The following is a 72,089-nucleotide window of genomic DNA, read 5'->3' as shown; positions in this document are numbered from 1 at the left end:
ATGGTTGTAAAGTTGAAAGACCTGAAGCTACAGAAGAATGGACTTCGAGGGGAAAACATTACAGCCAACTCGACAAAAGGTCTTCCTTGCACATTATTTGCTGTTATTGTGTCTTTTACAGTTGCCTTGAGATCCCCTTGCCTTACTGTCGTCGCTAAATTAGCCATCTTAATGTTCAGTCTTAATCACGAAGCATTTATGCTTGGTACTTCCAAGGTAAAACATGAAGGTGGAGGATTTGATCTATTTATTACGACAGCACCAATCCCAGATCTGAATGACAAGATTAATGTCTTTGGACGTGTCATCAAGGGAGAAGATGTTGTGCAGGTATAGATCCTTTCCCTTTTCCTATTAGTTTTTGCATAAAGAGGATAAAGGACAAAGTTAGGGATTTGATATTTCAACGCTTTCCTATACCATTTTATATTTAGTGGAAATTCAAGTCCATACTGGCAGTGTATTTGGAAAATTATTTCATTATGGTTCATCAATAAATGATAAGTCATGGGGAAACTGGCCAAAACCCCATTGGCAAGCCTAGCGATGAGAATTTTAGTCTTCTCTGTTCTTTTCTCTCCTCACCTTAACGCTGATGGTTGGTTATGGCTATTCAGGAAATCGAAGAAGTAGATGCAGATGACCACTATCGACCCAAAACTCGTGTGCAGATCAATGAAGTTACTCTGAAGCAGAGAACCTGAACTATGCTCTTTCCATAAGATGCAGTTACTTGACGTCGATGGACAAAGCAGGCAGCAACATATGATTGCAAATATCTGTCGAAGATTTTAATTCATCAGAGTTGACATGCTGCAGCTTGCTATGGTATGTGCAGAAGAAAACTTTCATTACACAGTACAAATATTCAAAAGACGGTAATTCAAGAGTTCTCATCCAAGATTCTGCGTCTGATCACAAATCAACATTTCAGGAGGAGCTGCAGGATTAATTTAATTTTCAAAGCTATAAGTCCTAGACTAGAAAGAAATTTGTTTGGTGTTAAGTCAGCTCTACTAGATGCAGTTGCTCAGGTATCCGATATCCGATAACTAACTCCTGGATTTAGATGATATGTGTGGATGTATCGTGTCGAGATGTTGATTTGTTTTTTGTGTCAATGAAGTGAAGGTATTTGTACGTGTTCGATGAAATGGGTTAAATTATAACCCCCTGTTTAGATCTTTGGATAACAATCTGGCAGTTCTTATAAGACGATATGTTCAGAGGAAAACCTTCATGACCTAGTTCAAATGTTCAAAAGTATAGTAGTCCATGAATTTGAAACCACTCTTCTCTGTTTCAAAAACTATGCTTCCAAGAACTGGAGTCAAACTTTTTACTTACTGGAGATTAGTGGAGCAGTACAGGGAGAGAAAGAAGGACTTGCATATGGTATTTATTGACCTTGAGAAAGCGTACGATAAAGTCCTGAGGGAGGTCCTGTGGAGGTGTTTGGAGGCTAGCGGCGTTCCGGTAGCGTACATTAGGGTGATTAAGGATATGTATGATGGTGCTAAGACTCGGGTGATGACTGTGGGTGGTGACTCGGAGCATTTCCCTGTTGTGATGGGGTTGCACCAGGGATCGGCTCTTAGCCCGTTTTTATTTGCCTTGGCGATGGACACATTCAAGGGGAGGTGCCTTGGTGCATGTTATTTGCCGATGATAGTGTTGATTGACGAGACGCGAAACAGAGTTAACACGAGGTTGGAGGTTTGAAGACAGACCTTGGAGTCTAAAGGTTTCAAGTTGAGCAGAACCAAAACAAAATACTTGAAGTGCAAATTTAGTGACGGACCCATGAAGCAGACGTAGAGGTAAAGCTTGATGCTCAAGTTATCCCCAAGAGAGCTAGTTTTAAGTATCTCGGGTCTATTATCCAAGGTAACAGAGAGATTAACGAAGATGTCGCACATCGCATCGGAGCGGGATGGATGAAATGGAGGTTCGCTTCCGGTGTTTTATGTGATAAGAATGTGCCGCCAAGACTTAAGGAAAAGTTTTATAGAGTAGTGATTCGACCGACTATGCTGTATGGGGCTGAGTGTTGGCCAGTCAAGAACTCTCACGTGTAGAAGATGAAAGTAGCAGAGATGAGGATGTTGAGATGGATGTGTGGGTGTACCAGGAGAGATAAGATTAAGAATGAAGTTATCGGGACAGAGTGGGAGTAGCCTCCGTGGAGGACAAGATGCGGGAGTCGAGATTGAGATGGTTCGGACATATTAAGAGAAGAAGCATTGATGCTCCTATTAGGAGGTGTGAGAGGTTGGCCATGACGAGTTTGAGAAGAGGTCGAGGTAGGCCTAAGAAGTACTGGAAAGAAGTGATTAGACATGATATGGCGCTGCTTCAGCTCACTGAAGACATGACCCTTGATAGGAGGGTATGGAGGTCGAGGATTAGGGTAGAAGGTTAGTGGGTAATTTTTTAGTTGCTCACCGATAGTCTTAGTAGCACGCATGTCCCTTCATATTCTTAGATTTTTATTGCGTTATGTGGTTTTGTTTGCCTCAGGCATTGTATTCCCTGTTGCTATTATTTGGTACTACTTATCCATTATCTCCATCTTTTTCTTCTCTTCCATCTCTCTTCCTTTCTTGCTTTTCTTCTTCTTCTTCTTCTCACCCTTTCTGAGCCGAAGGTCTATTGGAAACAATCTCTCTACCTGCATTAGGTAGGGGTAAGGTCTGCGTACAGACTACCCTCCCCAGACCCTACTTGTTGGGAACATACTGGGTTTGTTGTTGTTGAAAACAAAGGTTGCTTTCTCATACTGTGCATATGAATGATTGAGAAACATAAATCCATTCCAATTATTGATGTGCCTTCATTTTATAGGCATTTCTCTTGGGGGTCGAAAAAGTTGTATTGGGATTATATGTGGGGATTATAATTGGAGCAACAACAACAACAACACCCCGTGAAATCCCACAAGTGGGGTATGAAGAGGGTAGTGTCTACATAGATATTACCCCTACCCTGAAAAGGTAGAGAAGTTGTTTCCAATAGACCCTTGGCTCAGGGGATTATAATTGGAGATTAAACAATAATTGAATTCTTTACTGGTTATATATTTTTTCTAATATATGTCTGGTCTATTTGGATTAAAAATGAGATAGAGATGGTATAATACAACATATACGTATGGTTTTCTACGGGATAAGTTTGGATAAACTTTTATTGGCCTTCTTAAAGGACTTTGAGAAGAAGAGGTTTGGAGAAAGACATATTTGTCATTTGGTTGGTTTATCCCTAGATTAGCTAACCCCGAGATTGTTATCCCACGTTGAATATGGTATAAAACAACTACTTTTTCAGTACCAAATAAACTATGGTCGGCTAATAAATCATCATTAACTAGTGTTACTCCATTTAATTTCATCTCATGTCTGAATGTGATATAAAAATAATATCAAATTTTTGGTATTATTTTTATGCTTTCCGTTATTGGTACTGATATATTGTCTTTTTCGTCTGCTTGAGCCGAGGGTCTATCGGAAACAACATCTCTACCCCTTGGGATAGGGGTAAGGTATGCGTACACTCTACCCTTTTCAGACTCTACTTGTGGGATTTCACTGGGTTGTTGTTGGTATAAAAAATCCTGATATTACTTACATATTCGAATAAAAATCTTCAGCGAAACACATGCTAAGATATGACATTTTATATCGGATTATTAGATAACAAGTCCAAATCTGGCAACAACTTGTCTGGTGGGCGGTAACTAATTAGCTTCTTCATTGACCTGATTTTATGCTATTTTCTGGAATACTTTTGCCTTAGATTTAAATGAAGATTAAAAGCTTGTTCTCCCCTTCTCTGTAATTAGAAAAACGTAATCAGGAGTAAAGAAATCTTATGAAGGCATAGAGTAGGCGATTTCAAATACTTCATATGAACAGAAATCTCACTTCTAATTAAACAGTTATAATCCATGTCCTATATTGCTGGATACTAGAAGTACAAATAATGAGAAATTTGTAGTAAACATAATTAATACATACAAATGATTAAGCTACAGTTGAATACAATACCTATCAGTGAGAGATAATTGTATTTAAGCGAAAAACAAGTTCAATAAGAAATAAAATATAAAAAAATAAAACAAAGATGTGGTTAATTTTTCAATCCCAGTGATGATAAGAAAAAAGAAAAAGAAAAAAGGATGGTCATAATCATGAGATTAACAAAGGCAAAGCTAACAGGACCAATAAAGTAGGAAAATAGATTAAATAGAAATGGAATGAGTCTCTACAAAAAAAGAGAATATGTCAAAATCTAACCAGCACAGTAGCACTATCATAATCTTATCCAAATAGTGGGTCCAAGTTACATCAAAATGTATAAACCCCACAAAAAGAAAATACTTAATATTAATTTTATAAACAAAAGGCAAAGATGGTCCTATTTACAAATTAATTGGAGTTAGAATTCAAGGTGGGGGAAGGATAAATATCTTCTGTTCCAAAAGAAAAAGGAAGAAACGTACCAAAAAAAAAAGAAGAGACACTTGAAATTTGAATAGGCAAAACTTGATATGATTGGGGAAATATTGTAGTTTGAATTGGCTTGACCTATTAAAGTAATGTTTAAGAACTGATGACAAACAATATTTTAGTCAGTCAAAAGTCATGCTTGCACTGTTTTGAAGTGACAATGGTTTCTAATATGGCTTTGACCATATCTAATCTCTAGTACTCAATATTCAAATAGCCTAATAGTTTATTTTGACCAAACTTCTAAAATCAGTTTATTTTAAAAAATATTTTTAGAAAATATATTTTTGGTGAGAAACAGTTTGCGATGAGTTAATTAATTTAAAAAGTACTTTAGGACAGCAATTAGTGTTTGGCCAAACTTTTAAAAAATATTTCTAAGTGTATATTTTTCAAAAATATTTTTGGAAGAAGCTATTTTTTCTATTTCTTAAAATTTACTTTTGCTTCTATTCAAAAGCATTTTTGTTCCTTCTAAAAGCTTGGCCAAACACTTTAACTTTGGAAAAAAACTTTTTTGGTTAAAAAAATAAATTTTGTTAAAAAGAAGCTTGGACAAACGGGCTATAATTTGGCAAAATCTTCATTAGCTCTAATATAAGAATAAAAATAAAGACCCTTTTTCCGAGATGCTCTGGATATCATTTGAAATCGCTTTAGAAGCAATGATCGTAAGAATCTATATAAATTTAATTCCATAGCTTTTAGAAGCAATGATTGTGAGAACACAGATTTAACTTCATAACTTTTAGAAGCAATGATTGTAAGAACACATATTTTAAATCTGGTAGTGCTTTCAAAATATGTTTAATATGGGCTAGGTCGGGTAAAACATAAAAACATGGATTATTTTTTATTATGGTGTGAAGTCACGTGTATTTTCTTGTAATTCTTTATATATATATATATATATATAATATTTTTTTAAAATAACATATTGACACTGTCTAAAAATAATATGAAGTAAATATTAATTTGAAATAGGAAATAAAGTCTTAAAATCATCAAAATTTTAGACCTAAACTCTCTTACAAGCTGAATTCTGTCTATAGGTTAATAATGTTTGACCAAAAGAGTATAAATTTTTGGTTAAACTAATTAATTTTATATATCGAGGGATTAAGCCTAGTTGATAATAATATTCCCGAATTTATAACTAGCTAACACAAATAACGCATGATAATGTTGGTGGGGGGATTAAATGCAGTGTGCATTTAATATTTTACGAGGAGTAATGATGGAAGAATATCAAGCAATAAATAATAATAAATAGCACTAAAGTAAATAAAGAGAATGATTCACCCAATATTGAATGAGGTGGATGATTCTTCTTTCTGACAGTGACGAGTGATAGACAAATTCTAGAATATTGAAACTACTCTCGGATCTGATGGAAAAGTATGGAATAATGGATGGTCGAATCTTATCAGAAAGATAGTGTTTGTATCTTTTTCTAGAGAGAGTCTTCTTCTCAAAAAGTGCTCTTATCAGAAAATATTACATGCCCATTTTCCCTTATCTCTTTTTCTATTTATATGGGATATATCCCCAGTTAACCCTAAAAGTATTAGTACATAGAATATTCAGTGAAATATTTCCTTAAATATCCTATTATAAAAACTAGCCGTTAGTACCGTCCTTGATACTTGACCTTGGCCGTTATTGATTGCCTGGATGCGAACCCCGTTGTCTACTAGTCAATCTCGGCCACATCACTTTCCATAATACCACTCCATGCTAAATTCCATTGAGTCAGATTTAGACCTATACAGTTAGTCCCTCCGCTTATTGATGTCGACCCTGGGCGACCTCGATGAGTGGACTCTGTTAGTTATGGTTGAGAAGTTTAGATGAGCAGGTCGAGTAGTACCATTTCATATGGGGTGGAAACGTGGCCTTCCGTGAGCCGCAACCTAGGGTCACGTCATTTCAGAGTGACATCATGTCATCATACGTCATTATTACATGTTTTCCCGATACCTTGTATCGTTTTCCGTGCCTCTGCCGCTTCGATTCCTGAGCTGGGTAACGACGATTTGCTTTTTCGATATTGATGCCTGAACTCTTATAAATAGGGATACAAAATCCTTTGCCTTACTCTTTGCAATCTAAATATTGGACCTTTATACCTTTTTCTTCCTTCTTCATTCAGAATCCTTGCTCTTTTGATCTTACTTCCATATTCTTGCTTTCACTAATTCTGGTGGCTCCTACTACTCTTGACTCTTCTGCGTTTACACCTCCTTTATTCATAAACAAAGATGGTTAACATGTCTTCCAGTTCTAGGGGGTACCTGACCCTGTTCCCTTGGTAGTGCGCATGCCTCCCCATGGCGATGGGGTTGCCATTATTGCGGAAGATGAAAGCTTTCCTATGGTGGAGGAAATAATTCCTCGTAACGAGAAGGCTAGATCTGACTTTTCAAAATCGCCTGAGGACGACCCCGAGGCCACAGAATCGGTGATGGATGCGGTTGCCCTTGCTAATTTCAGGGCGAAGTTCAAAATTCTGACCCACATCGATCTGGTCCCTACTGGTCGTGATGTGGTGCAGATTCATCGCCCCAGATACTGCGCATTCTACCCGTATCCGTTCTATGTGGGCTACTCATTTCCCCTTCTCCCATTGGCGGAGGAATTTTTCCGCTACTACGGCATCTGCCCGGCCCAACTTTCACATTACATCTACAAACTCATCTGTATGTTGACGAAGTACGCTAAATTGGCTGGCCGTGGGATCTCTCTTTGCCACCTGATGCACCTCTTCGCGCCCAATTTCTATAGGGGGACGATGTTGCATCTTCGTCACCGAGGAAGTAAGAGTTTGGTAGTGAAGATGGACGATAAAGAAAATCGTCGATTTTGGCTTAGATACTTCTACGTCAAGACCGAGGACGTGTTGATAAATGCGAATGGATTTCCTGAGGCATGGAATTATGCCCGTTAGTATTTTTTTTACTAAACGCTTATTTTGCCCATTTTGATTGTAGCCTAACACTCTGCCTTTTCATCGTTTAGCTGAGACTTCGCCCCCTTCTTTGGTTACGGATATTCATGATTGGGTTAGCCAGGTCTTGCCTCACACAGTGAGGATTCGCGAATGGTCGGCCTTTATCAAGAAGTTCGGACCCAAGCTTTCAGCGACCGGTGAGTTTACCCATTTTGAATCTTTATTGTTGTGGCCTTCTGGTCGCTTGCTTCTTACTGTTTTGTGTGGATCGACCTCTTAATCTTCTTTTTCTTCTCTTTTGTTTTTAGCCCGGGGATCCTCGAGAAGGTCGAAGGCCCCTACTCCTGCGTTTCGCCAAATGAACACTACAACGGGGTCTTCCCCTGCTGTGACTGTGGCCAAGCTTGCCCGACCATCCACTTCTATTCGGCCTCCAGTTTCGGCTAGATCGGCTCGATCGTCGACAAATTCAATACCAGAGACTCCGGCCTCTCCCTTGCTTCATTTAATAGATGAAGAGTCTTCACCGAGCGAGGAGGATTTGGTCCCTCGTAAAAGGAGGTCAGTGGACGTCGGTGATGGGACAATCTGAGCCATAGATTCTACAAGGAACGAGCGCGAACTGGCCTCCGTTGTGCCTAAAGATGGTGCAAATTTTCCGTCTCTGGTCCTGCCATCAGTAGAAGTCGCAAAGAGCGTGCCCCTTCCTGATGCCAACGTCGGAACTGGTGGAGTGTCCGTGGAGGTTCTGGGTACTATACGGCGATATGTGCCATCATCCTCGCGGCTAGTTGATGTTCCCACCTCGTTTACCGATGAGAGAGGTAAGGGGGTTGCTGAGGATGGTTACGAGACGGGCTCTGATATGGACCCTGAGTAGGTTAGGATGATGGGAGAAGAACTCACCCGGCTCGAGATGAGATTGGAGGAAACCACGCGGACCGTTACGATCCCTCTAGACCAGGATCTGCTAGTTGATACGGAGGACGTGGTCCCTTCTCTTGGTCCCATCTGTTCCGACGTGGAGTGTAAGACCCTCGAGAAACTAAAGGATTCCACATTGTCGAAGAGCATAGTCGGCATTGCTCTTAGGGTAAGTTGGGTATTTTATTTGTATGTTCGTTCATGTAGAATCCGATTTTATTCTTACTCGCTTTGGTTTTATTTTCAGACCATGATCTTGGAGATCGAAAGATCCCGCCGAGAGGAGAGGCGGAAGGCCATTTTCCAAAAAATAGAACGGAAATATCGCGAGTATCGTGATAAGCACCGCGAGCTTTGCAGGCGGCTTGGTGGGAGTAGCAACTTCCGGGCTCTCCGAGACGAGCTAAAGGAGAAGGATGGCGAATTGGTGAAGGTCATCGAAAAATGTAGTGAGCTCTAGGGGGCGTTGAAGGACAAGGAAGAGGAGCTCGAGGTGAGCAGGGGAGTTGAGGCCCAATGCGCCGACCTTCAAGCCCAAGTGAGCTCGCTGCAGGCCGAGCTCGAAGAAAGTTTAATCAAGGGGGATGCTCTGGGTGGTGAGCTCACCGAGAGGATAGCGGACTTAGAGAAGTCGTAATTGGATCGGTTGGCGGCTTTGAGGCATGTAGAGGCATCGGCGGTCATAATCCGCATTCTTCGTTCAGAGCAGGCGAGTGATTTGGAGATGGCGAGGCTCAGAGAGGAGCGACTCGATGAGCGTATAGGGGAGTTGGAGAAATAAAATTCGTGCCTTAATGAACGAGTTATCGCCCTCGAAGCCGAGAAGTCCCAGTTATTGGCTCATCCGTCCTCTTCTCGCGCTTCTGCCTTTCCTGACATTCTGCGGGATCTGTATGAGATTTGGATCCATGCTGAGGTCCAACGGGATATATTTAGGGACTTGATGGCGGCGGGGAAAGTTTCTGAGGCCGACTTCGAAGATGCTCGTGCTAAGGTAGGCTCAGTTCGGACTGCTTGTGGCTATGATCCCGCTACGCCGGAGGCTAGTGATGGCGAGGAGGACATAAGCGTGGACGAGATTGAACAAGATGCCTGGTATGAGGATGAGTATTCTGAAGGCGATGGCGGCGGTACTGGCGGAAAGGCGGATGGAGATGACCTAGGCGGTCAGATAGATGACGTTGCTGGGTTTGGTGGCGAGTAGTTGTTTTTCTTTCTTTTTGCTTGTAAGTTGTGTACATATTTTTGCGGGCATCTATTCTAGCCTTTGTAAAGAGTATATTTTATGAAATGCCATTTTCTCTGTTCCTACCTGACTCTTTTCCTTCTGTTCGGGCTTGTATGCCTCTTTCTTTTGTTTTGCCGTTGGGTCGATTTAGTCGTAAGAACTTGGTTTATGTGTGTTGAACGAGGTCTAAATAGAACTAAGTTTTGGTAGCTGCCGGGACCCTGTAGGTGTTAATTCGAACGAGGTCGAATGTAACCTATACTTAGTTAATTCGAAACGAGGTCGAATGTAACTTAGTTAATCCGAACGAGGTCGAATGTAACCTATACTTAGTTAATTCAAAACGAGATCGAATGTAACTTAGTTAATCCGAACGAGGTCGAATGTAACCTATACTTAGTTAATTCGAACAAGGTCGAGTGTGAGTTAATTCGAGTGAGATCGAATGTAACTTTTATTTAATTGTGGCCAGGGGCCGAGCAGGTGTTGATTCGAACGAGGTCGAATGTAACCTGTTCTTAGTTAATTTGAGGAAGGTCGAATGTGAGTTAATTCGAGCAAGGTCGAATGTAACTTACTTAATTGTGGCCGGGGGCCGAGTGGGTGGGGTAGAGTGGGTGTTGATTTGAACGAGGTCGAATGCACCCCATACATAATTGATTCGAGCAAGGTCGAATGTGAGTTAATTCGAGCAAGGTCGAATGTAACTTACTTAATTGTGGCCGGGGGCCGAGTAGATATTGAGGCAATGTTGCTCTGGCGAAAGTATGGGTGAACTTCATACATTTGTGTTTTGCTCATATACATGGAGAAATTTACATGTTTTTCGGGCTGCCATTCTAGTCCGAGTCTATCTAGTCCCTTCATTGGGCGACCTGGAGACGTGTCGAGAGGTTGGGCAATGAACTAACCGTCCGATGCCTTCTTCCGTTCGCATTTCAACTTTAAGTGTCCTCCTTGTCGCCTCGTTAAAAACCTCCTTGAGAAAACCCAACTAGGACAACACTTAAGTGAGGAAAAAAAGAGTACGACTTGGAGAACGCTTTTTCTTAAAAGTTGAAGTACTTGAGGAGTGTGATGTTCCAGTTATTTGGCAGTAGTTTTCCTTCCATTGTTTCTAGTTGGAAAGACCCTTTGTTTGATGTTGCCGCGATTTTGTATGGATCGTCCCAATATGTTCCCAGTTTGCCTTCCCGTGGGTCTTTGCTTGCTTTTGTTTTGGCTTTGAGCACGTAGTACCTGACTTTGAGTGGTCTCATCTTGGCCTTTTTGTTATAATAACGTTCTGCCTGTTATTTTTGGGCGATCATCCTTATGTAGGCCATATCTCTCCGTTCTTCGGCGTCGTCAAGCTCTTGCCTTCTACTTTCATCGTTCCTTGAACCGCTCTCATGGGAATATATCAAACTGGGCTATCCGACTTCAACTGGTATTACCGCATCAGTCCCATAGACTAGTGAGTAGGGTGTCTCTCATGTGCTCGTCTTTGGCGTTGTACGGTAGGCCCAAAGCACTTATGGTAATAACTCCGGCCATAGTCCCTTGGCGTCCTCAAGATTTTTCTTCATGATGTTCAGTATTGATTTATTGGAGGATTCCGCTTGCTCGTTGCCCGTGGGGTGGTACGGTGTTGAGAGTATTCTTTTGATATGCCACTTCTCAAAAACTTCGACGACTTTTTTTCCAGTAAATTGGGGTCCGTTGTCGCAACTGATCTATTTGGGGAGGCCTAAGCGGCACACGATATTTTTCCATATGAAGGCGATCACTTCCTGTTCGCGTATCTGGGTGAATGCTCCTGCTTCTACCCATTTATAAAAATAGTCAGTTAAAACCAAAAGAAATCGTACGTTACCTCGCCTCGCAGGGAGGGGGCCGACGATGTCCATTCCCCACTTGATGAACGGCCAAGGGGAAGTGACCGAGTGGAGGTGTTCACTCGCTTGATGGATCATTGGGTTGTATGTTTGGCATTGCTCGCATTTTTCACGAAGTCTGCAGCCTCTTTTTTTCATAGTGGGCCAGTAGTAACCTGCCCATATGAGACATCTGACCGGAGCTCAACTGCCGGAATGAGCTACGATGTGGACTTCGTGGACTTCTTCTAGGACGCGCCACATTTGATTCGGGCCTAAGCATTTTGCAAGGGGGCCGCCATATGTCCTCTTGTATAGGTCGTAATGAATGATGATGTAACTGGATGCTTGCATCCAAAGCTTCTTGGCTTCCTTTTTATCATCTGGAGTACTCTATCTTGCAAGTATGTAACAATACGGTTGCGCCAGTCCCAAATTAGATTTATGGTCCTTACCTCGATTTGATCTATTGATGAGTGGAGGAGGGTGACCACGTTTCTTTCTCCGATTATGCTTTTAGTGGTTGCTGCTAATTTGGTGAGGTTGTCTGCTTTGATGTTTTGTGCTCGAGGAATCTGGTCGAGCTGGCATTCGTTGAACTCGGGCAGTAGTTTGCAGATCTCGGCCTGGTATTTTTGTAACCTTTGCTCTTTGATCTGGAAAGTCCCTGCGACTTGGTTGACGATTAGTTGAGAGTCGCAGCGTAGTATGAACCGTCTCGCCCCGTACTTGAGTGCTAGCCTTAGTCCTGCAATCACAGCCTTATACTCGGCCGCGTTGTTAGTCATGTTCGGGCACCTTATGGACTGGTGAATCACTTCGCCTGCTGGGACTTCGAGTACAAGTCACAGTCCGGGCCCTAACACATTAGAAATGTCACCGGTGTACAAAATCCATAGATCTTGTGTTTGTGGAGAAGCGTAGGTCGCTTCTTTTTCGACTTCGGGCATTATTTTTGCGCTGACGTCGGCGACGAAGTCGGCGAGGACTTGTAATTTTATCACCGTTCGCGGTTGATATGTCATATCATGCTCGCTTAATTCTATGGCCCATTTGGCTAACCTGCCCGATAGCTCGGGCTTATGCAAAAAACTTCTCAAGGGGTTGTGACTATTGAGATGGGGTGGCACTGGAAGTAGGGTCTAAGCTTTCGTGAAGCTACGACCAAGGCCAGGGCTAATTTTTCGAGATGAGGGTACCTCATCTTGGCGTCTACTAAGGTTTTACTAATGTAATAGATGGGAGATTGTGTACCTTTATCTTCTCGGACCAGGACCGCACTCAGCGCCACTTCAGATACGACAAGGTAGACGAAGAGGCGCTCCCCGGGCTCCGCTTTGGAAAGCAATGACGGTGATGACAGGTAAGCCTTTAACTCCTTTAGGGCTTGGGCGCACTCGGAGGTCCACTGGAGGCTGTTGTCATTTTTGAGTATGCCGAAAAACTTGTGGCATCTGTCGGATGATCGCGAAATAAATCTTGACAAGGCAGCGATACGGCCAGTCAGCCTCTGAACCTGTGTTTTGGTGGTTAAGTGCTCTGGTATTACTTCTATGGCTTTGATTTGGTCGGGGTTGACCTCGATACCTCACTGCGATACTAGGAAACCCAAGAATTTTCCTGAGGTCACGCCGAATGCACACTTTTCAGGATTTCGTTTCATTCTGTATCGCCTGAGTATATCGAAGGCTTCTTTTAAGTGGCTAATGTGATCTTCTTTCCTTTTCGACTTGACAAATATATCGTCTATGTAGACTTCCATAGTCTTGCCGAGTTGATCTTTGAACATTTTGGTCACCAACCTTTGGTATGTCTCCCTTGCGTTTTTCAGTCCGAAAGGCATAACTTTGTAGCAGTACGTCCCTTGATGGGTGATGAAGGTGGTCTTCTCCTGATCCTCCTCTTCCATGAGGATCTGATTGTAGCCTAAGTACGCATCTAAGAAGCTTAGCAATTCATACACGGCCGTTGCGTCAATGAGTTGGTCGATATGAGGTAACATGAATGAATCTTTGGGGCATGCTTTATTTAAATCTGTAAAGTCTACACACATTCGCCACTTCCCATTTTTCTTTTTCACTATGACCACATTGGCGACCCATTGGGGGTATTTGGACTCCCTGATGGATCTATTTTCCAGTAATTTTTCAACCTCTTCTCGGACTGCATCATTTATTGTGGAATTGAACTTCCGCCTAACCTGTCTCACCGGGGGGTGGAATGGGTCGACGTTCAACTTGTGTGTGGCGATCTCCTTCGGTATACCTGTCATATCTACATGGGAAAAAGCAAAAAGTCTGCATTAGCAGTTACGAATTGACGGAATTTACCTAGTTCTTAAAGCTTGCAACCGATGTAGGCTTTCTTGCTATGGTCTTTATCATCAAGTTGAACGGGGTCGAGGTCTTCTATGGTTGATCCCGCGGCCTCTACTGTTTTTGGGTCTCTGATGACGTCCTCTCTTTCGTCACAGCTCGACCTCGACCCTGTTAATTGCTATGCCTCTTTTGCTTTGCCCTTCATTTGTTGGATGCTCGTACAATCCAGGGCGATGCGGCAGCATTCTCTAGATGTGCGTTGTTCTCCTCGTATGCTGAATATTCCCCATGGGGTTAGAAATTTGATAGCTTGGTACAAGCTGGAGGGGATGGACCTCATGGCGTGTATCCAGGTCGGCCTATTATGGCGTTGTACGTCGTATCCTAGTCCATGATGTGGAATGTGGTTTCCAGAATGACGCCGCCGGCCAGGACGGGGAGTGTGATTTCTCCAGACGTTCATTTAACTGCATTGTTAAAACACTGTTAGTGTGATGCAGTGCGACACTATCTTATCCTCGAGTTTCATTTGTGCAAGTACTCGAGGGTGGACAATGCACGTGCCGCTCCCATCGTCCACCATAATGTGTCTTACATCTGTATCTAATATTCGTAAAGTGATAACAAAGGCATCATAGTGAGGGAAAACCAAACCGTGGGTATCTGATTTATCGAAGATGATACTGTCTTCGAGTTCGTCATACCGTTCGTGAGTGATCGACCGTTTGAGCTTGTGGGTTGTAGTGACCTTTACGCTATTGATCGAAGCATCACCGCCAGCCCCGATGATTATTTGAATGGTGTGAGTCGGTGAGGGTGGTTTCGGCGGTCCCTGATGTTGTTCGCGTCCTCGGGCAAAGTTGGTCCTTCCTCGGTCGCTTAGCAATTCTTTGAGGTGTCCTTGGTGAAGCATGTTTGCGACCTCCTGCCTTAGGGCGGTGTAATCCTCAGTTTTGTGACCTCGCTCTTGGTGGAACTCGCAGATGGTGTTTGACTTTTTGGTGCTTGGGTCTGACCTCATCTTTTGTGGCCACTTTACTTTTGGTCCGAGCTTCTCCAATGCGTAGACTATTTCTGAGGGTGACACAAAACAATTGTGAGCGGATAATAAATAGGGCATACCTCTCTCGTTCTGATGAGTCCATGTCCTTGGTCTAGATGGGCCCTCTTCGTGGCGGGAGGAGGGCATGATGGCGCTTATGATATATTGTTGATACCTTTCTCGATTGGGTCGTAGAGCTGCAAGATCTCTCTTGGCATCATTTCTTCGATCCTTCCTGGATTCGTCCTGTACCGAGGTCGACCGATGAGTTGGCCCGTTCAGGTCATCCTCGTCTGTACGGACCTTGGCACAGTAGGCGTTGTGTATTTCATCCCAAGTTGTTGGAGGATATTTCATAAGCCAACTTAATAATTTTCTGGTCGCCCTTGAGCCATTCCTGTTCAACCCGTTTTGGAAAGCTGCTACAGCCATTCCTTCCGATACATTTGGTAAGGTCATCCTTATTCGGTTGAATCGAGCAAGGAAGTCCCTCAATCCCTCTCTGGGCGGTTGTTTGATGGTAAATATATTGTTCGCTCTTGCCTCGGCCTTTTTGGCCCCAACATGGGCTGTTATGAACTTGTTGGCCATCTCTTCGAATGTTTCGATGGAACGCGCGTGTAACACCCCACAATATTTCTAAGTGTTTTAAGACCATTAAGAAGATTGGCGGGTGCTAATTATATCAATTTGGGTATGAACAAGACTGGTAATTTGAATGATATCAATTGATCATGATAATATATGTATGAGGTGCATTAAGAATGGTTTAGGGTCTAAGAAGAGCCCTAAGGCTAAGTCAAGTTGAAAATTATATGATGGGATAAAGTTTCAAATAAGTTTGCACAAGATTTAATTTCAAACGAGAATAACTCTCAAGATATGAAGAGTTATATGGTGTATAACCTATCAAATTAAAGCCCTTTGAGTCTAGTTTCCAATGTATCAAACCATTCGTCATTTGGATATGTATACAGAAAGTTATGGCCATTTTACTGGAACTGTGTCATATGTTAGCCCAGATGCGCGACCGCACATATTTGAGACTTTCTGCCTCAAGTGCGCGGCCGGATGCGCGGCCACTTGCCCAGGTTCGCGACCGCGCACGTAGGAGCTCATTTATTATCCCTAAGGCTGGGTAGGGATAGGGGTTAAGTCATTTTTGAGCTAAAACCTGATATATTTAGAGAGAAGAGAGAGGAAGAAGCTCAAGTGTCTTGTTCATCAAATCTTGCTCAAGCCTTGAAATCCAACAAGAAATCTCTCAAGTTCTTCATCTAAGAGGTAAGGTTTCATACCCTTATTTTTCAATTTCGGATTTGGGTAGAAAATGGTTGATTAGGGGTATGATTCTTGGGTGTAAGAGTATTATTTATATATGCTTATACCAATAAGGTTTGTGGGAAGATTTTTGAGTTCAAATGGGTAAAGATTGGGTTGAAAATGGTAGAAATCTTCAAAGACTTTAATTAAAGATTTGAGGGTCGAGTTGATGTCGGAATTTGGTGAAATTTATATGGTTGGACTCGTGGTTGGATGGGCGTTCATATTTTATAACTTTTGTCGGGTTCCGAGACATGGGCCTCACATGCAATTTTTGAGTTAATTTTGAATTTTTATTTGAAAATTAGTATTTCCTTATGGAATTAATTACAATAATTGGTATTGACTGAATCGAATTAATTGTGGCTAGATGCTAGGCTTTCAGAAATCAATTCTCGTGGTAAGGGGATAGCGAAATAAAGAATTACACGGTTTGAGGTAAGTAACATTTATAAACTTGGTTCTGAGGGTATGAATCCCTGAATTATATGTTGTATGAATTATTTGGAGATGACGCACATGCTAGGTGACGGGCGTGTGAGCGTGCATCATAGGAATTGTGACTTAGTTGATTCCGTGGAGTTGCATAATTAAATAAATGTCATTATCCGCACATCCTTCACGTGTTAGAGAAATTGAGCTGAGACTCATGTTAAAGATCATGATTTGGCTATGCGCTGATATATTTTGGGACCCACGTGGGTCGTATTGTTGTTGAACTATTTGTTTAAATTTACAATTTTGTACTCAGTTACATCTATCACGTGCATATCATATCTTAGTCTCTATTGTCATTCATTGATACTTCATATCATCATGTCGGGTTATTTTTTCATGTTATTGAGATCCCGAAAGACAGGAGATTCTGAATAATAGTTATGTTTATTTATTTTTGCTTGGAGCTGGCTATTATAGCGCTTGGGCTGAAGGAGCCCCTCCGGAGTCTGCACCCCCACAGTTAGCGTAGTTGATATATATATGGGATGGATCTTTCCTGGGCATGGATCTTGCCATAGATATATATATTGAGGGATGGATCTTCCCTGGGCATGGATCTTGCCGGAAGTATTTATATTGAGGGATGAATTTTTCTTGGACATGGATCTTGTCTGAATTATTGATATTTGGGGATGGATCTTCCCCTGGGCTGGATTGGCCTTATACAGTACTAAGTGATTGACTGTGAGTTGATGGATATACATATATATTTTGGGATGGATCTTCCCCAGGCTGGGTTGGCCATAAACAATACTGAGTGATTGAGTATTTTAGATTGTGAGTACACGGAGTTTTCATTAAGGTGCATCACATACAGTACGTACATTGGCATGTAGATACAGAGATGTCATATTCCTCGTATTGTTCAGAATTGATCTGTTTTATTTGTACTGAAAGCAATTGTTGAACTTGAAAGCATGCCTACATTTATGTATTGTTATTATTTATACTGGACTGTACTTGCGGAGCTCGTCACTACTTTCAGCCCAAAGGTTAGTTTTGCTACTTATTGAGTTGGTTGTACTCATACTACACTCTGCACATCGTGTGCAGATCCAGGTACTTCCAGATACGGCGGTTGCCAGATTTGAGGATTTATCTGTTGGAGACTGTCAAGGTAGTTACTCGGTGTCCGCTAACCTTGTCTCTCTTTTCTTTAGTTATTGTACTGTTCTATACTTTCAGATATTGTTTTATCATTCAGACTTTGTATTCATATTAGATGCTCATGTACTCAGTGACACCGGGTTTTGGGGGTGCTTATATATGTATTTGTGAGACTTTTTCTATTGCGTTTAAATACTATATTTTCAAACTTAAAAGATATGGTGGTTTATTAAGATTGTCGGTTTACCTACTATTGAGATAGGCGTTATCACGATAGGTGAGATTTTGGGTCGTGACAGCACGGGCAGTTGTGAATAGCAAGTTAATGCTCCTCCGGTGAGGGTCTCGCCGAATTGTTTTCAACAAGATGGAGGATATTTGTTCCTTGGCGAGATCATTGTCTTTTACCGCAGTGACATAGTGAGTCACATGATCTTCGGGGTCGATCGTACTATCATATATTTTCATATAAGGCGGCATCTTGAAGGTCTTGGGTATGGCATGTGGGGCGGCTTCATCACTGTAGGGTTGCTCAACGAACCGACTAGCATCTATTTTTGGCAAGAGTTTTGGGGCACTCGGTATTTTGTCAACTCTTTCTTGGTGCTCTCTCATTTGGTCCCGAAGCATTTTATTCTCATTTTCTATTTCTTCCATCTTCCTCAGAATGAATGTCAGGGGTGTCGTCACCTGCATTATTAACAATGATGAGTGATACATGTTACTGGAGGGAGAGGGCCGTGCTGCTCGGTTGTTGTCGGTGTAATGCTAGTCCTTGCGTTTTCTCTAGCTGCCTCTTGGGAAGGCTTATCGAGAATGCTTGTTAGCGTGTTTGTTAGCCAAGCCTCAAGTACTTTTTTCACTGTTGGTAGCGCCTCTTCCGTCGTGTACGTGGAAGCTCCTTTACCGCGGGATGTTGTGATACTGCCGTGAGAAAGGGGCGACCCACCTCGCCTGGGGGAGGCGCTGGGCGTTATATCCTCGTCTTCTATTTTAGAAACCTCATTAATGGTGTTCAAGAAGTTGGTGGTGAGATCGGCCACTGCCTTCATTCTTTCTTCTCAATTACCTGCCATGTCAGATCCGTGTGTACAAGGAAAAAGGAGTTTTGCTCTTTTTTTTTTGTAAACTGTGTTACTTATAGATGTAGAAGAAACTAAAAATTTAACTAGGAAATCCCCACAGATGACGCCAAATTGTTTGACCCAAAAAGTATAAATCTTCGGTTAAACTAATTAATTTTATGTATTGAGGGATTAAGCCTAGTTGATAATAATATCCCTGGATTTTTAACTAGCTAACACAAATAACGCAGGATAGTGTTTGTTGGGGATTAAATGTAGTGGGCATTTAATATTTCAAGAGGAGTAATGATGGAAGAATATCAAGCAATAAATAATAATAAATGACATTAACGTAAATAAGGAGAATGATTCACCCAATATTGAATGAGGTGGATGATTCTTCTTTCTGACAGTGATGAGTGAAACTATTCTCGGATCTAATGAAAAAATATGGAATAATGGATAGTCGAATCTTATCAGAAAGGTAGTGTTTGTATCCTTTTCTAGAGAGTCTTCTTCTCAAAAAGTGCTCTTATCAGAAAATATTACATGCCCCTTTTCCTTTATCTCCTTTTCTATTTATATGGGACATATCCCTAGTTAACCCTAAAAACACCAGTACATAGAATATTCAGTGGAATATTTTCTTAAATATCCTATTACAAAAACTAGTCGTTAGTACCGTCCTTGATACTTGACCTTGGCCGTTATTGACCGCATGGCTGCGAGTCCCGCTGTCTACTAATCGATCCCGACTACGTCACTTTCCATAATCTCCATTCTAGATCCCATTGAGACAGATTTAGACCTGTACAACTAATACTTCGTATTTTTTTAATATCAAAATGGAATATTTAATTGGTTTTTTCTACCATAGTCAACTCTTATTTGGTAATTATAGGAAGTGAAATGTTTTTCTATTAGAGGAAAATATTTGTAAATAGAAAAAACAATAGGATAAGAAGAAGATATATAAAATGTCAAAAGAGCGCATTTACAATCAATCATTTTCATTAGCATCCTTCAATTTGTAATTATCTCCACATTCGTCACTTTCTCTCTCTTCTCCTACTTAATTTTGTAATATCTTTAACATTTTCTCTATTTATATCTCTCCCCTCATTATCTCAACCGATCGCCGGAAAATTCCATTCCGTCCGATCACTTTCCCGACTCCGGCGGTCATGGATCGCAGCTTCTACATACTGATTGAATTTCCCGACGGTACTATTCCTCATCTCCGGTAAAAAGTTAGAGCTAGGGTTTTCGTATTGATTAGAAGTTAAAATGTTGAATAAAATCATAAAGCGAGGGCACAAAAAGGTGCCGAAATCAGAAGTATCATCAGATTACGGTCACGCGCCTGCGCTTCTGCCGGGAGGTAGGAATTCCGGCAATGTTTCGACGTCCGATGTGGTCGTAAACCACGCTTCGAGAGGCAGCATCGTAACAACAAACTCACCTTCCGTGATGGCGTCATCAGCAGTTCCAGCAGCACCTGGAAGCATCGAGAACCTTCCCTTGTTCCGTGACGTGCCGATATCCGAACGGCAAGTGTTATTTTTTAAGAAACTACAGATTTGTTGCTTTCAGTTTGATTTTACAGATACGATGAAATATGTGAGGGAGAAAGAGATTAAGAGACAAGCACTTGTTGAGCTTGTAGATTACGTTCAATCAGGTGCTGGCAAAATCAGTGAAAATAATCAAGAAGAAATGGTAAAAATGATATCAGTGAATATATTCCGTTGTTTACCTCCTGCGTCTCATGAGAATACCGGATCCGAAAATGTGGAACAACAGGAGGAGGACGAGCCGTATCTGGAGCCATCATGGCCTCATTTACAGCTTGTTTATGAATTGCTGTTAAGGTATGTGGTTTCATCAGATACTGATACGAAAGTAGCTAAGCGGTTTATTGATCATTCGTTTGTACTGAAGTTGCTGGATTTGTTTGATTCTGAGGACCCTAGAGAAAGAGAGTATTTGAAGACGATTCTACATCGCGTGTATGGGAAGTTTATGGTGCATAGACCATTCATAAGGAAAGGAATTAATAATATCTTTTATAGGTTTATATATGAGACTGAGAGGCATAGTGGGATAGGTGAGTTATTGGAGATTCTAGGGAGTATTATAAATGGTTTCGCGTTACCCATGAAAGAGGAACATAAGTTATTCCTTGTTCGGGCACTCATACCACTACACAAGCCGAAACCAGTTGCAATGTATCATCAGCAGTTATCTTACTGTATTGTTCAGTTTGTTGAAAAGGATTACAAGTTGGCTGATACAGTTATAAGGGGTTTGTTGAAGTACTGGCCTGTCACTAATTGTCAAAAGGAAGTACTCTTTCTTCAAGAGCTAGAAGAGGTGTTGGAGACCACACAGGCGGCAGAATTTCAGCGCTGCATGGTTCCTCTTTTTAGACAGATTGCTCGTTGCCTTAACAGCCCACACTTCCAGGTTAAGGGGAACTTATAGTGTTTCTTGTTATCTCCTACCTGCATCCTTTATTCATTGATTTAGTATGCATTAGTAATTTCTATGGCAGATTTTTTTTACTTTATTTTTTTATTTGCATTGTCAATTTGATTTCCATTTGGTTGAATTGAGGGAAGAATAGAAAATTGATATGACTGTTTTCTCTTGTTTGGTTGGTTAGGTCCAATAATCTTCTTCCTTTACTTTTGTTTGTTTGTTTCTTGAGAATCATTATGGAGTGCGCATGTATAACTGTGTTAATGAGTGGAAATGAAGTATATGGTGCTTAGATGAGAACATTTGGCATTTTCCCAATGCATCAATGATTTTTTTAGTTTAAGCCAAAGTAACTAACTTTTGAAGTAGGTCGCCAACTTCTGGGCACAAAAGCATAAGTTTTTTTCTGATTCGTCATATGCATTAATTAATCTATGTATTGGGTGTTTCTCTGAAGTTACTTTATGTAGGTCTGAGAGAGGATCATTGAAAACTTTTTGGATTTGAGGATGTGCTTTTTACCTCTTCGCAAACTCTCTTATCTTCCATGCGAAAAACATGAATTTCTTTTCTTATATGTTTAGCTTCTTATTGGCGATTCCCCATAATTGCTAGCTTTTTATCCTCATTTTTTCATTCAGTAAAGGACAATTGGCATATCAAGTTAATGGAGTTTTTTATCAAATTTATTTGTTAATAGTTGCACTTTACTGTCCCTGTCCAGTCTGTTTTTATCATAAATATCTTTTTTTAATAAGTACTACTTTTTTCATAACTTTTGAAACAATCACTAATGGATATAGTAGAAGCAAAATTTAACCTCTTTATAATTTTGAGACCATTTTAAGGAGTATGTCACAAATGTTTTATAAAAAGTCCAGTATCTAAGATAGCTAGCGTCAATGCTGTTCAGTACATAGGAAAGAATCACTAATGGATGTAATAGAAGCAAAATTTACATCCTTTTAAAATTATGAAACCATTTTAAGGAGTGTCACAAATGCTTTATCAAAACTCAGTATCGAAGATAACTTCACGCGAATCATTGTGTGCTCGTAATGACATTAGTAGTCCATTTAACGTCTTTGTCCTGTTGTCTACTTTATTGTCAAGCAAGAGGCTACCTTCTTCCAGAGGTCCCATCACCTAGCCGGTTATCTTGGCTTTATAAGCAAACTTGTATTGTTCCTTCTTGTAATAATGTCCGTAGCTTTTTCAGATCAACTACCTTACTTTCCTATATGGGTTGTTAATGTGACTATTACACTCCCCAAAAAAGGAACTTCGTTCTACATTGCTCATACTTGATCTATAAACTTACTATCAAAAAGTTAAGGTGGTGGTTTGATGCTAATAAATTTAACAATAAATAAAAGCTAAGCTTTATTTTATGCTTGGGGTTAGATGAGAACATTTGGCATTTCTCCAATCCGCCAATGTGTTGTAATTATTTAGTTTAAGCCTAAGTAACTAACTTTTGAAGTTAGTTGCCAAATTCTGGGCACAAAAGTATAAGTTCCTTCTGATTTGTCATATGCAGTTAATTAATCTATGTATTGGGTGTTTCTCTGAAGGCACTTTATGCAGGCCTGAGAGTGGATAATTGAATAATTGTTATGTTTGAGGATGTGTTTTGGACCTCTTTGGAAGATCCCTTATCTTCCATGTGAAAAGATGAATTTTCTTTTCTTGTTTTTATTAGCTTGCTGTTCGCTATATTTCCCATAATTGCTAGCTTTTTATCCTCATTTTTTCATTCAGCTAAAGGGCAATTGACCTATCAAGTTGATGTAGATTCTTATCCGATTTCTTTGTCAACAGTTGCACTTCATTCTCTTTGTCCAGTCCCTTTTTATCATAATATCTTTCCTTTTTTGATAAGTACTAATTTTGTCATAACAATATGGAGTTGCTTTCCACTATTTTCTTTTGCAAGTCTGAAGCTAACTTCACGTGGAAATTGTGTTTGGCTTCTTATAGATCCCTGTGCTACAACTTTTCTATAAAGCATTTCTATCCTTCATAATACTGTCCAATTTAGACCTGTCACATGAACATTAGAAATGCGGACAAAATGCTTAGTCTTATCAGCCATTATTCTTGCTTCTTCTATGGAATGAGTGTCGTCATATCCTTGGCGTCAGTGCTGTTCGGTACATATGAAACAATTACTAATGGATGTATGTAAGCAAAATTTGACTCTCTAAAATTATGAGACTCTTAGGAGGGTGTCACAAATGCTTTGAAACAAAATCATTATTTAAGATAGCTATACACGAATCATTGTGTCCTTGCACTTTTAGTGGTCAGATTAACATTTTTATTCCTGTCTAATTTATTTGTCGAGACAGAGGCTACCTTCTCTCAGAGGTGTCCGATCACCTGGCCGATCATCTTGGCCTTATAACCAAACTTGTAATGTTCTTTCTTGTAATATTATCTTATATGTTACTAGACTCTCCACTTTGTGTTGTTCAGCTGTGCTATCAAGATGGCGTACAAAAATATAGGAGGTGAATAACTTTAATTCAAAAGAAGAGTTTTTAGGCATGAGAGAGTGTGAACCTGCAAAATTTTAATGTGACTACTTGTTTCTAAATGACCAACCTCAAAACTTTAAAGCTCTAGCTAAGAAAAGGAGGAGGTTGAGGAGAAGCATACCCTTACTAGAGTATTTTTTCATATAAGTTTTGTTTACTGGGAGATAACAGATAACATTTTTCTTTCTTTGTTATGGTGAAGAAATTAGTTGTTTGATGCAGACCGACTGGCCATTTTTTTTCTATTTACATTGAACCATAGGATGTTGTCAAGAAAGTAATAGACAGAGTGCTCATAGGAGGAAGTACCTGCACCTTGAGGGAGGGGAGTAGCTAAATCGATGTCTAATCGCTTTAGGGGATTCTTCGGTAGTTTTAAAAATTTGAGGGGAAAGGAAGAAATAGAGAAACTAATTGTATTATCTTTTTCTTGCCTGATTGTGCATTACAAAATGCACTTTGACGGTGCACTGACTCGGTACTGTCATGGCATTGACTTAGGCATTGATATAATGATGACTTGGAATAAACATGGTGATGATTAGGCACTCAGGAGGTGTTTGTCGTGGCTGAGTTTTGTGTTATTTCATACTTCCAAGTCGAAAAGAATTCAGCAAAATCAGACAAACGCCAGCATTTAAAAGTCCTTATCATTACCAAAATCTTTCTTCTTTCTCTTTCTACATTTCTGAAACATGTGGACCCAATCCTCTCATGTTCCAGCTACAACTAGCAATATACACCAAAATTTCCTACCTTCTCATCCTCCCTTTCTTTAAAAGGAAAAACTTCTAGCAACATGGAAATATCATGACAGAAAGCACGAAGATTGGATAAAGGTAAAGTTGTCCCTGTGTGACCTATAAGTCACGGGTTTGAGCCGTGGAAGCATCCACTAATGCTTGCATTAGGGCATTAGGCTAGGCTGTCTACATCACACCTCTTGGGTGCGGCCCTTTCCTGGACCCTGCGCGAATGAGTGCCTTGTACACCGGGCTACCCTTTTTTTAAAGCACGAAGATTGAGGTTTATAAAAAAAATTCCAGAACTTTCTTTGGATTCCAGCCTTTGTCTTTTACATTTTATGAAGCTGACTGTTTTTTCCAGTATTTTGTACTTTTCCTCTTTGTATATTTGCAGCAGCCTTCTATTAAGAAATGTTCTAGTTTTAAGTTAGACTTTATACTAGCTTTATATTGAAATTTGTGAGAATAATTCTTAGGATAATGAAATGACAATTAGAACATCCTTGTGATATTTTTGAAGCAAATTTATATTTCAGGTTGCAGAGCGAGCCCTATTTTTATGGAACAATGAGCATGTCGTGGGATTGATTGCCCAGAACCGCAACGTTGTATTGCCAATCATTTTTGATGCTCTGCAAAAGAACATAGATAATCACTGGAATCAAGCTATCCATGGGCTGACTGTAAATGTTCGCAAAATATTCATGGAAATGGATGCTGATTTGTTCGATGAGTGCCAAAGACAGTATTCTGAGAAAGCAGCTCGAGCCACTGAACTGGAAGAGCAACGAGAATTAAGATGGCAGAGATTAGCAGCTGCTGCAATACAAGGATGTTAAAGGGCACATTAATCGCTATTCCTGATTCATTAAGGTGGGATTAGACCCCAAATCCAAAACTGGATACGTGGCCCACAACCATGGTCATTTGTTGTAATTGTATTCTAATTTTTTCTTAGTGTTTGTTCGTTGGTTTCAGTGTGTCGAATCATTGAAGATGAGCGGGAATGCAGCAGCGTGTAATTCATATATGTATTTGATAATTGCTTGTCTCGTGCTGCAGCTCAAGAATGGTTTTGTTTAAAGTATTATCTTGTGTAACTTGTTCTGTAATTTTTTCCCCCGTTAGAGACATTTTTTTCTTTCTTCAGTGAACTTTGAAGGCAACAATTTCTGATGTTTACGCCAGTTGCACATAGCTAGTCGTTAGGCAATGCTATCTTTTTAATATATTTGTTCAAACAGTTATCACGTTTGGAAACCTCCATGTGTTAGTGTATTATCTGTATTTTGGTCAATGGCGGAGAACTCCTTGTTGAATTGAGTCAATTGACTGTTTTTGTAGCAACTCAAATCCTAATACATCTTAGCGGCACCCGGATGAATGGAGTATCGCGAACTGTGGGCCTCCTGAAGAATCAACTCACGAAACCCATCAACATTAGGCACACATAATTGGCCCTGTATCCGCAACACACCATCATCTCCAATAGACACCTCCTTGGCATCGCCGTGCTGTACCGTGTCCTTAAAGACAAATAAATGGGGGTCTTCATACTGGTGCTCTCTGATGCCATCATTTAAAGAAGACCGAGAAACCACGTAAGCCAGAACCCGACTCGGCTCCGAAACATCCAATCTAACAAACTGGTTGGCCAAGTCCTGAACATCCAATGCTAATAGCCTCTCTGCTGCCGGTAGATATGCTAAACTACCCAAGCTCCTGCCTTTTGACTCAAGACATCGGCCACCACATTGGTCTTCTCGGGATGATATAGAATAGTGATATCATAGTCCTTAAGCAATTCTAATCATCTCCGTTGCCGCAATTTAAGATCCTTCTATTTGAACAGATGTTGTAGACTCCGGTGGTCGGTATAGACCTCACAAGGGACACCATACAAATAGTGCCGCCAAATCTTCAAGGCATGAACAATCACTGCTAATTTCAAGTCGTGGACAGGATAATTCTTCTCATAAACCTTCAGTTGCCTAGACACGTAGGCAATCACCGTACCGTCTTGCATCAATACTGCGCCAAGGCCAATACGTGACGCATCACAGAACACAGTGTAAGACCCCGAACCGGTATGCAACACCAACAGAACTGGAGCACCCCAAGGTGACACACTAGGCCAAATGAAACCCTTATCAAGTAACTCTTGTAACTGCTCCTTTAACTCCTTCAACTCCACTGGGGCCATACGATATGGTAGAATAGAAATGGGTTGAGTGTCCGGCAACAAGTCAATACCAAAATCGATATCCCTATCGTGCGGCATGCCCGAGAGATCTACCGAAAATACATATGGATAGTCTCTCACTACCGGAACTGACTCTGACATCTCTCACAAAGGCTATATGCATCACACCCCTTCCCAACCATCCGTTGTGCCTTAAGGAAGGACATAACCCTACTAGGAACATAATCCAAAGTACCCCTCCACTCCAACCGCGGTAAAACTAGCATAGCTAACGTCACCGTCTTGGCGTGACAATCAAGAATAGCATGATAGAGCGACAACCAGTCCATGCCCAAAATAACATCAAAGTCTATCATACTGAACAACAATAGATCAACTCTGGTCTCAAAACCGCCAATAACAACTAAACACGACTGATACACACGGTCAACAACACAGGCGTGGACACATAAATAGGAGAACTCAAAGAATCACGAGATATACCCAAATACGGAGCAAAGTAAGATGATACATATGAATAAGTGGAGCATTGATCAAATAAGACTGATGCATCTCTATGAAAAAACGTAACAATACCTGTGATAACTGCGTCTGATGGATGGCAGTCCCTCACCCTATGACGAGTATCACCACACTCAAAGAAAACTCTGGGAGGATGCGGCTGCTGTAACTGACTCGGGCCTGGTCAGCTGGACTGACCGCTGAAAGCACCCCGTGTAGGAGGTGCACTAGACAGTGGCAGTGCATAATGGGCAACCTGAGACTAGGAGTAGCCGGAGCACCATTAGAGGCTAGAAGTGTTAAATGAACTGGACGGCTCACATACCCTTCACCATGACAGGCTGCAACCGGGGCAAGGGCACCACTATATCTGCTAGAATCTCGATGCCTCTTGGCCTCCCTGTCCTCTCTCTCCCGACCCCGCATACCCTCCAATCTCCGTGCGATCTCTACCACCTGCTGATATGGGGTATCTGTCTCTAACTCTCGATCCATACTGAATCTAATACCATAGTTGAGCCCCTCGATAAATTGACAGACTCACTCCCTGACTGTGGAAACTAAGGCAGGTGCATGTCTGGAAAACTCACTGAATCTGACAGCATACTCTGACACGATCATATTACCCTGACGCAGCTGCTCAAACTCTGCGCGCCATGCATCCCGAAGGCTCTAAGGAACAAACTCTCTCATGAACATCTCTGAAAATTGAGCCCATGTGAGTGAAGCTGCCTCAGTTGGTCTACCCTCCTCATAAGCCCGCCAATACTGATACGCTGGTCTCGACAGCTGGAATGTAGTAAAAGCAACCCCGCTCATCTCCACAATACCCATGGTGCGGAGAATACAGTGACACTTCTCTAGAAAACCCTATGCATCCTCTGTAGCTAGGCCACTGAAAGTAGGAGGGTGGTACTTCTTGTACCTCTCGAGTCTCAGCTCCTCCTCTTCAGATGCTGTTGCCCTCACCTCGGGCAAAATTGGGACAACCGGCTGCACTGGTATAACCTCTGGGACCTGGTCAATATGGACCCGCTGCTCTAGGGTACGGGCCGCGGGAGTCTGTGCTCCTCCCCTAGCCTGAGATATGGCTGGTGCAAGTGGAATCAACCCCGTCTGAGCAAGAGTACCAAACATGTTCAAGAACTGGGCGAGGGTCTCCTGAAGTGCAGGGGTAGCAACAGGCGCCTCAGGTGCCTGCCCCCCAACTGGAGCTACTAGTGGCTCCTCTATCGCAGCTCGGACAGGTGCTCTGGCTGCACCTCGTGCCCCTCCTCGGCTTTAGCCCCGGCCTCTCGCGGATCTAGCAGGGGGAGAAAGTGTCTGATCGTCGGATCCAGCGGTGTGTGTCCTCACCATCTGTGAGAGAATAGAAAGAAAAAGATTCAGAATTTAGAAGTCAACAAATTTGCATGATGAGGAATCAAAGAAGTGAAGTTTCCTAACAGTTCCATGGCCTCTCGAAGATAAGTACAGATGTCTCCTCACCGATCCGCGAGACTCTACTAAACTTGCTTATGACTAGTAACACCTATGAACCTAGAGCTCTGATACCAACTTGTCATGAACCCAATTTTCCTCCGTAGGATATCGTGATGGCACCTAGTCTCTAAGACTAGGTAAGCCTAACATACATGAAGGAATAACAGAAATAATAAAAGATATTCAATTTAAATCAACCGACTATCATAAATAATTCCATAACACAGCTGACCATAACTCCCAAAATCTGGTGAGATCGAGTCATAAGCACTACACGAATATACCGAACCAATCCCTAATACATCATTTGTCTAAGTAAAGAGTAAACAGAAGGAAAGAGACAAGATATAGGGTGACTCCGAGGCCTGCGAATGCCGACAAGTATACCTTGAAGTCTCCGATCCAAAGCTCAACTCACGGTTGCCTGGGCTGGTATGAAATACCTGGATTTGCATAAAAATATGTGCATAAATATAGTATGAGTACACCACAACGGTACCTACTAAGTATCAAGCCTAACCTCGATAGAGTAGTGACAAGGTCAGGTTAAGATACCTATTGGAATAAATAAAGAAGTTGAACATGTATGGTACAATATAATAATGGAAACAAGGAAATGATAAAATGAAAAGATACAACAAGAATAGCTACACTGCAATTAAGGAAATAAAGACATCACGGGAGAAACACATAAAAAGAATACCAAAGAAACGATGCAAACAAAACACAAGTGATGTTAATGAAAGGTAACAACAAGAATCACTACCGAGGTACCGCCTCGTAGTCTCATTTCACAAATCAAATCACAATATTTCCTTATACTACCGCGGGAGCCTTGCATTTAGTTTTGAAAATCATTTTCCCGAAATAGCTACCCGTGTTTTAGCCCACCTTATCACACCGCGTGGCTTCAAGTAGCTCCCCTACTAGAAACACGCGTATCAAGCCCACCTTATCTCACCGCATGCGTATCAACCCCAATCCTTATATCACTGCATGCGTATCAATATCACAAATCGCACCTCAAGTGCCCAAAACCACAACTTGCCAAAGAAGTCAACAACAATAATGTTTCCACAATAAATAGCCCATGGCTCAACCACAATATGTATAAGAGTCTCAACAATAACAACCGAAAGTGAATATCTCAACAAGAATGGTATTTCAATCATTTACAACTTTGCCTCAATGTGAATCACGGCCCTTATAACTTCAAACACCATAATACAACAATAATATATTCCAAGAAATAACAACTTTAAGTAAGGTAACTCAACAGTTAAATAATTAATAAGGAAATGAGAGAACAATAGCTTCAACTAAGCATGTAAGGTAAATAACAAGTAAGAGATGAGACAAGTATTTACAATGTCAAGTAAATCACGTAAGGATAGATTAACGATGATGAAAATAACATATTATGATAATTCAATTAAAGGCATTAAAAGAATCTACATAACTTTAACCTGTCGATTACCATATTTAGTCCGTGTACCCACTCGTCATCTTGCGTATACGTCCTTCACGTACTACAAATAACATAAAATAACACCAATCCTAAGGGGTAATTCTCCCACACAAAGTTAAGTAAGACACTTACCTCAAAATACGCTAACTCAATCCGCTAGTAAGCCCTTTTCGCGAATATCCAACTTCAAACGACTTGAATCTAGCCAGAATAACTTTATACCATAAATACAAACCAAAGGAAACTATTTCAGACAATAAAGTTGTAATCTTTAAAGAAAACAAAAAGTCAACTCCGTGCCCGCATCTCGAAACATGACCAAACTTACAAAATCCGAACACCCATTCTGTAAAGCCCCATAAATTTCTAGCTTAAAATTTTAATAATCTCGAAGTTCATAACGTAATTAAAGTGCTCGAAGGGTATAAGGACTTGCACGGTTTAAGCGAAATATTTGGGATAATATGCGTATAGGATATGAACTAATATGGTAGGACGGATACTTAAGAATAAACTAAGTTACCTGACTTTTAGTTGGAAAACAAAGTTGCTGAAATTTTTTAGTATCCAAGTGTATTGAATAATTTCTTATTAGCTAGTATAATAAAGGATAAGTAGCCTATATATTAGTTTAAAATATGGTGAGAGAAGCCAAGTAAACAACTGGAAAGAAAGAAAAAGTTGGACAATTATTTAGCTATGTCCCACGTGCCCACTAGTGAAAACTTTAGGAAAAATAAGTCCACTAAATTAGTGGCAATTGTATGCCTCTTTCGTTGGCTACTTTCAAGAAAGAAAGAAAATAAAGTTTCTGTTTTCTCAAGCTTGCTCACCGCAAGTCTGCAACTGCTTGGGTTATCTTGAGAGTTTGATTTCACGAGAATTTTGTAATCAAAAGTGGCAGATTGACTCTCATTCAGAGGTACCCATAAACTCTTCTCTGGTAAAAATTGTTTATCTACTATCAATTGAGATATGGGTAGGATTTTGAGATTTGAATTTTTTTTAAAAATAAATAAATAATTTTTTTTAAATGCTTGGGCTTTATTCAATAATGTTATTACAATATAGTAAGAGCCTTGGATGTATTTACTTATTATTGGAATCATGATTACCCATTGCTGGGCAATGATGAAGTTTGGAAGAAAAAAAATAAAAAACTTCGTAGTTATAGCTTGTTTTAATGAGTTGTGGGATTAAACGTTACAAATCGATTTATTGAGTTATTACACACTAATTAGTGTTTTAGAACCTAAGTGGGATTTTCCTAGAATAAGAGAACTGTGTATATAGTTGTATTCTTTGGACATGAATTAATTTAAGTTGAACCCAATTGTCATGTAGTTAGAGAAATTGGTGACTTGGGATTCTCTGGAAGATACGTGGAGGCAAAGTTGAGCTTGTAATTGAGGTGAGTTGAGATTTACTTTCCTAGTAGGGAATTCCATTAAAACCCTTGTGCTCCATATGCTAGATAAAGCTAAGTCATGTCTTCTCGTGATCTAATACTCAATTCACTTTATTCTTATTCAGTACGACCTTATATGTGAAATGATTACATGCTTATGTGTATTACCAGTTGTTATGTGCCTTTATTTGTGATATTCACATTCAGTAGGGAGAAGTGGCCAACCTCCTCTATCGTGAGTGCCATGATGTCAGGGTTACCTACCCTACGCTCGCAGGTGCCAACTGTTTGTTGGGGAGATACGCCGACACTCCCCTGTACGTCTTCCCAGATGCTCACGTACGCATGGCTATTATGAGTAACAATATAATTTTCAAAGCTACGTCTTAAAATATATATAACTTAATTTCTACTTCAGATATCAGTTATGGGCTCAATTTCTACGTTAAGTTTCAGTTTCAGCTTACAGTTTAACTTACAGTTTCAGTTTCCAGCTTATTGCCAGGTTGTAAAATTTTATATGATTTATATGATTTTCCGTATATCCCTTTTCTTTCTTATAATTTCCAGAAGATCTCGCTCCGCCTTTTTAGGAGGTAGCCATTGAGACTTACTAGGTATCCTTTGGTGGTACTTAGCACGTTTGGGCCTGTTACATCGTGTGTCAGGTATTGAGGACGCAAGTAACGAGGCATGTGGCTAGAAGAGATATTCTAGATTCAGTTTACAGACTCCGTTGATTCATCCCAGCGGTAGCGGGCCTTTTTCAGACTATTATTTATAACTTTTTTTAATGTTTATTTTATTTCCGGGGGATGCCCCCATAGGCCATGTATTTTAATTTTTTTTTTTCGATTCTAGAGGATCATGACTTATTAGTGGGTCAATATTAAAATATTTTGGGATTTATCCTTTATTTATTATATTTTATCAGTCAGCTTAAGAACTGCAATTTGATTAGAATTAATATTTAAGCATGTTAGTTTCTTTGCTATTGAACTTGAAGTTTGATACAAATAGTATAGGGTTCACTCAATGAGTGGTAAGGGTTGAGTGCCAATCACGTCCTACCCCAGTTTGGGGACGTGACAAGTTGATATCAGAGCAACCAGGTTTATGGAGTTCCAGGGAGTCATGAGCCGTGTCTAGCAGAGTCTCAAATATGCGTATGTTGTGCACCATACTCATATTTGGGAGGCTGCAGGACATGTTAGGAATTTGTTTTTCTCTCCTTTGATTCTTATATCGTGCGTTAGAGCTATACGTTTCAAAATTCTTACACCCATTTATCTCTCGTTTCAGCACAAACAAGATGGTTAGAACAAGATCAACTTTATCCTCTGCTGCTAACAATGTTGAGATACCAACTGCTAATCATCAAGAAGTAGCACTAGAGGTGCAAGCTGCACTAATAGCACCAGTTGCAGTTAGAGGACGTGGCAGAGGTAGAGGTATAGGTCAAAATGCTAGGGGTAGAGGTGGAAATGCCAGAGGTAATCAGGCTGGTGGTAGGGCCACAAGACAAGCACAAGCTCCACCTCAGTAGGTTGTTAATGATCGGGTACCACCACATCAGCAGGATAATCGAATTGACAGAATTTTGGACTTTCTGGAGTCCCTAGCCCCTCCGACTGGTGGTCGGGCTACACCTGTTCATGCTCCTCCTCAGGACCCTCATGATTCAGATAAAGATGTTATAAGAGATGATTTTCAAGCTCCAATCGAGGTACCACCACCAGTTGTCCCTGCAAATATTGCCTAGATAGTGCAGTTACCAACAGGAAAAATTGATCCACATGCCTTTCTGAGATTAAACCTTCCTACTTATAATGGTACCGATAAACCAAATGAACTAATGTTATTTTCGGAAGAGATAGAGAAAATGTTTGTTTCTTTGGGTTGTCTTGAAACATAAGCCGCAGAGTTAATTAGGTTTCGATTCAAGGGCACAGTGGGACAATGGTGGAGAGGTTACAAGAAGGCCAGGGATTCTACATTACCGCCAATTACTTGGCCCCATTTCAAAGAAGCTTTCAGGGCCAAGTTTTTGCCTAGCAGTCGGATGGATGAGCTCCGACGTCAGTTCAAATATCTTAAATAGGGTACCATGCAATGACTGAATATGATACGGAATTTACAAAATTGGCAGAGTATGCACCTAATTTGATACAGACAGAGAGAGAAAAAGTGAGAAGGTTCATTGAAGGCTTGAATCCATATATGGCAAAAGATATGACTTCACATCAGGATGACAAGATTTATCTTCAGGTTGTCAATATTGCTAGGCGTAAGGAGGCTTTTGATAAAATCGCCAGGGAAGCTAGAGATAACAGCAAGAAGGCTAGAACAACAGGTATTTATAGTGAATTTTCAGTTGGGGGGTAAGAACATAAATCATTCAGCTCACATTCAATCAACGGCTCACTCATCTCCTTATCCAGCTCCACTCAGACATGGCCAACAGAGTAAGGTCTAGGCCCCTCAGGGGAAAAGTTTAACTAGTCAGGGCCAACCTCGATTCTCCTATCCTATATGTCCTTTGTGCAGCAAAAGACATCCAGGGAAATGCCTTCTGGGTCAGAAAGCTTGTTTCCACTGCCATGATCCGAGTCATATTAAGAGAGACTGTCCACTGCTTAGACAAGCTCCGGGGAAAACTCCAACCAAACAGGCAACATCCATAGGTAATTCTATAGTTGCACCTCCTCCAGCTCGGGCATCTAATACTCAGACCGGGCGTGGTGCCAATAGAGGTGGAGCTTAGGGAGGTGGCGGACCAGCCAGATTCTATGCAGTTCTAGACAGGCAGAATGCTAAGGCGTCTAACAGAGTTATTACAGGTATTCTCTCAGTTTGTAGTCGCCTTGCTTATGTATTAGTTGATCATGGTTCAACTTTCTCCTATGTGGCTCCTTATTTTTATGTCGAGTTTGGAAAAGCACCAGAAAAATTAGGGGTTCCGTTTGAGATTTTCACACCTATAGGGGAATCTGTTAAAGTTGAGTATATATTCAGAAACTACATCATCACAGTTCAGGGCCGAGAAACATTAGTCGATTTGAACTTGTTAGATATGGTAGACTTTGACATCATAGCTGGCATGGATTGGTTATCTTCTTGTCATGTTACAGTTGATTGCCACACGAAGACAGTTAAATTCTCATTTATTGGGGAAGATCCAGTTATAATTAGAGGTGAAGTGGGTACGCCTGTAGGTAAGTTTATTTCTTACCTTAAGGCTAGAAAGCTAGTGAGCATCGGGTGTTTGGCGTATCTAGCACATGTGCGGGATATGAAAGCTGACTTCCCAATGCTTGAATCAGTACAGATTGTGAAAGAGTTTTCGGAGGTGTTCCCAGATGATCTCCCAAGGATACCACCAGATAGGGAGATTGAGTTTGGCATAGACACATTGCCAGGAACTCAACCAATCTTGATTCCTCCTTATAGAATGGCTCAATCTAAGCTAAATGAACTCAAGAAGTAGTTACAAGACCTCTTAGATAAGGGTTTTATTCTACCTAGTATTTCACCCTGGGGTGATCTAGTGTTGTTCGTGAAAAAAAAAGATGGTTCTCTACGGATATGTATAGATTATCGCAAGTTGAATAAGGTTACTATCAAAAATAAATATCCACTGCCCAAGATAGATGACTTATTTGATCAGTTGTAGGGTGCCAGGTATTTCTCAAAAATAGATTTGAGATTGGGATACCATCAATTAAAAATCAGAGAAGCAGACATCCCGAAAACATCTTTCAGGAGTCGGTACGGTCACAATGAATTTTTAGTGATGTCCTTTGGGTTGACCAATGTACCAGCAACTTTTATGGACTTAATGAACAAAGTTTTCAAGCCTTTCTTAGATACCTTTATCATAGTATTTATCGATGATATTTTGGTATATTCCCGTTGTGAGACCGAGCATGAGAATCACTTGAGAACAGTTCTTCAAATACTCAAGGACCGTCAGCTTTATGCCAAATTTTCCAAATGTGAATTTTGGCTCAATACAGTTACATTTTTGGGACACTTGGTCTCGAAATAAGGCATTAGAGTAGACCAACAGAAAATAGAAGCAGTTAAGAGTTGGCCTAGGCCGACGACCCCTACAGAGATTCGTAGTTTTCTAGGGTTGGCAGGTTACTACCGCGGTGTTGTAGAAGGGTTCTCTTCAGTAGATTCCCCGTTGACAAAGTTAACTCAGAAAAATGTGAAGTTCCAATGGTCTGAAGCTTGTGAGAAAAGTTTTCAAGAACTCAAGAACATGTTGACTACAACCCCAATCCTGAGTCTACCTACCCATACAGGTAAATTTATGATCTATTGTGATGCTTCCAGAGTAGGATTAGGATGTGTTCTTATGCAGAATGACAAGGTAATTGCTTATGCTTCTAGGCAGTTAAAGAATCATGAGAGAAATTATCCTTCCCACGATCTTGAGCTAGCGGAAGTTATTTTTGCTCAAAAAATATGGTGTTACTACCTTTATGGAGAGCAATGTGACATTTATACAGATCATAAAAGTTTACAGTATATATTCAAGCAGATAGAGTTGAACCTGAGACAACGCAGGTGGTTGGAATTACTTAAGGATTATGATTCCAATATCCTTTACCATCCCGGCAAAGCGAATATGGTTGCTAATGCTCTGAGCAGAAGATCCATGGGGAGTTTGACTAGATTGTGTGTGGTCAAACGTCCAATAGTTAAGGAAGCCCAACAAATAGCTAGCCAAGGGGTTCGTCTCGATGAGAAATATGATGGAAGCTTGATAGCAAGTATGAGTACTAAGTCTACTTTAGTAGAGCAAGTTAAAGCCAAACAATTTGATGACCCTAGATTGCTTAAGCTCAAGGAAGGTGTCCTCAGTGGCAAGATTGAGAATTTTGCACTTGATGAGAATGGTATGATGAGACTTAATAGCCATTTATGCATGCCTAATGTAGAAGATCTTCGAAGGGCAATTATGGTAGAAGCTCATAGCTCAAGATATTCAATACATCCAGGTTCTACCAAAATGTATCATGATTTGAGGGATGTTTATTGGTGGAATAATATGAAGCGAGATATTGCAGATTATGTATCACGGTGCCTTATCTGTCAGCAAGTAAAAGCTGAATACCAGAGGCCAGGTGGCTTAGCTCAAGCCATTGAAATACAAGAATGGAAATGGGAAAGAATAAATATGGATTTTGTGGTGGGCTTGCCACGAACTTTTAATAAACATGACTCCATTTGGGTCATAGTGGACTGACTCACTAAGTCAGCTCACTTTTTGCCAGTCAAAACAACCTACATGGCACCCCAGTATGTAATATTATACATAAAGGAGATTGTTCGATTGCATGGTTCTCCCATGTCTATTATTTCTGACAGGGGTGCACAGTTTATTGCCCAGTTCTGGTAGAGTTTTTAGGAAGGTCTCAGTACCCGAGTTAATCTAAGTACAACTTTTCACCCTCAAACGGACGGGCATGCCGAGAGGACAATTCAGACTTTGGAAGATATGTTACGAGCATGTGTTCTTGATTTTAAAGGAAACTCGGATGATCATCTATCTTTGATTGAGTTCGCATATAATAACAGTTATCAAGCGAGCATTCAGATGGCCCCATTTGTGGCCCTATATGGGAGGCGATGTCGTTCGCCTATAGAGTGGTTTGAGTTAGGTGAAACGAAGCTTATTGGGCCAAACATAGTACATGATGCCTTGAAAAAGGTGAAACTTATTCAGGAACAACTTAAAATAGCTCAAACCCGACAAAAGTCATACTTAGATATAAGACGCCGCGATCTTGAGTTCAAAGAGAGTGACTATGTATTTTTAAAGGTGTCTCCAATGAAGGGTATCATGAGGTTTGGTATAAAAGGGAAGCTTAGCTCAAGATATATAGGGCCTTATCCAATTCTTAAAAGGATTGGACTTGTGGCGTATCGACTAGCTTTACCTCCAGAGTTATTTTCTGTGCATCCAGTTTTTCATGTATCCATGCTGAAACAATACTTTGACAACCTGAGTCATGTACTTAATAGACATGAGATAGAGATTAATGATACTCTGACATATGAGGAGGTCCCTGTAGCTATAATAGACAGGCAGGTTCGTAGACTTCGAACCAAAGACGTTGCTTCGGTGAAAGTAATATGGAGAAACCACTCAGCTGAGGAAGCTACATGGGAGCCCGAGAAAGCCATGAAGAAAAACTATCCTTATTTTTTCGAGATTTCAGGTACATAATTCATTTTAAGCTTTAAAATATTTATATTGTCAAGTTATGTGATATTTGTGCTTATAATGATATAAAATAACTTTGGCGGGTATATGGGTGTGCCTTGAGGTTGTATATTATTGGATTGAGTGGCTAGAGGTGCAAAGTGTTATTGTTATTGGGATGTTGGACATGTTGAAAATTTATGAAAAACTCCAGTTACAAGGGAGACTCTGCCGAAAATTTTGGAAATTTTAGGAGTTAGTCAAATTTTGGGGTGCTAATATCTTCCTTTAAGACTAAAGAAAAATTACGACACAACATTCGAGGACGAATATTCTTAAGCGGGGGAGAATGTAAAGCTCCATAAATTTCTAGCTTAAAATTTTAATAATCTCGGAGTTCATAACGTAATTAAAGTGCTCGAAAGGTATAAGGACTTGCACTGTTTAAGCGAAGTATTTGGGATAATATGCGTATAGGATATGAACTAATATGGTAGGACGGATACTTAAGAATAAACTAAGTTACCTGACTTTTAGTTGGAAAATAAAGTTGTTGAAATTTTCTAGTATCCGAGTGTATTGAATTATTTCTTATTAGCTAGTGTAATGAAGGATAAGTAGTCTATATATTAGTTTTAAATATGGTGAGACAAGTCAAGTAAACAACTGGAAAGAAAAAAAAAATTGGGCAATTATTTGGTTATGTCCCACGTGCCCACAAGTGAAAATTTTAAGAAAAATAAGTCCACTAAATTAGTGGCAATTGTATGCCTCTTTCGTTGGCTACTTTCAAGAAAGAAAGAAAATAAAGTTTCTATTTTCTCAAGCTTGCTCACCGCAAGTCTGCAACTGCTTGGGTTATCTTGAGAGTTTGATTTCACGAGAATTTTATAATCAAAAGTGGCAGATTGACTCTCATTCGGAGGTACCCATATACTCTTCTCTGGTAAAAATTATTTATCTGCTATCAATTGAGATATGGGTAGGATTTTGAGATTTGAAATTTTTTTTTAAAAATAAATAAATAAAAGGATTTTAAATGCTTGGGCTTTATTCAATAATGTTATTACAATATAGTAAGAGCCTTGGATGTATTTACTATGAATTTATTATTGGAATCATGATTACCCATTGCTGGGCCGTGATGAAGTTTGGAAGAAAAAGAAATAGACAACTTCGTAGTTATAGCTTGTTTTAATGAGTTATGGGATTAAAAGTTACAAATTAATTTATTGAGTTATTACGGACTAATTAGTGTATTAGTACCTAAGTGGGATTTTCCTAGAACAAGAGAATTGTGTATATAGTTGTATTTTTTGGACATGAATTAATTTAAGTTGAACCCAATTGCCATATAGTTAGAGAAATTGGTGACTTGGCATTGCCTGGAAGATACGTGCAGGCAAAGTTGAGCTTGTAATTGAGGTGAGTTGAAGTTTACTTTCCTAGTAGGGAATTCCATTAAAACCCTTGTGCTCCATATGCTAGATAAAGCTAAGTCATGTCTTCTCGTGATCTAATACTCAATTCACTTTATTCTTATTCAGTACGACCTTATATGTGACATGAATACATGCTTATGTGTATTACCAGTTATTATGTGCCTTTATTTGTGATATTCACATTCAGTAGGGAGAAGTGGCCAATCTCCCCCAGCGTGAGTGCCATGATGTCAGGGTTACCTACCCCACGCTCACAGGTGCCAACTGTTTTTTGGGGAGATAGGCCGACATCCCCCGTACGTCTTCCCAGGTGCTCACGTACGCATGGCCATTATGCGTAACAATTAACTTTGCAAAGTTACGTCTTAAAATATATATAACTCAGTTTCTATTTCAGATATCAGTTATGGGCTCAATTTCTACGTTAAGTTTCAGTTTCAGCTTACAGTTTAGCTTACAGTTTCAGTTTCCAGCTTATTGCGTGGTTATAAAATTTTATATGATTTATATGATTTTCCGTATATCCATTTTCTTTCTTCTAATTTCCAGAAGGTCTTGCTGCGCCTTTTTAGGAGGTAGCCTATGTGACTTACTAGGTATCCTTTGGTGGTACTTAGCACGTTTGGGCCTACTACGTCGTATGACAGGTATTGAGGACGCAGGTAACGAGGCATGTGGCTAGAGGAGATATTCTAGATTCAGTTTACAGACTCCGTTGATTCATCCCAGCGGTAGCGGACCCTTTTCGGACTATTATTTATAACTTTTTTTTTACGTTTATTTTATTTCCGGGGGATGCCCCCATAGGCTATGTATCTTAAATTTTTTTTTTTCCGATTCTAGAGGCTCATGACTTGTTAGTGGGTCAGTATTAAAATATTTTGGGATTTATTCTTTATTTATTATATTTTATCAGTCAACTTAAGAACTGCAATTTGATTAGAATTAATATTTAAGCATGTTAGTTTCTTTGCTATTGAACTTGAAGTTTGATATAAATAGTACATGGTTCACTCAACGAGTGGTAAGGGTTGAGTGCCAATCACGTCCCACCCCAGTTTGGGGGCGTGTCACATTCAATAAAGAGTCCAGACATACTAAAATTATTCAAATCCGACCTCAAATCGCCTTTCAAATCCTCAAAATACGGTCTATGAAGTTTTCATAATTTTTCCCAACGTTTCTAACACAAAATACTAATTAAATGGTAGAAACAATGATGGGTTGATGTATAATAGCCAAATCCGAGTTAGAATCACTTACCCGATCAATTCCTTGAGAATTCCTCTCAAAATCGCCACAAACCGAGTTCTCTAAGTCAAAAGATGAAGAATGAAATAAAACCCACGTTTTTGAAATTAAGTACTGCTGCCCAGTCATTGCCTTTCACGATCGCGGAGAACAAACCTTCCCCAACTCACAAAATCTCTTTCACAATCACGGAGAACAAACCTTCCCTAACTCATAAAACCTACTTCGCGATCGCGTGAAGCCAGTTGCGAACGCTATGACTAGCTTCCTCAACTTACGCGATCGCGTCCTAGGCCACGCGATCGCGAAGTACATCGCGTGCCTCAACCCCAGCCTCTCCTTCCTTGTACGCAAATGCGGTTCAACTCACGCGTTCGCGATGCACGAGCTCCTCAACCTTCGCGATCACACCCCTTACTTCATGAACGTGAAGAGTGAAATTCCATCAGTCCCTAAGGACTCTACGCAATCACGGGAGTATCTTCGCGAACGCATAGAAGGAAACCAAAACAGGAAAAACTAGCAGTCCTATTTCAAGAACAAAAGGTCCGAACTCAGTCCGAAACACGCCCGGGGCCCCCATGACCCCGTCCGAACATACCAACAAGTCCTAAAACATGATACGAACTCGCTCGAAACCTCAAATCATATCAAATAACACTAAAACTACGAATCACACATCGATTCAAGCCTAATAAACTTATGAACTTGTAACTTCTAAAACTAATGCAGAAATATACCAAACCAACTCCAATTGACCTCAAATTTTGCACACAAGTCATAATTGACACAACAGACCTATTCCAACTTCTAGAACCGAAATTCGGACCCGATATCAATAAAGTCAACTCTCGGTCAAACTTCTCATTCTTCCAAACCTTCAACTTTCTAACTTTCGCCAATTCACGTCGAAACGACCTACAGCCAAATTAATATCCGGACACGCTCCTAAGTCCAAAATTACCATACGGAGCTATTGGAACCGTCAAAATGCCATTCCAGACGCGTCTACATAAAAGTCAAACTCCGATCAATTCTTTCAACTTAAACTTCCAACTTTGTGACTAAGTGTCCCATTTCACTCCAAAAACTCACCCGAAACCAAAACTAACTACCCCAGCAAGTCACATAATCACAATATAACATAGGGGAGACAGTAAATTGGGGAATGAGGCAAAAATATTCAAAATGACTGGCCGGGTCATTACATACATTACATTCATTTCTCATCGAGGAACGAAACCCAAACAAAAGAAGAAAAAATCTAGGAGTACTTGAAGGGGTGTCAATGGTTCGGTTCGGTTGGTTATTTTATAAAATTCATACTATACCAATTTTTCGGTTATTCTATTATGTATAACCAAAATTAGACTTTTCGAAACCGTCCCAATCATGTCAGTTTCTCTTCGGTATCGGTACGGTTTGGTTAATTTTTGGTATTTTTTTAAATGTCATATAAAAGTCATTAGTAGAAGTAGAATGCAATAACATACATACTTTTATAGGACTTAGCAAAACTCTCTAGATATTTTTACTGTTTAAAGTGTGATGAATTAAGAAAACATGAAAGATAGCGAGACCATCAACTATTCTATAGCAGCATAAAAGAAACTAAGCAATGATAAAGAAAATATAAATCACACAAGTGAAAAGATATTAACTAAGTTGGAACTCAAGAATAAGGTTTATAGAAGATTAAATATTCAAAAAAGATAAATCTAAATCATACGGAAGGAAACATATTCAATACATTGTAGTTTGTTACTCATAATCGCTAGAATACTTTGTGTCTTAGCTTGCTAGTAAATATGTTGGAAATAATTAAGTTTCAGTAGGAGTAACATAATAGGTTTAAAATTAGAATTTTGAGTTTAATTACTTGTTGGCTTGTAACCGTGTTCATAATTCCTCCCTCCTCCCCTCAATTTAGGAGGATCCTTTTTTCATAATTCCAAGGACAAGGATAAATTTAATGCTTTTTATTATTTTTAAACTTAATATACAAATATTTCATAAGTAAATTTATTCGCTACGGTTCAGTATTTCTTCGGCTTAATCTATATTATTATAAAAGTATAAATACAATATCGGTTTACCAAAATAATCTTAAAATATTAAGCACTTTAATAACGTTATTTAGGATAAAATTGTAATTAACTATGAAGTCAATAAAATCACTGAGGAAAAAGGGAATACTTTACTAATTTAACGCCAAAACCCTTCTTTGTTGCCGTGTAGGAGAGCTGGAGACTACATGTGTATTTCTACAGCAACTCTAGAACCAAAGATCACAAATTTATAAGAATTCATTCCGTTTTTCAAAGTAAGCCACTTATATAAAGTAAAGTAATAAGATATCACTGTATAATCTTATGCGAATTAAATTTATCCTTCAAAATTTATTGTGCTAGATAAACATTACTTTTGTCTTGATCGTATTTTTTTAATTTCCTCCTAAATATTAGTTTCACGAACAAGATGCAAAAGAATTCTTTTTGTGATACAATTTTTAGAAGATAACAAATTTAATGAGAAAATTCATAAAGTAATTATTATTTTCCAATTATTAAAGAACAACTAAGAATTTTTTAAGAATATAAATGTGTGAGAAAGAGAAAGAAAAAGGTTGGTAAGAGTCAATACCATTGATGCTTTTGCAAATATAAAGATCTAAAAGTGGAATGCCAGATCGGTCTTTTACTCTTTGTAAATAAAATTTATGGTGGATAAAATTATAATTACGATTAAATATTCAAAAAAAGAAGTGGAATAATCTTAAGAATTTGAATGAACAGAAAATAAATTATTTTTTATGTTAAGACCAAATAATCAAATCTTTCAATTAATTATTAGCAATATAATCCAGTTCAATTATTTTTTAAATTCATTGTGAGTAAAATTATTTTTCAAGTTAAAAGAAAATCTTAAGGCACATAAATGTATTCTATTAAAGGAGCGGTAGAGATTAAAAGAAATTAGATCACAAAGTAAAAAAGATTAATATAGTATTAAGAAGGCCATACAAGTGTCTAAGGAAACACAATCAAAGCTAAATTTTGATAATCCCGCTATACCATAGTATTAAGAAGGCCATACAAGTGTCTAAGGAAGCACAATCAAAGTTAAATTCTGAACAAGAACAAGCTTTTAAGACTATATTATAAAGAGTCGACTATGGTATAGCGGGATTATCCTTTGTAGATGTCTCTGACGGAATCGAAATAATATTCCTATGTCATTACTTGTAAATGTCAGATCAAGATGCATGATATTGTTAGTAATAATAATAAGTGGTGTACCGACAACGATTTTATTATGAGGTCTTAAAACTCACTTTAGATTTCATATACCTCTTCAAAAGATTAAAATAGCCATCACAAATATATCAAAGCAGAGCAATAGTGCTAAATTTATAAGGAAAGCCAAATTAATATTATGGGATGAAGCATGTATGGCTAAGCGCCAAAGAATCGAAACAATTGCCTAGAGTTCTAGAGATATATTGGATATCAATGAACCGTTTGGTAGAAAAGTAATAGTTTGTAAGGTGGTTTCTGTCAAGTACTATCAGTAGTTCCAAAATCGACAAAAGAAAAGACCATATAAGTTAGCTTGCCAAGATTATACTTATAGCCTCAAATAAAAAAATTTCAAATGACAAGAAATATAAAAGTAAGAATAGATCTAACATTCAGCGACTTCTTGCTTCCGGTCGAAAATGAAAAAGATGATTTGGTTCTTCTAGAATACTTGGTTATCAACCACAATGGTAATATTAGTGTATTTAATAAGAAAAAATATTATCATCATTAGATTAAATGCAATTTTAAGTTTTATGGTAAAAAATAAAATATTTTTCAGTTTTGATTCAGCAGAAGATGATACCAACAATTACTACCAAAAGGAATACTCAAATACTTTAATATCAAATGGCCTTCTACCATCCAGGTTTGTTGTCAAGTTCATTATTTCTTACGTATGTTAGTGTCACCATATATATAATAGACTAAGGTAAAATTGATCTTCCATTGCATATATGTTAATTTTGAAGAAAAATATGCACGTCATGCTGCTGAAAAACTTAAATCCGCCGAATAATATATGTTATAGTACACATATAGTATATAGAAATTTTGACAATAATGTCATATACATGTAGAAATTATGATACTGATCAATGTACTTCTAAGTATGTGTTTATCCCTAAAATCAACTTTTGTTTTTCGAAACTAAAGAATATCCTTTTAAATTTGTATAAAAATATTTTTCAGTATGTTTATGTTTTATAATTATAATAAATAAAGCACAAGGACATACATCCTAAATATTGGACTATATTTACAATAATATATTTTCTTGCACAAATAACTATATGTTGCACTTTCAAGAGGGATATCAATATCGACAACAAGAGTTCTGGTTATAGCAGAACAACCAAAGCATTAGAAGGAAACATACATAAAAAAATATCGTCTACAAAGAAGTGTTTGGTAAGATACCATCACATTAGATACATTTAAGTTATAATTATTATCTAATCAACATGATTAAATTGATCATTTGTGTAAGTTTTGATGACATCTTTTCATTTTGAATTCACGTATTATGTTAATGTAATAATATTTTTTTCATTAATTAATTTCTTTCCTTCTTCCATATAAATAAATATTTAAACCATCATGTGTCACTATTAACGTGCAACACACGTTTATAGAGCTTTATATTGATGTTTAGTCAGCGCTAGTTTCCGTTCAGTTTTATATTTTGCTTCGCAATGTGTCTTGCAATGTGGACCCATGGTCAAATTATGACATTATATGTTCAGAATCCCTTAGTCGCAAGTTGGTACGCTATGTTAGGTGAGGCACCGGGTGACGGTCTCGCCCCCCAGGTTTGGGGCATGACAAACTTGGTATTAGAGCAGTCTGTCCTAGGGAGTCTACAAGCCGTGTCTAGTAGGGTCTTGTTTATAGATGTGTTGTGTACCACATTATATAAGCAGGGAACTACAGGGCAGTTAGGAGTTGGTTACCCTTCTTTCAAATCTTAATCGTGATGTAGAACTGAGTTATAGGATATTTGAGTTAAACTTACGTGTTGGTGTTGCATACACAGATGACGGTGACTAGGAAGACTACGGCTAGACATAGGGGAGATACAGCAGCAGGTGAGGGGACCAGCAGGGTACTCCCAGTAGATGGGTCCCAGTCTGAGGCGAGACCCCTACCCAGCCATTACCGGCTCCTCCACCACCAGAGGAGATTTCTAGGGATACCGCACACCCAGTTCCCCCTCCACTTCCATCAGATCAAGACTTGAGGAGTGTAGTGTATTTGTTAACACAATTGGTAGCTACCCAGCAACAAGCTAGGGCATCAGCTAGTGCAGGATCTTCTGAGGGGTCTGGGAATTCAAGGGTCCGAGAGTTTATTGCTTTGAGTCTCTAAGAGTTCTCGGGGATAGATCAGAGGGGGGACCAGTAGGATTTCATAGATTAGCTTCACAGGATCTTTCGGGTTATGCATGCCACAGAGAAAGAGGCAGTTGAGCTAGCAGCTTTTGGACTCCGAGATATAGCCATCCTTTGGTATGAGGGATGGTAGATGTCCAAGGCACGTGATGCACCTCCAGCTAGTTGGGAGAATTTTTCAGATGCCTTCCTTGACCAGTACTTACCGCGGGAGATCCGACAGGCTCGGGTCGATCAGTTTCTAGCCCTCAAGCAGGGCAATATGAGTGTTCGAGAGTATAGTCTCTGTTTTGACTCATTAGCCAGATATGCACCATCCATAGTTGCTACTACGCGGGACAGGATCCACAGGTTTATAGCATGGTTGGCCCCAGAGTTGACCGAGGCATATGCCATCGCTACATTGCAGGATAGTATGGACATCTCCCGGATTCAGGCATTCGCTTAGAATATAGAAAAGGGTAGGTGTCGGCAGTAGGGTACAAAGAGGACTGAGCAAGGGCAGAGTAAGAGGATGAGATTTCCCAGGTCTCAGGAGCAGTCTCAGGGTAGTTATACGTCCCAGTACTTCAGACAGACACTAGGCCTCCGCCACCTTAGTTAAAGGGTTACAGGTATGACCGTTATACTCAGTTAGGACCAGGTGAGAGCTCACAGGCATCGGGTTTGCAGCGACAGCAAGGTTCAAGGCAGACATGGTCATTTTCATCGTGGTGTGACATCTGTGGTAGAGGACACTTGGGCCAATGCCGAGAAGGTTCTGATACTTGTTATACATGTGGGCGTCCGGGGCATATGATGTGATATTGCCCAAATAGAGATTCTGGGGGTATGGCACAACCAACGAGTTCAGCAACAGGATATCTATGTCTGTGCATCCTTCAGGGAACGAGTCTCAGTCTTCGGTTGGTAGAGGTCGAGGTAGAGGTAGAGGTTCCAGTTCAAGTGGTAATCAGAACCGTATCTATGCTTTAGCGGGTCGACAGGACCAAGAGTTTTCACCAGACGTTGTGATAGGTATATTGACCATTTGCTCTCACGATGCTTATGACTTGATTGACCCAGGATCTACTTTATCCTATATTACCCCATTTGTCGCGGGGAAGTTTGGTATAGTGCCTGAAATACTAAGTGATCCTTTTTGCGGTATCTACACCTATCGAAGAACCGATTATTGCTAGACGGGTTTACCGAGGTTATACGATGATAGTTTGTAGTCATCACACCTCAGCTGACCTAGTTGAGCTAGAGATGGTGGATTTTGATGCTATCATGGGCATGGACTGGTTGGCATCTTGCTATGCCACAATTGATTGCCGAGCAAAGGCAGCCAGATTTAATTTTCTGGATGAGCCAGTCCTTGAATGGGTAGGTAATACAGCGATACCCAGAGGTAGGTTTATTTCCTATCTGAAGGTGAGGAAAATAATCACAAAAGGGTGTATTTATCATATTGTGCGAGTTAGAGATGCATTTATCATTTGAGATACCAACACTTCAGTCTATTCCCGTAGTTAAAGAGTATGCAGATGTGTTTCCAAATGGCTTCCAGGTATTCCTCCAGAGCGAGAGATTGATTTTAGCATCGATTTGCTTCCAGGAACTCAACCAATATCCATCCCTCCATATAGAATGGCACCTGCCAAATTGAAGGAGTTGAAGGAGCAGTTAAAAGATTTGCTAGAGAAAGGTTTCATCAAGCCCAGTACCTCACCTTGGAGTGCACCGGTACTGTTTGTGCGAAAGAAAGATGGCTCGCTGAGGATGTGTATCAATTATAGGCAACTGAACAAGGTAACTATTAAGAATAAGTATCCACTTCCAAAGATCGATGACTTGTTTGATCAGTTGCAGGGGGGCTAGATGCTTTTCAAAGATAGATTTGAGGTCGGGATACCACCAGGTCAGAGTTCGGGAGAAAGATATTCCAAAGACAGCCTTCAGGGCCCGATATGGCCACTTCGAGTTCCTTGTCATGTCCTTTGGGTTGACGAATGCACCCGCCGAATTTATGGACTTGATGAATAGCCTATTCCGACCATTTTTAGATCTGTTCGTGATAGTATTTATTGATGATATTCTGATTTATTCAAGTTCAGAGGATGAGCATGTGGAACACCTGCGAGCGGTACTCCAAATCCTCTGTGATCATAAGTTGTATGCTAAGTTTTCTAAATGTGAGTTCTGGTTGAAGTCTATAGCGTTCTTGGGGCATATTGTATCCGATGAAGGTATAAAGGTAGCCACTTAGAAGATTGAGGCCGTGAAATCTTGGCCTAGACCTACCACTCTAATAGAGGTTTGTAGAGGGTTTTTCTTCCCTTTCGGAACCATTGACGAAGTTGACGCAGAAAGCAACTAAGTTTCAGTGGACGGAGGTTTGCGAGCGGAGTTTCCAAGAGCTTAAGAACAGGTTGACCTCAGCGCCAGTTCTAGCACTTCTAGAGGGTCCAGAGGGTTATGCCGTGTAGTATGATGCCTCAAGTGTCGGGTTAGGATGTGTCCTAATGCAACATAGGAAGGTAATTGTGTATGCTTCAAGGCAGTTAAGGAAGCACGAGAGGAATTATCCAACCCACGACCTCGAGTTAGCTGCGGTTGTCCATGCACTTAAGTTATGGTGATATTATTTATATGGTGTTCATGTTGATGTATTTACAGATCATAAAAGCCTGCAAATTGCAATATATCTTCAATCAAAAAGAGTTGAATTTGTGACAGAGGCGATGGCTTGAGTTATAGAAACATTACGATGTTAACATTCTTTACCATCCAGGGAAAGCTAATGTTGTAGCAGATGCCTTAAGTCATCGATCTATGGGTAGCTTAGCACATGTAGAGGCCGATAAAAGACAATTAACTAGAGAGATTCATCTATTGACTTGTTTGGGGATTCGGTTAGTAGATTCTGACGATGGTGGAGTTATACTCCAAAACACTACAAAATCATCTTTCATAGCTGAAGTCAATGAAAGGCGGTACGAGGAGCCAGAGTTGGTCGAGTTGAGAGGGCGATTTCCGCAGCAGAAGAAGCCGTTGTTAGAGCTCAAGGGAGATAGGGTTCTCAGATACAGGGGTCGTCTGTGTGTTCCAGATATAGCAGGGCTACGAGGCATGATTATGTTAGAAGCACATTATTCGTGGTACTCCATTCATCCTGGGTCGACGAAAATATATCATGACATTAAGGATGTGTACTAGTGGAACGATATGAAGAAGAACATTGCTGGGTTTGTCGCCCAGTGTCCTAGTTGCCAGCAGGTAAAGGTAGAGCATTATAAGCCCGGAGGGCTAATGCAGACTATAGAGATCCTGACTTGGAAATGGGAGGCGATAAACATGGACTTTGTCACTGGTTTACCTCGTTCTCATCCTAAGTTCGATTCTATATGGGTGATAGTCGATAGGCTCACGAAATCAGTTCATTTCCTACCGGTCAGATCTACATATATAGCAGAAGATTATGCAAAGTTATATATTAAGGAGATAGTGCGGCTATACAGAGTACCGGTATCTATTATATCTGACTGTCGGGCCCAGTTTACAGCACATTTTTGGAGGTCATTTTAGAGAGATCTAGGGACTCGGGTGAATCTCATCACAACTTTTCATCCACAGATTGATGGACTAGCCGAGCACATAATTCAGACGCTCGAGGATATGTTATGAGCATGTGTGTTGGATTTTAAAAGAAGTTGGGATGAATATCTACCTCTTATCGAGTTTGCAAATAATAACAGTTACCATTCCATTATCCAGATGGCTCCGTACAAGGCTTTGTATGGGCATAAGTGCAGATCTCCTATATGGTGGTTTGATGATGGAGAATCTGGGTTACATGGGCCAGACCTAGTTCAGCAGGCCATATAGAAAGTAAAGCTTATCCGGGAGCGACTGTTGACAACTCAGAGTCGTCAGAAGTTATATTCTTACGTGCGGCGACGAGACTTAGAGTTTGGGGTTAATGACTGGATATTCTTAAAAGTATCACATATGAAGGGCGTGATCAGGTTTGGCAAGAAAGGCAAGCTTAGCTCACGGTATATTGGGCCTTATAGGATCATTCGGAGAGTGGGCCAAGTAGCTTATGAGTTAGAATTGCCCTCAGAATTGGAGTCAGTCCATCCGGTTTTTCACGTATCCATGCTACGCAAGTGCATTGGCGATCCTACCAGAGTGGTGCCCACAGATGATGTACAGATTACAGAGGACTTGTCATATGAGGAAATTCCAGTTGCCATCCTAGACCAACAAATCCGCAAGCTATGAAATAAGGAGGTAACCTCCGTGAAGGTTTTATGGAGAAGCAAGAATGTGGAAGAGATGACGTGGGAAGCGGAGGAAGAAATGAAGTTTAAATAACCACACATATATCTAACTGAAGATATGGTTCGAGATTGGATGCTACATTATAACTCTATTGAGGCTAGTAGGTCATCATGTAAGCTCTTATTTCTTGACTTTCAGTATTTATGATTTATGGTTGTGTGAGGCAAAGTGTGGCTATTTATAGACATTGACCATAAGTGGCATACATAGTATATTTTATGGCTGCATACAGGTTAGTTTTAGTCTAGTGTACGGAGGAGACTCTGGCAAAATTTTTCCAAAGTATCTAAGAGTAAACATTCGAGGACGAAGTTTCCTAAGGGGGGGATGATGTTACACCCTATATTTTCGTACGTAAAAGTGCGTCGTAAGCAAACTAATGTAGGACCAAAAATGAGATCATCTTTAAAAATATATAAAGTAAGTTAATCATGTTACCTCGGAGGTTACAAATATTGAAGATCATGAACAACAAGTACAAAGAGGGTTGGAAGGTTCAGAAGCTAAAGGAATTGAAGAAATTAATGTTTCGTCAAAAGTCGACAAGTTAGGAATGTTATAACATGTACTTTTAGGGAGAGACGAGGGTGCTTAACGTGATAAGGATGTTATGTTATGAGTTATGTTAGTCGTATGATAGTCGTGTGTTATGTTTTGAAGTCAAGCGAGTGGCGGAATAAAAGTCGATGAAAGTCATCACAAGTTACGTTCATAAGTTTTACTGAAACTTTGGGTCAAATGTAACTGCGATTTTCTCCCAATATACTTAGATTTATGGGGTGTTCCACACATCTAATTGAAGATCTATGAGTCTATTTTCTAACTCATTAAATCGTTTGTCAATACGATATCAGAGTAGAGAGATACGGGCGTTTTTGCGAGACTGCGCAAACTGTCACCTACTTGCTTAAATGAGAGTCCCAAAATGGGCCAGTTCGGTTCATCCAAAAATGGGCTAGTTCGGGTCGTCCAAAGAGGTCTTTTTAAAGTCCTATCTCCTTCATATATTATACTAATAATAAGACATAATAACCAAACATAAGCTCTGCAAAATTCCTCCCAAAAATTGCCCACAAACCCTAGTTGATTTTCTCTCCGTTTCAAGTTCTAATTGGAGGAAAAGCCTAGAGTTTGAAGAACCAAGATAGGAGCTGAGTTATCCAACAAATAAGGTAAGTTTAATTCTCTATTTTGTACATTTTTTATGCTGTAGATTCATAGTAAGTCGTTCTATATTTGTAAGAACTCACGGGACGGTGATAAGAGGACGTGAGTTCGAGTTATTCACTTGTAGCAGACTATTTTGTGGACTGTTTTGTGTTGTTTTTGGGCTGCGTGTTTTACTACTGTTTTGTGGAGTTTTGGAGGAGTAAGGGTGCGGAGAAACACCACATAAATGCAGGGTGGTGGGCTAGTCGTTCATAGTAACATTTTCTGGTAGTTTGACACTACTACGATGGTCGTTTTGTGTATGAAAAGATTGGGGTGTGTTGGGCTATTTTGTAGTATTTTGTGGTATAGTGTATATATGTTGTTATTGTTGTGTTCTTGTGTTATTGGTGTTATCTTGAATTTGGAGGAAGTAAGGATTATAGGGGAGATACTGCCCGTTTTAATACAAAATAAGCTTGCCGTTCGTTCTACGATAGTTGTACCTTTCATAACTTAATGATAGTATTATTACCGTTGTTGTAGATTAAGGTGCGAAGAGGCGAGTTCCACTTAGTGATTGGAAAGATTGTGATAAGGTATATTAAGGCTAAACCTTTCCTTCATTTTGGCATGATCCTGCAACTACATATGTTTGACAACGAGACATAAAAAGAAGTTCATATTCATGAATTTATTCACATTATCCTAGTCTCAGAAGTTACAGTATTCTCCCTTATCGGGAATTTATGTTCAGTTAAGTATTGTTTTCTTCCTGTCAAGAGAGAAGAGGGTCTATATATATATATATATATATATATATATATATATATCACCATCGAGCTATAATCGATGGGAATGCCCCTATTGGCCAACCTCTGATAAGATGGTAAGTTATATACCGAGCCTACTGTGGCCGAGAGCCTATGAGCGAGCCCAGAATGGCCGAGATATAGAGCCTAGTATGGCCGAGCGCCTATGAGCGAGCCTACTACGCCCGAGCAGTTACACGTACCGAGCCTTATAGGGCCAAACATTTATTTTACTCACTATATTGAAGGAGTTGAGTCAGTATCAACTGGTAAGTATATCTCTAGATCATCTTTGACTCCCATTTACTTTTAGTTATTATATTATCAGTTCAGTTTCAACTTTCAGTTATGTTATTGCATTACATACTCGGTACATTATTTCGTACTGACGTCCCTTTTATGGGGACGCTTTATTTAATGCGTGCAGGTTCAGATAGACAGACAGGTAGACCTCTTCATTAGGTGTTTCCCGAGTTCAGCCTGATCGGTAAGCTCCACGTCCTTTGGAGTTGCCGGGTCTAGGGTTTTGTGTACATCTTATGTATGTATATATGTTATGGGTAGGTCGAGGCCCTGTTCCGATCACAATACATCCATCAGTATAGGCTTGTAGACATATCCTGTCAGCTAGTGCAGTATATTAGGCTTGTAGGCCTGGTATGTATATTTTGTTGGTTTGTCAGTTCTACTAATTATGACGGCCTTGTCGGCCCATCTTTATATTGATGTTTAGTCAGAGCTAGTTTCCGTTCAGTTTTATATTTTGCTTTGCAAAGTATCTTGCAATGTAGCCCCATGGCCAAATTATAACATTATATATTCAGAATCCCTTAGTCACAAGTTGGTACGCTAAGTTACGTGAGGCACCGGGTACCGGTCTCGCTCCCCAGGTTCGGGGCGTGATACTTTCCTCTTACGGAACGCAAGTGCGGGAGCTCTCTAGCTCCTTGAGGACCCCCTAGCTGAAATTATGGGAAGTACAAAGGAATAAGAAAGTCAGGCAAAACAAACCATAAAAGAGAAATAACTAACATGACAAAGACGAGAGTAACTTATCAGTCGAGGGGGGAGTCGTCCCAAACCTCTTGAAGAAGCTCGGCCACTCACGAATCCCTGCGATGTGAGGGAGGAGCCGACCGACCCAACCAGAAATGTCCTCGACCAAATGAGGAGGCGAGGTCTTGGCAGCATAAGAAAAGAACAAGAGGTCAGAATCCACAACTAAGCAAAATAAACCAAGTACCTACGTGCAAGGGAGTGAGGCGTTTAGGAGTGCAATTCCAAGCTTCAGGGAAGTCGTCTACATTGTCCACCACGTCCTCAGTTCTAACTGAAGCAATTCCAAGCTTCAGTTCTCCAAAATTATTTTACCTTGAGCTCTAACAAATCAGCCTCCTTCATCGCCGACTTAAAGGTCCCGGGTTCGGCTTCAGATAGTTTCGAGAAATCAGACCTGCCATCGGGGTTACGAGGAACTATCTCTTCCACAGTCGGGAAGCTTTCATCATCTACATCAGTGGGAACGTTCTCCGCATGAGGAGGAAGAAGAATCGCCAGAAGGACCGGGTCACTTCCTTTGCTGGCCCCAGAAGGTATATTAGACATATTTTCAACGAAAGAGAGGAAGGTATCAAGCAACGGAGAATTTAAAACGATAAGGATCGTTGGAATAGAAGGAAAAGATGCACAACAACGGAAGAGGAAGAAGAAGATACAGGGTTTCGGTGTAAGAATTTCGTAAAGTTTGAAATTATACCCTCACACCCCTATTTATAGGAATTCAAGCATCATAACCAAGAAATTGATTCATCATTACCTGGCACCGTAACCAAAGTGGCAGATTCAATCAAAAAACGCACGTGAAATGAAGCAATGCATCGGGAAAACGCGTCATAATGATGCATGACGTCACCTTGATTCATGGACATCACAACTCCAGAGTTTGCGGCTCACAAAGGGCCTCGTTGCCAGCTTGCCCCAATCATCATGACCCGGTCAGCTCGTCCAATCGTTTCGATCGCAATGAACGAAATTCGCTCATCAAGCCTGTCTGAGGCAGGCTTCAATAAGTAGAGGGACTAATTGTATGGTTCAAAATCTGCTCTAGAATATTTAAGATAAGATGACACTAAAGAAAGAGTATTCGAGCCATCGATTAGTCGAGGTGGAGCAGGAAGCAGCAAGATCTATAGCCGAAGAGTCGACGTGAGCCATGGTCGACGAGAGCCATGGTCGAGGTGTTGATAATGGTCGAAGTCGAGCATCACTGATGAAGTTGTAACGGTTGGTTTTCAAAATAGGATATGTAAGAGAATATTCTAGTGGATATTCTCTACACTTGTATTATTAGGGTTTACTAGAAAAATGTCTCATATAAATGGAAAAAAGGGCAATGATATGAGGCAAGTGATATTCATTTTGTAAGAACAGACTTTGACAAAAGATTCTCTCTCTTACTAAGATACAAACATTACATTTTCATCAAGATTCTTGTCTATATTATTCCATATTTTTTCATCAGATCCGAGAATAATTCGAACATTTAAGGATTTGTCTGTCACTCATCATTGTTAGGTGGAACAACCGTCTAGTTTATTCTTTATTGGGTAAATCACTCCTGCTATTTACTTAAATGTCATTTATTGTTATTCATTGTTATTAAATGCTATATTATTGCTCCCACTTTTTTGGAATAGTTATTGCATGTTGTTATCACTTTCCTACCAGATCTATTCGACGCTAATCACGCTTTCGAAAGTCACATCTAAAAATATTATTATTAACTAGGTTTAATCCATTATCACATAAATTTAATTATATGAGTCAAGAGTTATATTTTTTGGTCAAACAGTACGCGTCCCGATTGGCGACCGGACACGCGCCACCAACGTCCTGTGAAAACACTATGTCCATAGTAAATGGAATTAATATTTGAAAAATTAGACAAGTAAACCTCTTGTATCTTCAAAGTAACCGTCTATTATAAGTGGATTATTAACTTGGAAAATTAGATATGCAACTTGCTAAAATATATTAAGTGATCTAATTGTATAAAATCTCTTTCAAAATATCAAGATATAAGTTAAATTCGTTGTGTATTGTTATATGTCTTTTATATATGAACGCTATTCTCCTCTATCATTCAAATCATTTCCCCTTTCTGTTTTATTGTTTGTAGAGAGAGAAAAGGAAACGTTTTCACTGTGTGGAAAAGTTAGAACTAAAGAGAGTTGCATCCTTAACTAGCTAGACTAAAGAATGCAACTGAGAAGTGGACCCTGAAGCTTTTAGAACTGTCCCTTCCAAAGTTCGTGCAAACGGTTTTTATTTAATATTAAAATTGTCAAAAGTGACTTAGAAAACTTTCGAGTTAAACGAAAAAGAAATAACAAAAACAAAACCATACAATGACATACGCATTTACCTTCTTCTTATCACTAACTATTATTACTTCTATTAGATTTTGTTTTTCTTCCCTTAGAACAAAATGATACTCCCTTTGTAATTTAAAATGGCACGGTATGATTACACAAAGGTTAAGAAAGAGAAAAAGATGTCTGATATTTGTGGTATATATGTCATGATGTTATATTTATGTTGCTATAATTAAAATAGTAAAACGTTTAAAGTTAAATTGTTTTTAAATATAAAATATAAATATCTTTTAAAGTAACTTTTTGTTTAAGACTTTTATATAAATTATTAAATATAGACATATGAAGTTTGAAAAAAAGTGATAGCTTCATATCCTCCCACTACATTTTAAGACTTTCTTACTTTATTATAAGTTCCATTAGATATATGGATAAAGTCATTGTCTTGAAGCATATATATATATATATATATATATATATATATATATATATATATATATATATATATATATATATATATATATTACATTCAGAGATTAAATAAAGAATTTAAGTTATATAAACTAAAAGTCCAAAGAAGTTAATTTTAATTTACATCGTTAGTGTCATTAACTCATTTTGCACATGTTACCATAGGTTACTTATTGCTTATTCAGAGATTAAATAAAAAATTTAAGTTATATAATCCAAAGTCGTTAGTGTCATTTTGGTTTGTGTTGCCGTAGGTTACTTACTGCTTATTCTAAGTTATCAAAATTTGTGCATAGAACATAAATTCTTAACTAAAACCTAAAAAACTTAAATATAACTCTACACGGTCAAAATCGGTTTCGACCTTTGTATGATTAGTCAAGATTGAAACATAATGGACCGAACGTCGTCTTCATAATATCGAGATGAGATCTGAAGTCAGGATACCGAGCTCAAGTTTCAGGGACCGATCAAACACCGAGCTCGAAGTCATTATCGAGCTCGGGTCCAAATCGAACTATGATGTGAGCGGTGTTATCGAGCTCAAGAGCCAGAGACCGACCAATACCGATCTCGAGTCAATACCGGGCCCCGAGTCAATATCGAGTTCGAGTCAATATCGAGCTATAAATCTGGAGATCGACCAATACCAAGTCCGATCAAGATCGAACTAAGAGATAAAAGCCGTTATAGCCACACTAAGGGAGAGAATCTCGGCGGGAATTAAGGAAAAATCAATTAACTAACCTATCATGGAATCCCCACTATGTATTTTTTATATCTAAAGTAAGGTTTTCTCCACTATAAGAAGAATGACTATCATTTCTGTAACGGAGGACATGAAGGCATCTACACACTCCCATATTGAAAAGATTATTGATATTCATATAGAAATTATTTTTTTTGGGTTTTATACATTGATTCGTCTTACTTGTTCGTAAATCATTTTCTACTCAGTTTGGTTTGTGTTTCTATCTTTTTACAGTCAATATTCGATATATTTCTACTTACTTTTGCGATTTGTACCAAGTTATACCACGTATCCTTAGAACTACGTATAAATTCAACTCTATCCGTTTTTCGGGTAAAATGTTTGGTGCCCACCGTGGGGCTAATGATAATAGTAGTTATTTGGTACGAATCTATGCAAAACGTACCATTTTACGCTTGCTCTCGGTAGTGTCTTTGATTTCAGGTTAGAAACGACGAACTCTCAATTAATGGCCCTACATATCGACAACGAAGCTGGCCTTCAAGATGAGAACAATAACTTGACGACCGGGGATGAAAGGCCGCTCGTCGATGCCATTGGAGCTCGGGTCGAGGCGCCAATAGAAGTTAATTCACATGTGGCCATCGAGGCAAACCAACGTTACGACCCTGCAAATAGCATTCAAGGTGAAACTCGATCTGCGGCTCAAAATACCTAAAATATTGAGGAAAACGGAATCAGCTTGCGTATGATTTTCGAAATGTTGCAAGCTCAATAGGTAGCGATAGCTCAGTTGCAAAGCCAAACCCAGGCACCGAGCAGGCCGGAGCCCAGTCCATCTCGAGAAGTCACCCACAGAATGGGGCCAACTGTAGTAAGGTCAAATGAGCAAGAATCGGGGACTAACTCCGAAATTATTAAGATACTCGAGTAACTGACGAAATGAATAGAGTCAGGAGAAAGGAGGATCGAAGCAAACGATAAAAAAGTGGAAACGTATAACTCCAGGGTTAACCAGATCCCGGGGCACCACCAGTATTGAAAGGCTTGGATTCCAAACAATTTGTACAAAAGCCCTTTCCCTCGAGCGCAGCTCCCAAACCGATCCCTAAGAAGCTCCGTATGCCTGAAATTCCTAAATATAACGGAATAACCGACCCCAACGAACACGTCACCTCTTACACATGTGCCATTAAAGGGAACGATCTAGTGGACGACGAGATCAAATCCGTATTATTGAAAATATTTGGTGAAACCCTTTCAAAGGGAGCAATGATATGGTATTATAATTTACCGCCTAACTCTATTGATTCTTTTGTTATGCTTGTAGATATTTTTATAAAAGCACATGATGGAGCCATAAAGGTTGAGACCAGGAAGTCGGACCTTTTCAAGGTAAGACAAAAAGATAACGAGATGCTAAGAGAATTCGTATCTCGTTTCCAAATGGAACGGATGGATCTACCACCAGTCACAGACGATTAGGCTGTTCAAGCTTTCACTCAAGGTCTAAACGAACGAAGCTCGGTGGCTTTACGACGATTAAAGCACAACCTGATCGAGTATCCAGCTGTTACCTGGGCTGATGTGCACAATCAGTATCAGTCGAAAATTAGAGTCAAAGATGACTAGTTGGGTTCTGGGTTTGTTATTAAAAGGGACGTCAATCGAGAACCAAGGCCGATTAGGGACCGATACCGGCCATATAATGGAGATCATAGGGGTAACGAACCAAGACGTAACCCCGTACAAGGCGATAAAAGAAGTGATCGAGGCCAAGGGTCTCGAGGGCTGATGAACATAAATGGGTTCGACAGACATATAGGACCTAAGGAAGCACCGCTGTTATCAGAGTACAACTTGTATGTCGATGCATCCGCCATCGTGTCGGCTATCGGACGTATCAAAGATACTAAATGGCCTCGACCTCTGCAGACCGATCCTGCCCAAAGTAATCCCAATCAAATGAGCGAATATCATGGCACTTATGGCCGCAGAACGGAAGATTACAAGCAACTAAGAGAGGAGGTAGCCCGGTTATTCAGTAAAGGGCATCTTCGAGAATTTTTAAGTGACAGGGCCAAAAACCATTTCAAAAATAGGGATTTCAGTAGACAAAACGAACAAGAAGAGCCACAACACATCAGCCACATGATCATCGGTGGAATCGATATCCCTCAGGGGCCGGTGCTTAAACGCACTAAAATGTCTGTTGTAAGAGAGAAGCGATCTCGGACTCAGGATTATGCACCCATAGGAACCTTGTTCTTTAATGATGAAGATGCAGGATGAGTCATGCAACCTCACAACGATGCACTGGTAATATCTGTACTTATGAATAAAACTCAAGTTAAGCGTGTGTTAATTGATCCAGGTAGCTCGGCCAACATTATTAGATCGAAGGTCTTAGAGCAGCTCGGTCTACAGGACCAGGTCATGCCCGCAACCTTGGTTCTAAACGGATTCAATATGGCATGTGAAACTACTAAGGGCGAGATAATTCTGCCAGTAAACGTGGACGGAACCATCCAAGAAATAAAGTTTCACGTAATCGAAGGCGATATGAGGTAAAATGCCATTTTTGGAAGACCGTGGATCCACAATATAAGAGTTGTACCCTCGACCCTCCACCAGGTTCTGAGATTCCCAACACCGGAGGGAGTCAAAATAGTTTATGGAGAAAAACCAACCGCAAGAGAAATGTTTGTCGTCGATGAAGTAATTCCGGTTTCTTCACTATCGTCGACAAAAGGATCGGACTCGAAGGAAAAATAGGATACCAAATTGCAATCATAAATGTCAGCTTCGATCCAACTAGAGAATCAGAAGACTGACGAAGATGATGAACATGGGATCCCTCGATCCTTCGTGGTTCCCGATGATTCCGACACTATCCAATCAACGATCGAAGAATTGGAGCAAATCACGCTAATCGAACATCTGCCCGAACGAAAGGTATACCTGGGCACGGGGTTAGATCCTGAGCTCAGAAAAAGCTTATTCAATTTATTATACCTAACATGAACTGTTTCGCATGGTCCCGTCTTGACATGACAGGGATCCCACTGGGAATCACCACTCATAGGCTAAGCTTGGACCAAAAATTCCATACGGTAAAACAAAAAAGAAGGCCCCAGTCCGAGGTCAAACATGCCTTCATCAAAGATGAGGTAACCAAACTTCTTAAAATAGGATCCATTCGGGAAGTAAAATACCCTGAATGGATAGCAAACGTGGTGGTAGTCCCTAAAAAGGGGAACCAACTTAGAATGTGTATAGATTATAAAGACCTGAATAAAGCACGCCCTAAGGATTCTTTTTCTTTGCCTCATATCGATCGTATGATCGATGCCACGGCCGACCACGAGACTCTCAATTTTTTCGATGCCTATTCTGGGTACAACCAAATACAGATGAACCCAGAAGACCAAGAAAAAAACCTCATTTATCACTAAGTACGGGACTTACTGTCATAATGTAATGCCATTCGGTCTTAAAAATGCTGGTGCAACTTATCAACGCCTAGTAAACCGAATGTTCGAAAAGCAAATAGGAAAATCAATGGAAGTTTTTATTGATGACATGTTAGTTAAATCCCTGCAAGCAGAGGACCATTTAAAGCATTTGCAGGAAACCTTCGACATACTAAGGGAGTACAATATGAAGATCAACCCCGAAAAATGTATATTCGGGGTCAGCTCGGGCAAGTTTCTCGATTTCATGGTGTCCAATCGAGGGATCGAGATTAACCCCGATAAAATCAAAGCTATCGAGGACATTACAGTGGTAGATAATGTAAAGGTCGTACAGAGGCTAACAGGATGGATAACCGCCCTGGGGCGATTCATTTCGAGATCCTCATATAGGAGCCACCGAGTTTTCTCTCTGCTTAAAAAGAAAAGCAATTTTGCATGGACTCCGGAATGTCAGCAGGTTTTGGAAGAGCTAAAACGATATTTATCGAGCCCGTCGTTGCTTCATACCCCGAAGGCATACGAACAACTTTATTTGTATCTAGCTATCTCGGAGATAGCGGTAAGTGGAGTCCTAATTTGAGAAGAACGAGGTACGCAATTCCCTATTTATTATGTCAGTCAAACTTTAGGCGAGGCCGAAACTAGATATCCACACTTAGAAAAATTAGCGCTTGCTTTAATAAGTGCCTCTAGGAAACTAAAATCATATTTCCAGTTCCATCTGATACATGTCGTAACAACTTATCCTCTTCGAAATATTTTTCACAAACCTGAGCTTTCCGGTCGATTGGCCCAATGGGCCATAGAAATCGGCGGGTACGACATCGAGTATCGACCTCGAACCGCTATCAAATCTCAAATCTTAGCGGACTTTGTGGCTAACTTTATGCCGGCCCTCATACTCGAGACTGAAAAAGAATTACTGATAAAATCAGGAACCTCTTCGGGAGTCTGGACCCTCTTTACGGATGGTGCCTCGAACGCGAAGGGGTCCGGACTAGGCATCGTACTAAAATCACTCACAGGTAATGTAATTAGACAGTCTATCAGAACTGCAAAATTAACTAACAATGAGGCCGAGTATGAGGCCGTGATTATAGGTCTCGAACTAGCTAGAAGCTTGGGAGCTGAGGTCATAGAGGTCAAGTGCGATTCCCTCCTAGTGGTAAACCAAGCTAATGGGACTTTTGAAGTCCGAGAAGATCGAATACATTGATACTTGGATAAATTACAAGTAACTCTACATCGATTTAAGGAATGGACTTTACAACATGTACCTCGAGAGCAGAACAGTGAAGCCGACGCTCTTGCAAACTTAGGTTCATCGGTCGAAGATGATGAACTCAACTCGGGGACTGTGGTACAACTCATGAGGTCGGTGATCGAAGAAGGGCACGCCGAAATAAACCCCACAATTTTAACCTGGGATTGGAGAAACAAATATATAGAGTACTTCAAGAACGAGAAGCTGCCATCAGATCCAAAAGAATCGAGGGCTCTGCACATAAAAGCAGCACGGTTCACCTTGTCCAATGACGGAACGCTATTTAGAAGGACGTTCGACAGTCCATTAGCAATATGTTTGGGATCGGGAGATACCGACTACATCCTACGTGAGATTCACAAGGGTACTTGTGGGAATCATTCCGGTGCCGATTCGTTGGTCCACAAAATAATCAGAGCAGGATATTATTGGATTGATATGGACAAGGATGCACGAGAGTTCGTTCAAAAATGCGACAAATGTCAAAGACATGCGCCCATGATTCATCAACTAAGGGAACTTCTCCACTCGGTCATATCTCCATGGCCTTTCATGAAATGGGGGATGGAAATCGTCGACCCCCTCCCATCGGCCCCAGGTAAGGCTCAATTTATTTTGTTTATGACTGATTATTTTTCTAAATAGGTTGAAGCATAGGCTTTCGAGAAAGTCAGAGAAAATGAAGTAATAGACTTCATTTGGGACCACATCATATGTCGGTTCAGGATGCCATCTGAGATTGTATGTGATAATGGAAAGCAATTCATTGGCAGCAAAGTAATTAAATTTTTCGAGGACCACAAAATCAAAAGGATCCTATCTACACCTTATCATCCCAGCGGGAACGGACAGGCTGAATCGACCAACAAAACCATCATCCAAAATCTTAAGAAAAGATTAACCGACGTTAAAGGAAAATGGAGAGAAATACTACCGGAGGTCCTGTGGGCATACCGAACAATATCGATATCCAGTATTGGAGCAACACCATTCTCGTTGGTTTATGGCGCTGAAGCTCTCATCCCAGTTGAGGTCGGAGAACCCAGCATCAGGTTCCGATATGCGACAAATGAGTCGAATAACGAGATCATGAACACGAGCCTAGAATTATTGGACGAAAAACGAGAAGCAGCTCTCGTCCGATTGGCCGCCCAAAAACAACGGATCAAAAGATACTATAATCGAAGAACCAATCTTCGCCATTTTAAAATCAGGGACTTAGTGCTAAGGAAAGTCACCCTCAACACCCGAAATCCTAATGAAGGGAAACTGGGTCCGAATTGGGAAGGACCGTATCATGTTCTCGAAATTATCGGAAAAGGATCCTACAAGCTCGGTATGATAAATGGCAAACAACTACCAAGCAATTGGAATGTGTCGCACTTAAAACAATACTACTGCTAAGGTACGACCCTCCCATGTTCATTTATATTTCAAAACTAACCCTTATAGGTGTTCGACCAGAAACGGGGATGGATTATTCAACTCGAAGCCTTTAGGCCTGAAAGCACGCGTTGCACTCTTTTTTCCTTAGACCGGTTTTGTCCCAAGTGGGTTTTTCGGCAAGGTTTTTAATGAGGCAACCATTGATCGTGCTAACTTAGACCAATTCAACAGTATCCAAGGCCTCTTTACAATCAACCTCGAATACTGGGGGGCATTGCAGCTAAATAAGTCAAGTTTGATGCAAGAAAGTTACTTTATGTCAAACAGGGTCTCGATAGGAAAAAGTGTAAGGGCCAAATGGTCAAACAAACCATGCTTGCATAGTTTGCTCGAGCCCTGGCACAAAACATAAACACATGTATAATGACTTATAAAGAGAAACTTCTTATTTACCAATATCTCATATCTCAGAAAGTTCTTTCGACTTCATGTTCAAACAGGCTTAAGGGCCGACCATGACCGGTTGAAACATTACCCCATAAATCGGGGACTGCCAACTGAAAAATCAACGAGATCAAGCTCCATAAAGCCTACGGGCTACATTACCTCGAGTTCGAGTAAACACTCACTCGACTACTAAGCCCAAGGACTACTCATTATTTTGAGTTTGAGCAAATACTCACTAGACCGTAAAGCCTAAGGGCTACTCTTACTTCGAGTTTGAGCAAACACTCACTCGACCATAAAGCCTACGGGATACATTACTTCGCGTTCGAGCAAACACTCACTCGACTATTAAGCCTAAGGGCTATTTTTACTTCGAGTTCGAGCAAAACACTCACTCGACTATTAAGCCTAAGGGCTACTCTTACTTCGAGTTCGAGCAAATACTCACTCGACCATAAAGCCTACGGGCTACATTGCTTCGAGTTCGAGCAAACACTCACTTAACTATTAAGCTTAAGGGCTACTCTTACTTCGAGTTTGAGCAAACACTCACTCGACCATAAGCCTACGGGCTACATTACTTTGAGTTCAAGCAAACACCCACTCGACTATTAAGCCTAAGGGCTACTCTTACTTCGAGTTCGAGCAAATACTAACTTGACCATAAAGCCTAAGGGCTACTCTTACTTCGCGTTCGAGCAAACACTCACTCGACCATAAAGCCTACGGGCTACATTACTTCGAGTTCGAGCAAACACTCACTCGACTATTAAGACTAAGGGCTACTCTTACTTCGAGTTCGAGCAAACACTCACTCGACTATAAAGCCTACGGGCTACATTACTTTGAGTTTGAGCAAACACTCACTCGACTATTAAGCCTAAGGGCTACTCTTACTTTGAGTTCGAGCAAATACTCACTCGACCATAAAGCCTACGGGCTACATTACTTCGTGTTCGAGCAAACAATTACTCGACTATTAAGCCTAAGGGCTACTCTTACTTCGAGTTCGAGCAAACACTCACTCGACTATAAAGCCTACGGGCTACATTAATTTGAGTTAGAGCAAACACTCACTCGACTATTAAGCCTAAGGGTTACTCTTACTTTGAGTTTGAGCAAACACTCACTCGACCATAAAGCCTACGGGCTACATTACTTCGAGTTCGAGCAAACACTCACTCAACTATTAAGCCTAAGGGCTACTCTTACTTCGAGTTCGAGCAAACACTCACTCAACCATAAAGCCTACGGGCTACATTACTTCGAGTTCGAGAAAACACTCACTCGACTATTAATCCTAAGGGCTACTCTTACTTCGAGTTCGAGAAAATACTCGCTCGACCATAAAGCCTACGGGCTACATTACTTCGAGTTCGAGCAAATGTACTCGAATATTAAGCCTAAGGGCTATTCTTAATTCAAGTTCGAGCGAACGCTCACTCGGATATAAAAACTACAAGGTCCGAATTCAATCAAATTAAATCCTCAAAATTTTGAAAAACCTTTCATAAGGCATAAATGAAATAAAGACAAGTCAGGAAAGAGATCTTTATATATATGAATATTTACAAGGTCCAATCAAGATCCAATACAAAAAGATCAAAGTTGAAAAATCCTAAAGTTCCTGATCTCCTCCGGGGGTAGCCTCTTCTACATCAAGGTCCTCCTCATTCTCGGACCCACTTTTACTTCCATAATCATTATCATCATTGGAAGTGGCCAGCGCCCCATCTTCAGCTTCATGCTTTCTAGCCTTTACTATCTCGTTGGTAAGATCGAAACCTCGAGCGTGAATCTTCTCGAGGGCTTCCCTCCGAGATTGGCATTTGGTGAGTTCATCAATCCAATATGCTCGAGTTTGAGTGGTCTCGGATGCCTCTTTCGCTTGGACTTGAGCGGCTTCAGCATCGGCTCGATAGACGGTCACGATTGCATCCGCCTCGGCCTTTGATTTTTTGGCTTCAGATTTGTCCTTGGCAAGTTCGGAAGCCAACCGAGCTTCGAGCTCCTCTATTTTTCTTGCTTGAGCCGAGCTCTTCTCCTTCATGCCTTGAAGTTGAATTTCCACCGATGATAATTGGGCTCGAGCAGTCAATTTCTCTACAGCAAGGCGGTCCATCCTTCTTTCCATCCCAAGGTCTCCGCCCTTATCGTGTCGACCTCCTCATGGAAATGCTCGATCCTCTTGATCTTCTGCTGTAACTGTGAGATTGAAATGTTAGCCACCGTTCCCGAGTCTAGCCCATGAGCTTTTAAAATTTTCATTACCTGCTCAATCAGGTCTGTCTGATCTTGGTGTGCCTTGGCCAACTCGGCTCGAAGATCTTTGATCTCTTCCTCTTTCTGCCCACTAAGAAGTTTGAGGGCATTTCTCTCCTCCGAAAGCCCTCGGAAGTCGGCCTCACATTGGCTCAGCTCTGCCCGAGACTTGGAAAATGCCTCTTGATGAAGAGTTAAACCATGTATGAAAAAGAGAAAAATTTAGGCAGAAAATGGAAAAATTTGACATCAACAAAGGGAATCGAGACTTACCCGATTCAGGGCTCGTTGAGCCTTAAAGAAAAGACCCTATGCATCACTCGGGCTGGCAGCATCCTCGATACCGATAAACAAATCACGGAAGGGGTCCTCTCCCTTATGAGACCCGTCTACCTCGAGGGTCCCCAAAGCTCGGGCTTCCCAAATCGCCCCTTCGGAAAAAGCAGGAAGAGTGGGTGAGTCTCCGATTACTATTGCCCCAAGTGAGTCACTTGGGGTGTTCTCCTTAGTTCGAAGAGCCTCAGGGCCGGCCACTTCAGATTGACCCACTGTTTGTTGACTTCGGTGGGAGGCATCCTTGATCTCTAATGACTCGGGGACTTTGCCTGAGTCCTTCTCCGATATCCCCTCAGTTCGAGGCGGAGCCTCATCAACCACCATCGATCTAGCTGCCTTTGGGGCATCGATGATTTTCTTCACTTAGGCCACCAGTATGGAGCCGTCGTTTTCTTCTTCTTCTTATTCTTTGTCTTCATCCCTTAGACGCCGAACGGATTCTTCGGTCAGAGGGATGGCATTCTTCCTCGGCTTACGAGCCATCCTTGTCTTAAGTTCTGGATCCTCAGAAGTAGAGGCCCTTTTTCTCTTGTTGTCCTTCGCCGGTTTCGGAACCGGGGCCGAAGTCTCTTCCTCGCCAGACGGGGGCCTAATGACCACATCTTTGCCCAGGCCTAGATGCAAGAAAATTGGTTAAGTATAAGAAAGACATTTTGTTCGAATCATCAAAGACACGGGAAAAGGGTTTACCATGAGTTTTGGCCTCCCATCGGCCCTTTGATAAATCGCGCCACGAGCGCTCGGCATATGTAGAGGTCGAAGCCAGGTCCCGTACCCAACTCTTAAGGTTAGAAATTGTACCGGGCATCCAAGCAACTGTTACATCACGAAAAAGGATATCGATGAGAAAGAAACGAAGGATCAAAACAATAAGAGCTAACAGTAGGATTGCACTTACGCTTCATATTCCATTCCTAGGGAAATGACATCTTCTCAGCCGGGATTAGGTCGGAAGTCTTCACTCGAACGAACCGGCCCATCCAACCTCGGTCATTGTCCTCGTCTATGCTCGAGAACAACACTTTGGTGGCCCGACACTGGAGTTTTATTAACCCACCTCGATAGAGGCAGGGGTTGTACAACCTGATGAGGTGGTCAAGGGTGAAAGCCATCCCCTCGATTCTGTTTACAAATAAGCGGATCAGAATAACGATTCGCCAAAAAGATGGATGGATTTGGCATAGGGTTATGCTGTATTGGCGGCAAAAATCGATAACAACATGGTCGAGGGGGACCAACGTGAAAGGGTAAGTATAAACACTTAAAAACCCTTTCACATAAGTAGTAATATCTTCTTTGGGAGCCGGGATTATCACTTCTTTGTTCTCCCAGTTGCAGTCTTTCCTTACTTGTTCAAGATGTCCCTCAGTTATCGAGCACATATACCTCGATACTGGCTCGCATCGACCGGAAACCGGCGAGGCTTTGTCGGTCTTAAAATCAGAAGTGAAAACACACCCCCGGGAACACATTCCTCAGGTCGTGGCTCCACCGGTGTTTTGTCGCCGGCGGGCCGTGAAGAAGAAGCATTTTCTTTTTGAGGAATAGTTTTTTACGTTTTCTCCATTTGGATTTGAAGATTGAAAATAGAGAGAGATGACAGGATTCGATGTTCTAAAGAGAGATTTCGTAGTGAAAATCACAGATTCGCAGATGAAGAACTCAGAGGATGCGAAAACGAACTTAGAAGATTTGGAGATTGGAGATCTAAAAGTAAAAAAATGGTAAAGAGAGGAGCTATTTATAGAGTTGGCAATGACGGTTCAATATCAGCAGTGGCCGACCATTGTCTGACACGCATTTAATGCCTTGATAACTGAACCGACAAGACATCTATCACGTACGTCATGGTCAGGCTTGATGCAAATGTCAATGTATGTCTAGTCAAGCCGTTGGAAAATCATGCCGTTTCTCGCCACATCCTTCCCAAGAAACAAGAGGACTATCTGTATACGGTTAAAATCGGTTTCGACCATCGTATGATTAGTCAAGATTGGAACATAATGGATCGAAGGTCGTCTTCATAATATCGAGATGAGATCTAAAGCCAGGATACCGAGCTCAAGTTTCAGGGACCGATCAAACACCAAGCTCGAAGTCATTATCGAGCTCGGGTCAAAATCGAACTATGGTGTGAGTGGTGTTATCGAGCTCAAGAGCCAGAGACCGACCAATACCAATCCCGAGTTAATACCGGACCCCGAGTCAATATCGAGCTCGAGTCAATATCGAGCTATAAATCTAGAGATCGACCAATACCAATGTCATGCCCCAAAACCGAGGAGCATGACCGGCGCTCAACCGAGTGAATCCGACCGAGCAAGCCTGTTAGATTTCATTCTACCCAAACTCATCCACGAATGGAGATAATGCATATTTTCCTTAATTAGACAAAAGGTGTTCACGTCTAAAATACCAATTCATTTCCAATAGTTTCATCATTTTTAAAGTCTCAATTGGACAAGTAATACAACCACAACATAATATATATATTTTGACTTTTTCAGCACCAATACACAACCCACACTATGTCTACGGAGCCTCTATAAATAAAGAAGAGTACAATGATAATGCCGCAACAAGGCCCCGGCTATACCTCAAACAAAATATATAAAGTACAAAAGATTCATGATCCCGGAATAAAGTAGGGCTCACCAAGCCAGCTGGGAAGAAGGTGCACTGCTATCACTGATCAATATCTCCTGCTGTGGAACCACCTGCATCCATTTAAAGATGCAGCTCCCCCGGCAAAAGGGACGTTAGTACCGTTGAATAGCATTAGTATGTATAACTAAACATCCTCTCAATAGAATGACAAATAATACAATAAGATTATCATAATATCAATGAAAGCCTTAATCAACATCAAACCTCAATTTAGGATCAAGAGAGTGTTCAAATTAATTCCCATATCTCACATTGCGAGCTTTTTAGTATCCATATACCATTGTTCACAATACCAATGTTCACAATACTAATGCCACCATACTTTTAGCACGGAGCCCGATCACGACCCGATCGGCTAGATAATCTCATTAGAGAATCAACCACAATTACTATCAATACCAATACCACCGTAAATTTAGTACGGAATCCGATCACGACCAGATTGGCTAGGCTATCTCATTAGAGAATCAACCACAATTACTGTCAATATTAATACCACCGTAAATTTAGTATGGAGTCCGATCACGACCCGATCGGCTAGGCTATCTCATTAGAGAATCCCACAATTACTGTCAATATCAATACCACCGTAAATTTAGTATGGAGTCCGATCACGACCCGATCGGCTAGGCTATCTCATTAGAGAATCAACCACAATTACTGTCAATATCAATACCACCGTAAATTTAGTACGGAGTCCGATCACGACCCGATCGGCTAGGCTATCTTATTAGAGAATCAACCACAATTACTGTCAATATCAATACCACCGTAAATTTAGTACGGAATCCGATCACGACCCGATCGGTTAGGCCATCTCATTACAGACATCAACCACAATTACTATCATTACAAATTTCCAGCACAATCACCGCCATGTGTGCGGCATGGTGTCCGATCACGACCTGATCGGCTAGGCTGTCTTATTTGAGACATCAACCTTTTTATATCAATCATCGCATTTCATAATACTTTCACATCTTTTCATTTCATTGGCACTAGTGGCCATAATTATAAGATCATTCTTGGCACGTTGGCCATATTCAGTATTTCATGCTCACCCTATCAATTTCAAACATCATTAGCATCATCAACAATAAATACAATTCAAATCAAGGTGTGTAGTACACATGTGAGCAATTTAGAGTCTAAGGCACATAGAGATATTTCACAAAATTTGGCATAATAGCCTTCATTTAAACTTGGTTTAAAGTCGAAACATTATTAATACACATCCCATATTTTAACACATCCTCAATTGGTAACATAACATGAATAAAGCATTTGGGATGCTTGTTGAACATATTTCTTTCAACCCAATCTTACTCGGAATAGCCAGTTTCATAATGAATCACTCGGGACTTGCATAATTTACATGAATATCGTGGGATTCAATTCTAAGATAAGAGTTTAGCCAACATACCTCAATTAAGCTTCCTTAAACTCTAAAACGTTTCGGAATTCTTAGCAACTTCAATCTATTTTAGAAATATAACAAATTGAATCAAAATTAGGAAGATGATCATGGTTCTAGCTCATTTGAGCATTTTATCAAACACTAGGCGTGCACAAGGTTTCAAGATCTTTTTATGGAGGATTCCATCATCCCACAACTCAATCTTTACCATGCTTTGTTCAACAATCTTCCTACACCCCTTGATATCACATGCATGTAAATTAATCAACTCTCACGCCCAAAAATTATCTTGCTAATTACCCATTTTCAGATGATTTCGAAATTAGGGTTTAGCGTGTAGAATCTTACCTCTAGGATGAAGACCTAGTCAACTTGCCTTCTTAATCTTCCAAAACTTGAGCAAGAATTGAAGAGCAATTATTGAAGAACACCTTCTCACTCTAGGGCACTCTCTCTCACTCTAAAATGTCAGATTATATCTCAAAAATGGCCCAAAATGTGTATTTAACGAAGTAGGATCGAGTTTTAAAAACCCAAAAATGAAGCTCCGGAACAGGTTCTGCGGTCGCACATGCGACCGTATATCGGTCGCATAATTGGTGTCCAAAATGACCAAAAATCTGCGTGAGTCTGCGGTCACTATGCGGTCCGCATAACTATTCTGCGGTCGTATAGTGCACCGCATAACAGTTATGCGGTCGCATAGTCGACCGCATAATTGCTTCCAACTGACCCCATTAACTGCCTCACTCTGCGGCCATTATGCGGTTCGCAGAGTGATTCTGCGGTCGCATAATGAACCGCAGAAATGCACTTTTCCGCAAAAAAATTTTCTTTACCTTTCGGTGCATTGTTCAACCCAAAAGGTCCGAGTCGCGGCTCGTAAGATCGCCCTGAAAAATTTCTATAATACTCAACACGTAAAACCAATTCGGCACCACGAAACATTACTTTCTTTTGCAAAATTTTACGGGGCTTTACACTTAAGTACTTCAAAAGTTTTCGGGGTGTTACAACCAAGTCCGATCAAGATAGAACTAAGAGACAAAAGCCGTTAGCCGTACTAAGGGAGAGAATCTCGGCGGAAATTAAGGAAAAGCCAATTAACTAACCTATCATGGGATCCCCATTATGTATTTTTTATATCTAAAGTAGGGTTTTCTCCACTATAAGAAGAATGACTATCATTTCTGTAAAGGAGGACATGAAGGCATCTACACACTCCCATATTGAAAAGATTATTGATATTCATATAGAAATTATCCTTTTTTGGGATTTATACATTGATTCGTCTTGCTTGTTCGTAAATTATTTTCTACTCAGTTTGGTTTGTGTTTCTTTCTTTTTACAGTCAATATTCTATATATTTCTACTTACTTTTGCGATTTGTGCCAAATTATACCACGTATCCTTAGAACTACATATAAATTCAAATCTATCCGTTCGAGACAAAAGCACTCATATGAATGGTGCTAATTCCCATGTTCTTTCTAGTCTCGTTTGGTTTCGAGAGCCTCCATTTTTGTGAAACTATTCCTCAAGCAAGGCAGCCGATAAGTCATCGAAGGGTTTGTGTGAATAATGGAATGGTTAACATTACTCATTTTAAACTCTCCCACGGTGATATAATATCTCAGATTACTTTTTTGGTTTGTGTTGCCATAGGTTACTTACTGCTTATTCTAAGTTATCAAAATTTGTGCATAGAACATAAATTCTTAACTAAAACCTAAAAAACTTAAATATAACAGTATCAACGTATTTGGATAATCACAAGACCATACCTTGTATATATGCAGTTACAAATTCTCTATGCTAATTTATGCTGTAGTTCCTAAACTTTACTACCACTACATAACAGTACACTTGCCCATAACTTAGAGATAGCATGAAATCACGATCATATCGTATCATCTTTTTATAGTTTGAATATTGGTAGAGGGAGAAGTTGGATCTTGGCTAC

The 72,089-nt window shown here is 40.2% G+C and overlaps 5 protein-coding genes and 1 long non-coding RNA gene across 7 annotated transcripts in view; all 6 read left to right on the top strand.

Moving 5' to 3' along the window:
• The window catches only part of LOC104119490 (peptidyl-prolyl cis-trans isomerase CYP21-4-like), an 8,614-nt gene extending 7,468 nt beyond the window's left edge, over positions 1–1,146 (top strand). The window contains exons 6-8 of the mRNA XM_009631012.4: positions 1–79; positions 180–330; positions 618–1,146. The exon at positions 1–79 is cut by the window's left edge and continues 59 nt beyond it. Coding sequence (XP_009629307.1) covers positions 1–79; positions 180–330; positions 618–704 — 317 coding nt within the window. The 3' untranslated portion in view covers positions 705–1,146. The remainder of the gene's footprint in view (positions 80–179; positions 331–617) is intronic.
• A 129-nt stretch (positions 1,147–1,275) lies between these two features.
• LOC138904437 (secreted RxLR effector protein 78-like) lies at positions 1,276–1,722 on the top strand. The gene has a single exon (XM_070192936.1). It carries the CDS (start codon positions 1,276–1,278, stop codon positions 1,720–1,722), a length of 447 nt encoding a protein of 148 aa, XP_070049037.1.
• An 18,100-nt stretch (positions 1,723–19,822) lies between these two features.
• Positions 19,823–25,731, top strand: LOC104119489 (serine/threonine protein phosphatase 2A 57 kDa regulatory subunit B' beta isoform-like). Of its 2 annotated transcripts, XM_009631011.4 has the most exons (3): positions 19,823–21,281; positions 25,119–25,455; positions 25,561–25,731. In XM_009631011.4, the coding sequence occupies exons 1-2, from the start codon at positions 20,103–20,105 to the stop codon at positions 25,419–25,421; spliced, it is 1,482 nt and encodes a 493-aa protein (XP_009629306.1). In that variant the 5' UTR covers positions 19,823–20,102; the 3' UTR covers positions 25,422–25,455; positions 25,561–25,731. The 2 variants fall into 2 exon arrangements, with proteins under 2 accessions (XP_009629306.1, XP_009629305.1); XM_009631010.4 differs by having other exon boundaries at positions 25,119–25,731.
• On the top strand, positions 21,288–24,584 carry LOC138906392 (uncharacterized). Its single transcript, XR_011413722.1, has 2 exons — positions 21,288–22,146; positions 22,286–24,584. It is a non-coding gene; the product is annotated as an uncharacterized lncRNA (long non-coding RNA).
• Positions 25,732–32,956: 7,225 nt separating the features above from the next.
• On the top strand, positions 32,957–35,131 carry LOC138904436 (uncharacterized). Its single transcript, XM_070192935.1, has 4 exons — positions 32,957–33,137; positions 33,794–34,025; positions 34,192–34,328; positions 34,485–35,131. Exons 1-4 carry the CDS (start codon positions 32,957–32,959, stop codon positions 35,129–35,131), a joined length of 1,197 nt encoding a protein of 398 aa, XP_070049036.1.
• Positions 35,132–37,252: 2,121 nt separating this feature from the next.
• On the top strand, positions 37,253–37,885 carry LOC138904435 (uncharacterized). The gene has a single exon (XM_070192934.1). The coding sequence runs from the start codon at positions 37,253–37,255 to the stop codon at positions 37,883–37,885; it is 633 nt and encodes a 210-aa protein (XP_070049035.1).
• The last annotated feature ends 34,204 nt before the right edge of the window (positions 37,886–72,089 follow it).

This window comes from Nicotiana tomentosiformis, chromosome 2, assembly GCF_000390325.3.
Source record: "Nicotiana tomentosiformis chromosome 2, ASM39032v3, whole genome shotgun sequence".
In the NCBI taxonomy this organism is placed as follows: domain Eukaryota; kingdom Viridiplantae; phylum Streptophyta; class Magnoliopsida; order Solanales; family Solanaceae; genus Nicotiana; species Nicotiana tomentosiformis.
The sequence above is the reverse complement of the archived record's forward strand: the minus strand, read 5'-3'. Positions and strand labels throughout refer to the sequence as shown.

What these genes read in the sequence shown, in the direction of transcription:
- LOC104119489 (XM_009631011.4), top strand. Translation starts at nt 20,103, where the DNA reads ATGTTGAATAAAATCATAAAGCGAGGGCACAAAAAGGTGCCGAAATCA. An exon ending in TTAACAGCCCACACTTCCAG is followed by an intron (nt 21,282 to 25,118) that starts GTTAAGGGGAAC and finishes TTTATATTTCAG; the next exon opens with GTTGCAGAGCGAGCCCTATT.
- LOC138904437 (XM_070192936.1), top strand. Translation starts at nt 1,276, where the DNA reads ATGAATTTGAAACCACTCTTCTCTGTTTCAAAAACTATGCTTCCAAGA.
- LOC138904435 (XM_070192934.1), top strand. Translation starts at nt 37,253, where the DNA reads ATGGCCCCATTTGTGGCCCTATATGGGAGGCGATGTCGTTCGCCTATA.
- LOC138904436 (XM_070192935.1), top strand. Translation starts at nt 32,957, where the DNA reads ATGGTTAGAACAAGATCAACTTTATCCTCTGCTGCTAACAATGTTGAG. An exon ending in AGTGAATTTTCAGTTGGGGG is followed by an intron (nt 34,026 to 34,191) that starts GTAAGAACATAA and finishes TCCTTTGTGCAG; the next exon opens with CAAAAGACATCCAGGGAAAT. An exon ending in CAAACAGGCAACATCCATAG is followed by an intron (nt 34,329 to 34,484) that starts GTAATTCTATAG and finishes GAGTTATTACAG; the next exon opens with GTATTCTCTCAGTTTGTAGT.